The 72,089-nt window shown below is 36.9% G+C and overlaps 2 protein-coding genes and 2 pseudogenes across 4 annotated transcripts; 1 reads left to right on the top strand and 3 right to left on the bottom strand.

Moving 5' to 3' along the window:
- Positions 1-859: 859 nt before the first annotated feature.
- On the bottom strand, positions 860-3,835 carry LOC125827538 (ETHYLENE INSENSITIVE 3-like 3 protein). Of its 2 annotated transcripts, XM_049506828.1 has the most exons (3): positions 3,646-3,835; positions 1,100-3,123; positions 860-1,011 (listed from the first exon to the last, which is right to left on the bottom strand). In XM_049506828.1, exons 1-2 carry the CDS (start codon positions 3,678-3,680, stop codon positions 1,131-1,133), a joined length of 2,028 nt encoding a protein of 675 aa, XP_049362785.1. In that variant the 5' UTR covers positions 3,681-3,835; the 3' UTR covers positions 860-1,011; positions 1,100-1,130. The 2 variants fall into 2 exon arrangements, with proteins under 2 accessions (XP_049362785.1, XP_049362784.1); XM_049506827.1 differs by lacking the exon at positions 3,646-3,835 and having other exon boundaries at positions 1,100-3,458.
- Positions 3,836-8,012: 4,177 nt separating this feature from the next.
- On the bottom strand, positions 8,013-28,514 carry LOC125827539 (DNA topoisomerase 6 subunit B). Of its 2 annotated transcripts, XM_049506829.1 has the most exons (19): positions 28,364-28,514; positions 28,204-28,256; positions 27,021-27,118; positions 26,804-26,909; positions 26,553-26,687; positions 26,345-26,396; positions 26,022-26,086; positions 25,608-25,714; positions 25,396-25,498; positions 25,178-25,263; positions 24,818-25,014; positions 11,191-11,306; positions 10,987-11,072; positions 10,812-10,884; positions 9,291-9,382; positions 8,909-9,047; positions 8,742-8,836; positions 8,487-8,661; positions 8,013-8,229 (listed from the first exon to the last, which is right to left on the bottom strand). In XM_049506829.1, exons 1-19 carry the CDS (start codon positions 28,455-28,457, stop codon positions 8,080-8,082), a joined length of 2,022 nt encoding a protein of 673 aa, XP_049362786.1. In that variant the 5' UTR covers positions 28,458-28,514; the 3' UTR covers positions 8,013-8,079. The 2 variants fall into 2 exon arrangements, with proteins under 2 accessions (XP_049362786.1, XP_049362787.1); XM_049506830.1 differs by lacking the exon at positions 8,013-8,229 and having other exon boundaries at positions 8,742-8,832.
- Positions 28,515-29,616: 1,102 nt separating this feature from the next.
- On the top strand, positions 29,617-31,305 carry LOC125827536 (uncharacterized; annotated as a pseudogene).
- A 2,168-nt stretch (positions 31,306-33,473) lies between these two features.
- LOC125827537 (uncharacterized) lies at positions 33,474-56,182 on the bottom strand (annotated as a pseudogene).
- Between the last annotated feature and the right edge of the window lie 15,907 nt (positions 56,183-72,089).

Consider the following 72,089-nt stretch of genomic DNA (forward strand, 5'->3'; position numbering starts at 1 on the left):
AGACTCAGATCACATGTAAGGGTTCCCATTTTTAATTGCACTCTTTTATTACTAATAGAAAACATATACTGTTGTTTCCCCTCCTCTTTAATTCCACTCTTACCTTACCATTTTCCACAACAAACAGCACAAATTTGGTGCAAGCTGCCACTAAAAGATTTATGATGAAGTTCCGTATCACCCTCAATAGAGGTGAGACCAGTGTTATGAAAGGTGACGAGCACAAAAAAACTCTAAAGGTTCACTAAATCCTTAATGAAGAAAGGTGCAAATAGACAAAAAATACAAATATGTATGAGTAGTCCAAGACTACTAATTATAAGCACGACAAACAAATATATAGACAAAGAAATTGAAAAATTATGATCAAGTGAAATACCAATTGTTTAGTGTCACCTTTCAGGATTATGCTCATGGGCAAGGAAAATACGTGATAAAGCCTTGATGACGACATTGAAGAGCCCGCTAAGCAAGCAAAGCACCCAACATGTTTTGCACCCTGCTTCAGGGCTCAAGCACACCTTTGACAGCACTGGGCAAGACAAACATCAAACTGGGTAGTGCTATACAAATCATTTAACAAATCTGTGAAGCCTAGTTGGCATGTTAATAAGGCTACTGATGAGGTTTCCACATTATAGAGAAAGAGAATATCGAGATGAGCTACTGGAACATGTACTAATGCCTTTCCTCAAGAATAGAACAAATACAAAAACCCATTATAATTTAGCACTTGGAAAAATATCATTTAGTATGACGAGAAGTTAGTTATGATTAAAGAAAATGATGAGGAACTCTAGCTTTCCTGCCTTTGTCAATCAAAAACTATCTCACTTATGTGAAGCACAAGGCTGAAATATGTAAAAGACATGCTAAGAAAAGAAAACAAAAAGATTTTCTGCCACTAAATTTACATTTTGACAGCGAGTACCATAACTTATGGTCCAGGATCTCATTTTATGAGAGAGGACTCACTCTAGTTCACAATATGTTGGCGCAGCTTTCAGGTACCTGCATAAAAAAGTTAAGATATACAATTAAATCACTATTAAATAACAATGAAAAAGGGAGTGAATAAGGTCGCTTCTCTGCAACTCACATTCTAAAAGTTGTATTTTCCACATAGCTGCCTACGAGGCAAAGAATGTCATCACATCTTCATCAAGGAATAGTTCCAAATCACCAGTATCTAATGGACTTGGGACATCAAGCTCAAAGTTAAACGGACTGCTGAGTCTAGCATAATCTGGAGAGCCACTAGTGATCGGAGATACAAAATGCATCTCAGCTGGTCTGTCGTGATCATTCTGAAATGTGTCTTTCCCATAATGGTGGTCCTCTCTGGAAATACCATTTCTATCTCCATGAAGCACTGCTGATCTAACTCCAGAATCCTGTGGCTTAATCTGAGGCTGACCGAATGCCAAGCGAGACTGCTGCTCTTCATGAGCTGATCCAAATTCAGCTGATGGTGTGTAATATTGATATATGGGGGGTTTATGCAAGTTCGAATATTGAGATCCATGAGTGAAACCCGAATCCTGTAGTTCATGATGTAGGACAGAACTTCGAGATCCATTATGCAACCCATTGTTTGGAGGTCCATAATGAAATATGGAATTTGGAGGTTCATTATTCATCCCAGAAAACTGAGGTCTGCTCTGCAATTGGGTATCATGAAGCTGGTGCTGCACAACGGTATCTTGAGTTCCAAGATGAAACCTTGATTCATATGGGACAACCTCAGAATTTTCCAACATTGGATAAATTGATGGCCCATTGCCAACGAATGCTTCCTCTGTAGAGACTGCATTAGCTGATGGAACCATGGAAAGGTTGGAGTCTTTCAATGGTAAGTCAGATTGACCCTCAGAGTTTCTCTCCACAGACTTCCTCGGTACCATCATATTGTTCTCTGGTTGGCTTTCATTTGCAATGTACCCAGAAAACTGAACATTGGAATTGTTCATATCAGGTAAGGTGTTTCTAGCCACGTCATCAGGTTGCTGCTCACTGGGAGACAGTTGAGTCTGTTGAAAGTTTGACCTAGCACGTTTTCTTCTTCGACGTTTTCCATCTCCCTGCTCCTTACTTTGGTGAGATTGAGGAACATCATTCAGAGGACGAGCATCCAATGGTTCATTTCTCCTCTCATCTCTAGATGAAACAGAGACATTAACATCATCAACATCATAATCACTGTCACTATCAACAGAAGGTTTCTTTTTGTCACCATGACCTCTAATAGGTGCCTCACTTATGCTAGATGACCCATTGTCACTAGTTTGTAGCCGGATAGTGGATTCCTCTCTGCTTAAAACAGCTAACCATATTGAGCTCTCCTTTGCAGTCATCTTATCCTGTAAACACTTTGACTGCCGCACTAATCTCCTGATCTTTGCAATATCAGGTGACATATGCTTTATAACAGCAGTAAGAACACCAACTTTAAACATTTTCTTTAAATCATGTGGCTTCTTATACGGTGGTTTCTGACCCTTAGGCAGACCCATTTTCACCCACCATTCGTCATTCCCTGATGGCCACCAGGGTGGTGAGACACCTTTCTCCAATGGGTACTTCCGCTGAGGTGGATCACAATGTTGCATTAAAGAAGACAAAAGGGACCCCAAGGTTGCATCTTGCAAGTCCTGCAGAACACTTTGTGGGTTCCCATTTTGGTTGCCGATTCCCTCTCCTTTTGCATGACATTCTGCTTCATACTTGGCTATTGCAGCAGGACCATTCTTATCAAATTTCACCTTCTCCTTCCACCAAGCTCTTATGTTATCAGATGAACCACTCACTGGTTTACCCTTCTCAGGTATAATGCCATAAACAAATCCTCGAGCCTTGCAGACCTCCATGAGTTTCAACATGTACTTCAAAATCCCATCCTGAGCTCTTGACATCTTTTTCCGCCGAGCTTGATCAGTGGTTTGCTTGTTCTTGTGCTTCTCTGCAGCTTGTTGTGCAGCAATTTTCTGCCTTTCCTTAAGCCTCTTGAGCTTGACACGATCCTTCCACATTCGCCTCTCCAATTCCTCAGGATCAATCTCTTCATCACTGACATCCTTTTCTGCTATATTGTCACACCTTATGTCATCGACTTCAATGTCCGAGCTGTTTCCCAATCCATCAGCATCAATCATACAGTACTCCATCCAAAACCAAATGAAAACAAAAATATACACACCTAATGAAAATACACTAATCCCTGACCCCCTTAATTCATTAAAACAGCAATCCTCAAAGTATCACAAAATTCAACAACTAACAAAATCCAAATAATCACACTCCAATAACCAAATACTCGTTTCTCAATATCCAACATCATTTCTAGAATTCTCAAGTATTAACCCACATCAGAAATTCCATCAATTCATATAATTCAACCAAAAAGACTGTCAATTCACACACCCAACATCTCAAAGATACCATAAACCAATTACATCAAAACAGAAAATGATCAGGAAAAAATAAACCCATAAAACCCAAATTAAATACAGAGCCAAAAAAATCATCAAACTTACAATTTCTGCCAAATGATGGTAGATTTGCTCATATCCATCCAAATTTTACATTAATTTACTCGGAAAAAAAAATTTTAAAAAATCTTCGGGGCTTTAAAAAATCAAGTCTAACCTGATATCAATTCCAATCTCATCCATCACAGCCATGCGCAAAACAAGAGTTTCCAACAGATTAAACCCAAAAAGTTTAGCAGATTTTCTAACTATATTTTTCTTTAGCTAAAGGGAAAAAGGAGCCGACCAGAAAAAGGCAAAAGGGGTTTAGAAATGGATGAACAAAATATAAATGCAGAAATGTATCTGTGAATTGTATAAAGAAGAGAGAGAAGCAAAAAAATGGTTGAAAATCCCAAAATCCCAATTACTCTTTACTTGTTACATTTATATATACTTACTTGGCACAAACAAATAATGAATTCATATTATTATTTTATTATATTATATTATCTTTATTAATTAATATTAAATAATTATATTAAAAATAATATAAAATATAGTTTTTAAATGTCTTAAGAATAACAAATAAAAAATTAATTTTTAAACAATAAACAAGAAAAAATGAATAGCATGTACCTTTGAAGGGACAAATAAAAATAAAAAATATAAAAAGAGGCAAAATCACTTTTTGCAACTTTAATTGGGAAAGTTCCGGAACGTCATTTCCAAGCTATACTTGATTTCGTAGAGCGTGCTCGGTAAGAAAAGTGAAAATCGATTTTGTATTTAGGGAGATTCGAATTAAGTTTTGGGTTAAAGATGAAAGAATGCGTATTATTCCATCACAATTCTTATGGATTATACTTGATTATTTAGTTCCGAGAGCATTTACCATTTATATTTTTTTTTAAATGGAAAATATTAAATTTACTTTTTTGTTATATCATCTTGAAAAAAAGATCTTATATATTTTTTAACTTTACGATTTAGAAGTGATATATCTTTGAATCCAACAAATAGTCTATATTTATCGTTTTCATTAATATTTACTAAATTAAAATTTAATTTTCTTAATTTTTTATTGGAAAATTACCACGTTGCTTTAAAATAATTTCATCCATTATTTTTTACCCTTCCAAACTCGAGCCAACTGGAAAAGAAAAATTCAACCTCTCTTTTATTCCCTTGAGATATTGCAAAATCCGACCCAAACCCCGATGACTAAATTAGAAGGAAATTTTACACAAGTCGCATAGTATTAAGGGCTAATTTCATCATATCTCTACTATTTTCCAATTTACAAAATTTCTTAAATTTGATGGAATATGGATACATCTCAAAACGTATCGATACATCGCGTTCTGATTTTGGATACATCTCACAATGTCTTGATACATGCGTCTCGATTTGAGATACATCACTCAACGTCCCAATATATTACGTAAAATGATATATTTAAGAATAAGATAGAGTAAAGATTTTTATAATTTTTTCATATGATAAAGAAATTTTAAAAAATATAGAGTAACAAAATAAATTATGCAGAGTATTTAAATAACTTTCCCAAATTCGAATGCCCAAAAATAAAATCGAAGTGATCTACCAATAATGTTTGACTTTTGTAATATCCGATTCGTAGAAAATGATAGTACCTTTTTCAATACCCAAGGTTGACTCTTCCCCTGAGAATTCACTACATGATCACTAGACACAAGATGCCCTGTTTTGAGCGAGGGGCGCTCAAGTATATTAGATAAAAATGAATTGGCGGCTTAGAACTTTTTTTTAAAAAAAATTGATTTAAAATTTATTTTTAAAATTTTTTAAGATGTAGAATTGCTATTATTTTGAAATTATTTTTGAGATGAAAGTTATTTCTTTCTTTTTGATTAGGTTTTTTTTTTCTTTAAATAGGACTCCATCCATTTCAATATTTGTTGAACTTTGACTTAACTCAAATTTTTAAAAAATAATGAAGATTTTTGAATTTTATGATCTTAAACTAAAAATATGTATGACATATCAAAATATTATTTAATTTAGGGAAAAGGCTCAAATATGTCATCAAACTTTCAGAAAAGGCTCATTTATGCTATCCGTTAAAAGTTTGGTCAAAATTCTGAATAAAAATTGAATTATAATTCGGGCACGTCATTATTTTTTTTAATTCAATTTTTGTTCAGAATTTTGATTTTTTTTTATAAAAAAATTAATGATGTGGCCGAATTATAATTGGCCACGTGTAAAAAATGGTTTTGCAAAAATTGAATTTAAAAAAAAATGACGTGGCCGAATTATAATTAAATTTTTGTTCAGAATTTTGATTTTTTTTATTAAAAAATTAATGACGTGGCCGAATTATAATTGGCCACGTGTAAAAAATGGTTTTGTAAAATCACTGTTAAAAAATAATGGCATGAATGAGCCTTTTCTTAAACGGTAATGGCATAGATGAACCAAACTTTTAACAGATGACATAAATGAGCCTTTTCTGAAAGTTCAATGGCATATTTGAGCCTTTTCCCTTTAATTTATGATCTAAAACATGTGAAAATGTTAAAACTTTTTTTAAAAAAAGTATCTTTTTAGATTTAATAAATATTGGTATGTTAACAACAACAACAAATATATGTCATTTGTTGGATAACGATGGTATCTATGAGTCCTTTTTAATCAAATGATGAATATATCAACTCTTAATCGCAAAATTAAGAAATACATAAAGACTTTTTTCCTTATTATCTTTACAAAAATACCTTCAACATTTGTTTCATTTGGATAACGATGATATCTATGTTTCATTTGTTTCTTCTTCTTCTTCTTCTTTTTTTTTTTTTTTAATTTGGGATTTGGTCACTTTTGGTCCAAAGCTCTTTATTTGTCTTTTGGTATATAATAAAGGGAAAAGGGTTCAAATGCCCTTAAACAATGTGAAAGGAATAAAAATGTCCCTAGTTTATAGTTTTGCTCAAAAATGTCTTTATTGTCAATACTTTGGTTCAAAAATGGCCTTAAACTATGCGAAAGGAACAAAAATGCACTTCATTTGTAGTTTGGTCCAAAAATGTCATTGCCGTCAATATTTTGATCCAAAAATGCGCTTATTGTTATTTAATGGGTCAAAAATGCTCATTTCCAAATAAATATATTATTATTTTCTTTTTGACATATTCTTTTTCAATTATTGTTTTTTTTAAAAAAAATTAGCAAATGTTTATCTTACTTAATTCAGAAAAAAATAAAGGATGAAAATATTTCTTCTTTTATTATCATTACTTTTTATCGTTATATAAATATAAATTAATGATGGATATACTATGATCTTATATATATGACATATATTATCTGTCGAAAGGGTACATGAAGTTATTCTATTTTAATTGATAAAATGAGATTAAGAAGAAAAAAAAATTCCCTACATTTTTATTTGTTGTAGTGATTTTAGAAGAAAGAAAACAAGAATAGTGTTCTTTAATAATATTTTAATTAGGAAGAAAAGGTGTTTTAAAAAAATATATATATTTATTCGGAAAAGGGCATTTTTGACCCATTTTTTAACTATAGGGGCATTTCTGGACCAAAGTATTAACTGCAAGGGCATTTTTGAGCCAAAATATTGACGATAAGGGCATTTTTGAGCCAAACTATAAACAAAGGACATTTTTGTTCCTTTCACATAATTTAAGGACATTTTTGACCATTTTCACTAGGGGTGGCAAATTCACGTGACATGCCATCTCACTAGGGGTGGCAAATTCAAACCCACCCGTCCAATCCGGCCCAACTCATTTGTTATTAGACTACCCATTTGTTAGTTCAATCTATTTCAACACAACCCATTTCAATCCATTAAAAATTGAGTTGATATGTAACCCAAATTGATTTTTGAGAAATTGTCAAATATTTTTAAAAACTTTTTTTTAATTTATATGTTATATATAGCTATTATAAAGAAGAAAAAAATAAATTTATTAGGTACTAAAATCTTATAAAATAACAAATAAAGCTATTAAAAGTTACTAAAAATTGGGCCGATTGAATTATGACCCGTTTTGACCTAACCATTTTGGTCCAAATAAATTTGGATTGGATTGAGTCTTGACTTGTTTATTGTCTTGACCCATTTTGACCCGCCCAAATTTAACTCAACCCGCCCAATTTCCACCCCCACATCTCACCAACCCCAACACATTTTTACCCCTTCCTTTCTTCTTCTTCCGCCACACTAGCAACTCCTTCTCCATCACCATCAACGTCACCATAAATTAATTATATCAACACAAGAATATATTTATAGTTCCTTTCTGAATCACTTAATATTCTTAAAGGAACCATTCAAAACATATCTATTTTATTAAAAGAACTATTTCAAGTTCAACCATAATTGATAAACTGAAGATCTGAACTATCAAAGCTTTACTTCAAACAATAAGGTAAACATAGGTGCAATAAGTTGCACTTTCTCTTCCTATCATAATACATTTCTGCCTTGTTGACCTCTACACCTCTAGAATTTCTATAATTTAATTGATGAAAATGAAAATCAAAATCAAAATGAAAAATAATATTAGAAACAACACATTCCTATGACAATCCAGCAAGTGAATAACTAGTGATAGAGTCTGAAGACAAATATGGGGCTCTGGAGGTCTATGAAGTTCTTCTTATCTTCATCCAGTGACTCTATGTATATGTCTTCCCGTGGTTCTTCATTCACTCCGGTCTGTGTTGCATATTCCAAACCCATTTCGTAGTCCACCTGCAACACAAAACAATGAACCATATAGAATTTTGTTCATCCAGATCCTTCTTGACAAAATATAGCAATATTAGCAGGTTCTGGGGAACCATCTCAATTTCCAATTTTACAGCCGCAATCAGGTTCATTGAACCACTTTCTTTGTCAAATTCAAGAGGCAAAAACAACATCTTGTCAAGTTGAAGGCAGAAGTACTTGATCATAATGTCATACATAAGCTTCTCTGCCCTAGAATAAAATCTATACAAGGATCATACCTTTTCGACATGCTGAGCAAGCTTTTCTCTGAATGTATCTTTTGTTAATGAATTAACTGAAACTTGTTTTAGTAGGTCAGCATTGTCATCCCTGAAGCGTCTCTTTTTTGATGCATGCACAATTGTCGTCTGTTTTAGGAGATCATATATAGCAGCAGTAGCACTAGGAATATACCTGCATCCAGCAGAAAAATGGTATTGAATTTGACTGATGAACCATAAATTACTAATATGAACCTTAAATGATCCGCTTACTTGCTCAGATTCCGCTTCCTTTCCTGCTGCTCACGAGCATGAATTCTTTTTACAATTTTTGATTTGAGCTGATTGCAGCATTGCTGAATAGCTGTCTGGAACATTGATTCTGTTAGTGTACTGAAAAATTGCTCAATAATTTGTTAACGGCAGACAATAGAAATTACCTTGACAGCAGAAGCTATCTCACTTATGTCATCTCCAATATACTCCTTGCCAGTCCCTTTAAAGGGGATTTTGGTGCTAACAATGCTCACAAAGACACCAATCTTGTCTTGTGTTTGGTTGATCTTGTAACTGTTCCAACTAAAAGTGACATCTTATTACTGTCTGCAGTTCAATTTGCAGCAATATTCCCACCCTCGCCCAAAAAGGGAAAACCCAACAAAAAAAGAGGAAAGCAAAAAGAGTATGAGACATAAGAGGAGCCTCAAAGGAAAAACTATCCCCCCCCCCGCACACACACACACACCAGGGACTAGCAGAGTTTCTTAGTTACTTTATGAATGAGAAGTGTGAGCAACCTCATAGGGGCTTTAAATGCCTTACTTGATTCTCTTCATAGCAGTCCTGGTAACAACATCAGCACCTTGCTCAAAAAGAAGTGGAATCCGATTAGCAAATCGGAAAACATTCAGCCCCTAAAATTTAGTCAAGCATAGTCAGTGCAACAATATGAGATCAATAAGTTTAGAAGACAAAAAAGTTGTAATAATTGGACTAAGATCAACTGCGTCATCAGGCAATAAGCTAAGAGAAGCAAGAAAAGTTTTATGGATTAGAAATTTCTAACAGTGACAGTTGCTTCTCTTTTCCTCTTTCTTTTCCACTGATCAGTTATTAGAAAAAGAAAAGAAACACTAATCATCCAACAAACAGAAGTTCATCTATTTATTACACAGATATGGGAAGAGCAGACGATGTGCCTAAAAATTACTTGTTATAGCTCCTAGGAAATATATCATTAATACTAGGTGATTCCCTCCAAAGCCTCACCATATAGTAATGTCAAGCTCATAACAAAGAAAAAGAATTTGGCTATCATATAGTGCTTCCACAATCATTTGATCAGGTTCTTTCAAAGAATCAATTTAGGGCTGTTCTCAGTTGTACCCGAAATACCAAACTGAAAAAGTCATATCGGTTAAAAAGTCTAGGTATTCGGGAAAATGTTTCAGGATACTGAGCTAATTTATATACTTATTGATAATAATTAGGTGGTCAAGTATCCCAATTTTTTAATCGAACCAGACCATTATACAGATGAGGGTTAGGGATTCAGGATTGAGCCATTCACCATTTCACCTCAGCGCACATTTCTCTATTCTCTCGTCTCTCCAGTTGCTGTCTCTCTGGCTTGTTGGCAACACCCCAACTAAAGATTTGCATCCAATTCTTTGGAATCTTTTGCTTCTAATATCAAAACATACTTTCTCTTTTGATCCCACTTTCATTTACACAAAAACGACTCAAAGTTTGACCCATGACTTCTCTAGCTACTTCAAGAATTCAAGCTGAATTTGATTTCATTGAAATCAAAGCAAAATGCCAGATTGGACCTCTAACAAGCTCAATTTTCCTGAAGCACGAAAGCTTCAATTGAAGAAACCTACCTTGACTTTTGCAATACCTCCTGTCAGGAAAATGGAGTAAGCAACAGAGTACTTTGTTCAGAAAGCAAAAGATACCTTGGAGAAGAAGCGCTACAGAGGAGTAAGGCAAAGACCATGGGGAATATTTGCAGCAGAGATTCATATGTCCGACCAAAACTGCTCGGAAAACCGAAGCAATCGATATCTTATCAGTTCGGTTCACAGGAGAGCATATCTACAAACCAATGGCCGATTCGTGCAACTGATTTCTACAAATATTGACCCAACCGAACAGATAAACATATCCTAAATCAAACCATCTTTAACTACTTATCAAATGCAGATAAAGATGCATTCTCATGGGTCCTTTGCTTCTAACATTGGAGATACAACATATTGAATAGACACAATCAATTTCAGGACTAAGCATATTACGTTCTCCATGTTTTATATACTTTACCATAAGGGAGATTCTTACTTGTTTAACATCTTTCCCACCAACGCTAACTCCAGCTTCCACGATGAATGGATGACCTTCAAATACTTGAGCACTGGACAGAAGACATAATAGCTTTTAACACTTTATGATTTGTATTATCCAATCAAAGGATTCATCAAACTAAGTAGATGAAGAACTTCATATATGATCCAACCTTCCTGAAAAGGTAGCAACCATATCTGGGTGAAGCTCCTTTATAATGCCAAGACGTAGATTATATTCTCCAGCAGGACTTAAAATCTGCAATATGGCTTAGAAATCATATGCATGAGATAACTGGGAATCACCAAACATTTATAGTTTACTGTTGCTAAAGGAAATTGGAAAAGAGGCAAGAATTTCACAAAGAGGAACTTACATCACCACTGGGATCATCAAATTTGGCTTGACGAAACAACTGATGGATGCGAACTATTTGCTGTGGTGTTAGAGATTTAACTGACATTTTTGGGCTGAAATCTGGACCCATCTCCCCTAGAATGTAAAAGAATATTCTATTTTAGATATAATGTACAATGAATGAAGCCACCTTTTAGTTATGTAAGTGAATGAGTAGTAAACTATAAATATATGCATATAAGTACAAAGGATAGAAATGTTCATTATGATGTTGCTGACACTAGAAATTCCAATATCCATGACGAAAGATTGGTGTATTAATGGTAGATGTGATGATAATAAGTATAAGGTTTTTAAGAGAGAACAAAACACAAACCCATCAAAATGCAACTCTAGCAAGGCTGCATTCAGTATATCACATGAATTCTCTTTCGTCATGGATATTGGAATTCCCAGTGTCAACAACATCATAATGAATTCTCATTACAGTTCCAGAATCAGACTTGAAATATTACAATTGGCAATCAACCTAACAGTAGGAACATAGTTCTCAACATATTACATATTTCACATGCCTAGCCATACATGTCAGAAGAATTTCCAGAGCCAGATTCAACCAAAACATAACATTCATGCAACTCAGATTTTCTTGTGAAACTTATGTTTTGAATTTCGCTTCCGATTTTAAAGTATAGCGGCTACCAAAGGAACTTAATGCTCAAAATAAGACTATATTTGACCTTGTCAAGGTTTTTTCTTACTTTGTTGTGTAGTCTGCATTCTTACCCGTTACCAGCCATCAATTTAAGTTTTTCCTCTCTACGTTATTTTTATTTTTTGATAACCGAGAAATCCGTCTGTGACCCGCCCTTTGGACCAATCATAGCCTTCTAAACTCGGTGGATAATGGGCCCGCCCCTCTACCCTTCTCCACTTAAATACTGGGCTTCGCTTTGCATGGTGTGGGGCATGAACCTGCGACCTAAGCCACAAATCCTCCACCTTTTGCCACTTGAGCTAGGCCTTGGGGGCTCCTCTCTACGTTATTATTTGTTGAAGACGTAATATTAAGTAAATAAAAGTATATTCTATTAGCTTAAGCTAATAGATTAGGCGTCACACAAATCAACATGTTATCAGATTGGCTAGAGTCTTCCAGTCGAGTCTCACCGCTGCCAAGTATCAAAAAGAACTTCACATGCTTGCCATGAAAAGAATCATGTCCGCATGTGAAGGGGCGTGTTGAAGGCATAATGTTTAGTATGCTTTCAATTTCAACATTATTCAACTACGACTTGCTACTCAAAAAATTCGAAATAAGTCTTCGGTAATGATAGGGGAAAATTTGTTCCGAGCTCAGTTTTATTTTATATGATGTTTGACTAGACATGGAATTTAAAAATAGTTTGACTTTTGCATCATATCAGTGATAGCAAAAGCAATAATGTTTTTTTTTAATTACCGAGCAAAAGCAATAATGCTTGAAAACTTCTCTTTTTACAAGGTAAATAAGTAATGATAGGAAAGTTAGTGCAATAAAGATGACATCATCTCAAATTTAAAAATGGAATAGTGAAACGAATTCGAATTCTTTAAAGTTCTAAAAGTTGTACTATAAAGTAATTTGAGAATCCTATCTTGACATAACAATTTTTTTGAAACTGCATATCTTGACATAACAAATGTGATGCCCAAAGAACAGCGAGATCAGAAGTAAGCTATTAGATAGAGTATTCACACTTAGTTCCGAGCTTACCCTTAATGAAGAATTGTATCAAACATTTTAGGACATCATGAAATAGAAAGAGTGCCATATAAATTAAAATGGAAGAGTATTACATTTGGGTTATCAATCTTTAGTTATGCGAAGAGCATCTATAATATTTTTTGTTATACATTATTAATGATACGTAATTAAGCAAAAAAGAAAACAAGAATTTTTTGTTCATTGTGTTTAAGAAGGCCTAGTTCATTGTATGATTTAGATTCAAAAAATTTACTTAACACTAGAATAAATAGGCTAGACCTCTTGGTTCACAGAGGAAGCACCATACTATGGTATAGGCTACCGAAGATACTAGAAACACTATAACACCTACATTTTTAGCACCCCTTTAGTCTACCAACGGTTTACACATGGAAGATTTAAGGAAAATAAAGAGTAGATTACTTCAACTTATAAGTTATTTATTTTTCCTATTTCTATGTAGCAGTTGTTGCCACAAGGAGGTTATTCCTCCACTTTCTCATTTCAGTTGAAGTAGGAAGTTATTTCCTTGTTTTCAGATGGGTGGATAATCCACCAGTGCTGTATTTAGTGTTATTTGAATCCAGTGAAATGATATGCAGAAAATTATCCATTTTTTGAGTACTTTAACTCAAGAGATTACAGAAAAGAAAAATTCTTTTCAGACTCCAACATCACTCTACATTAACTCTGATTTTGTCTAGCAGCATCCCACAACTAGATCCATTATAGAGGACCGTAACATACACCCATCACATGTGTGTAAGATGAATTCAAATATACGAAAATACTTGAGACCTATAATAATATTAGACTATACGATTGTGCAGATTTCATGAATTGGCTTCATTTAACCATTCAATTTAACTTTGATTGTCATCTTTGTCCTAGGATGTGAATTGTCCATTATCAAAGATCTCATTCTCAATTTCTGATACAACCAAGGGGACCGGATCCCCCCCCCCCCCCTCCCCCCACTAAAAATGACCAAATACATAATGAAATTAGAACTACAAGTGTCAACCACAGAAAATAGGTTTAACGATTACATTGACATTCCATATAAAAAGCCAATTTTTAAAACAAAAAACAAATTAGCCTTATGTATAATACAAAACCAAATCGGAAAAATCAAAAGCACACCCCTAGCCTAAAGAGTGGATAAATTTACTAATTGAACATAATTAACCCTTTTATTAAATTGTTTATTTTCAGATTGGAATCTTTTCATATTCTTTTAAATAGTTTTAATTATTACATAATTAAAACTTAAAGTATTTCTTTTACGTGATTATCAATATATATAATTCAAAACTTAGAAGTTTGAATCTCGAAAAAATACTATAAAAATGAGGACACAAGGAGTAAAAAACATCATTATAATTTATAAGTTAAATATAATGTAGAAAAAACAAGGATATATATATATATATATATATATATATATATATGATTATCAATATATATAATTCAAAACTTAGAAGTTTGAATCTCGAAAAAATACTATAAAAATGAGGACACAAGGAGTAAAAAACATCATTATAATTTATAAGTTAAATATAATGTAGAAAAAACAAGGATATATATATATATATATATGAAATGTTTATTAAACTTTTTACCTTTCATTAAAAATTTCTTCTTTAGACAATCATCTTTTCACATTTACCCTCAAACTATTATTTAAGTTATCTTTATAATATTATATATTAAAATATATGAAAAGACAGCTAAAACACATTTGAATGAGATTTAATGTTTGTAAATATAAGCTGAAGCTTTATAACCAAAAAAAAATAGTTGTAACCTAAAAAAACTCATAAATCTATATGGGGAAGGAGCAGGACTCCTAATTCCTAAACCACAAGAGAATTGAAACAAATAACTAATTATTAAAATAAAGAATTAATAGCAATAACTTAAAAGGCCTAAATATTAGAATAAAGAATTAATAGCAAGTTCATGTAGAATATATTTAACTATTGCATCAAAGTAATGACATTTATTCCTTATATTTACATGGATATTGTATTTATTTTAGTGAGAAGAACTGTTTATTTGCTTTTTATATATATAATTTCCCCTCATGCTCAAAAATTACTTTCTTGACCTTCTCAATCATATGAGATGTAATTTTGGACCATCAATATCGGCAATTCTTAGCATATCAACAATTGGTTCTGTAAATTACAAGTAGTAGTCAATACTATCTCATCATTCATATTATAAGAGATTTTATATCACGAGTTTTGGCTTCAATTACCTAATCCCCCTTATAATTCTTCCATTCATGACCATTTTCTCCAAAGACGATTTCACTTTGCGAATCTGGGTGGTCATAATAATGTGTGAGGCAAATCTTGTTTCACCAACTTTCAATAAACACAAATTCGAATGTTTTTGAAAAAGTGCATGTGTCAAGTCATGATTCACAACAAAGTTCTTCAAATTACTCACTTCACTATGAGATGTAATTTTGGACCATCAATATCGGCAATTCTTAGCATATCAACAATTGGTTCTGTAAATTACAAGAAGTAGTCAATACTATCTCATCATTCATATTATAAGAGATTTTATATCACGAGTTTTGGCTTCAATTACCTAATCCCCCTTATAATTCTTCCATTCATGACCATTTTCTCCAAAGACGATTTCACTTTGCGAATCTGGGTGGTCATAATAATGTGTGAGGCACCAACTTTCAATAAACACAAATTCGAATGTTTTTGAAAAAGTGCATGTGTCAAGTCATGATTCACAACAAAGTTCTTCAAATTACTCACTTCACTAAGTAACTCTAAAATCCATTTGCAATTAGTAAAGTGAGGTGATTTCTCCGAAGGTTGGCACATATTTTTCAAAGCTAGATACGAACAACACAAGGAGTCCAAAATATATGAGGAAATTTTCGCTCCACAATAGAACCATCAAGTTTCATATTACTTGCATTATCCGTAATAACTTGAACAATATTATTTGAACCTACATTTTCTATTGCTTCAATAAACAAGTTAGCAATATATTCTCCATCTTTTACGATTCCTAAAATTGATACCTCCACTAGATGATGCCATATCAAAGGTCGTCTTTTAGTGTCGGACCATCCATCCGAACAAATCAACAACTCTTTCTTTTTCCATGTATCTTTAATTGGTTGTAACTTTCTATCAATGTGTGTCTTTTCTTGAGCTAAAAGAGTTGTTCTCAACCTATTATATGATGGGGGAATATAACCGGAAATGAAATTTTCAGCTAGAAACTTTGAATATTATTTAAAATAAGGAGAGTTTGCAAAGTTGAACGATAAACCTGATGCGTAGAACATTCTAGCGACTAATTTGTCGACCGTATTTCTCTCATAGATGTCGAAGGATTTCCCTATATCTTCACTCTTTCTTTTCTTTTGGTGAAGTAAATCAGTCCCCTCCGGAGTGATACATAATCAACTTTTTTTCTTGCATCAACTTGAATAGATGCTCTTTTTCTTTCGGCTTGTTCATACTTCAAAGCCACAAATATATCACCACTAATTTCTTACATATTTGAACTCCATGGCCCGATAATCTTAAGAGGTGTGTTTTCACTCTATTATATGATCCCGTAACTATTTTATTGCAATAGTTACATGACCATATTCTATTTCCACCCCCATTTGGAGCAACCAAAATAACTTTCACATGATTTCATAATGGTTTATCATCAAAATCTACTCCTACAGTTTTTGTGGGTCTCATAAAATTCTTTCCTTTTTAACTACTTGATACAAATGCCATCTTGTTGAACAAAGTAAGAGAGAATTTTTTTTAGCTAACAAAGAACTTGAATGAAAAACAAAGAAATTGACAAGAGAAGAGACAATGGTGGTTTTTGTTTTAGGAGGGAAAAGCTGGTGAGAATGAAAAGACTACTGCAAAAAGTCTTTTTGATGTTACTCGAAGACTTTTTGGGCTTCCCTTTTTTATATCAAGGATCTTGTCTTGCTAGATCACTTAATTCTTCCTATCAATACAAGTGCTTTAAGGATCCCATTTTGCTAGATCTTTTGATTCTTTTTTATCAATACAAACTTTGAACTATCGAAATACTAGAAATGTAAGTATATGTTGATAGGAAGTGGGAACTAAGATTGACTTAACCCGACAAATTAACTAATAACAAAGTATATACACTAAAAAAATTATATCTTTCTTTGTTCAGCAAGATGGCATTTGCATCAAGTAGTCAAAAAGGAAAGAATTTTATGAGACCCACAAAAAGTGTAGGAGTAGATTTTGATGATAAACCATTATGGAATCATGTGAAAGTTATTTCGGTTGATCCAAATGGGGGTGGAAATAGAATATGGTCATGTAACTATTGCGATAAAATAGTTACAGGATCATATAATAGAGTGAAAGCACACCTCTTAAGATTATCCGGCCATAGAGTTCAAATATGTAAAGAAATTAGTGGTGATATATTTGTGGCTTTGAAGATGGAGCATGAACAAGACAAGAAAAAGAGCATCTATTCAAGTTGGTGCAAGAAAAAAAGTTGATTATGTATCACTCTGGAGGAGACTGATTTACTTCAACAAAAAAAAAGTTCAGAGAATGGAGCTATAGGGAAATCTTTCGGCATCTATGAGAGAAATACGGCCGACAAATTAGCCGCTAGAATGTTCTACACATCAGGTTTATCGTTCAACTTTGCAAACTCTCCCTATTTTAAAAATAATTCAAAGTTTCTAGCTGAAAATTCCATTGCCGGTTATATCCCCCATCATATAATAGGTTGAGAACAACTCTTTTAGCTCAAGAAAAGACACACATTGATAGAAAGTTACAACCAATTAAAGATAGATGGAAAAAGAAAGAATTGACGATTTGTTCGGATGGATGGTCTAACACTAAAAGACGACCTTTGATCAATATAATAGCATCATTTAGTGGAGGTCCAATGTTTTTAAATTCAATCAATTTTAGTGGAATCGTAAAAGATGGAGAATATATTGCTAACTTGTTTATTGAAGCAATCAAAAATGTAGGTTCAAATAATGTTGTTCAAGTTATTACGGATAATGCAAGTAATATGAAACTTGCCGGTTCTATTATGGAAAAAAAAAATTCTCATATATTTTGAACTCCTTGTTTTGTTCATTGTTTGAATCTAGCTTTGAAAAGTATGTGTCAACCTTCGAAAAAATCACCTCACTTTATTAATTACAAATGGATTTTAGAGTTACTTAGTGAAGTAATTTTCCTTAGGAAGGGTGATAGAGCCCTCTGTAAGGACTGCAAGGTTATCCCAAGTGAAAATCTTACTACCCAACACAAGCTTTTGGTGATGGACCTGGAAATTAAGAGGGATAGGAGGAAGAAGAGTGTATCTGATCGACCGAGGATTAAATGGGGTAGCTTGACCCCGGCCCTTTCTCGGGAGATGGGCGAGAAGTTGATTGGGATGGGGGCTTGGAGTGGTAGTGGGGATGCGGACACCATGTGGAATAAAGCAGCTAGTTGCATTAGGGAAGTTGCTTCAAAGGTGTTAGGGGTATCAAGGGGTAAATTTGGAGGCCATAAAGGAGATTGGTGGTGGAATGGGGAAGTCCAAGGCAAAGTGGAAGCGAAGAAGGCTGCATACACGAAGTTGGTGGAGTGCGTAGAAGAGGAAGAGAAGCAGACGCTTAAGAAAGTTTATAAGACGACAAAGACAGAAGCTAAGTTAGCAGTTACGAAGGCGAAGACGGCAGCTTTCGAACGCTTGTATGCCGAGCTGGGGGACAAAGGTGGAGACAAGAAATTGTATAGACTCGCAAAAGCAAGAGAGAGGAAGGCTCGCGACTTGGACCAAGTGAAGTGTATCAAGGATGAGGAAGGCAAAGTATTGGTGGATGAGACCACCATCAAGCAAAGATGGCAAAGATACTTTCATAAACTTTTGAATGAAAAAGGGGGCGGAGATATTGTGTTGGGTGATTTGACACACTCTGAAAGACTTCGGGACTTTGGGAACTGTAGGTGTTTTAGGATCGAGGAGGTTATGCGCGCTATTAGTAGGATGAGCAAGGGAAGAGCGACCGGACTCGATGAGATTCTGGTGGATTTCTGGAAGAGCTCGGACAAGGCAGGTATAGAGTGGTTAACTGGGTTGTTTAATGTTATTTTTAAGACAACAAAGATGCCTGATGAATGGAGGTGGAGTACAATGGTTCCGTTGTATAAAAACAAGGGTGATATCCAAAACTGTAACAACTACAGGGGTATCAAATTGCTAAGCCATACTATGAAGATTTGGGAGAGAGTGGTGGAGACGAGGGTGAGAAGAGGGGTGTCCATTTCTGAGAATCAGTTTGGATTCATGCCGGGACGATCGACTACCGAAGCCATTCATCTTATGCGAAGACTGGTAGAAAAATATAGAGAAAGGAAAAGAGACCTACATATGGTGTTCATTGACCTTGAAAAGGCCTATGACAAAGTACTAAGGAATGTCCTCTGGAGGTGCTTGGAGGCTAAAGGTGTCCCGATGATTTATATTAGGGCGATAAAGGACATGTACGGTGGAGCCAAGACTCGGGTTAGAACTGTGGGAGGAGACTCGGAACATTTCCCAGTTGAGATGGGCTTACACCAAGGTTCAGTCCTTAGCCCTTTTCTATTTGCGTTGGTGATGGATGAGTTGACGCGGTCTATTCAGGAGAAGGTACCTTGGTGTATGTTATTTGCGGATGACATAGTACTGATTGATGAGACGCGGGACAGAGTTAATGCAAGGTTGGAGGTGTGGAGACAAACGCTGGAGTCCAAAGGGTTCAGGTTGAGTAGGACCAAAACAGAATATTTAAGGTGCAAATTCAGTGATGCGTTGGATGAGACAGGTGTGGAAGTGAGACTTGCCACACAGATCATTCCTAAGAAAGAAAGTTTTAAGTATCTGGGGTCTGTAATCCAAGGAAGTGGTGACATCGACGATGATGTCACACATCGCATTGGGGTTGCTTGGATGAAATGGAGGCTTGCCTCTGGAGTCTTGTGTGATAAGAAAATTCCACCTAGACTTAAAGGTAAGTTCTACAGAGTGGTAGTTAGACCGGCCTTGTTGTATGGAGCGGAGTGTTGGCCAGTCAAGAACTTACATGTTCAAAAAATGCATGTTGCGGAGATGAGGATGTTGAGATGGATGTGTGGGCACACTAGGAGCGATAAGATTAGGAATGAGGTTGTCCGGGAGAAGGTGGGAGTGGCCTCTGTGGTGGACAAACTGAGGGAAGCGAGATTGCGATGGTTTGGACATGTGGAGAGACGGTGCGCAGACGCCCCTGTGAGGAGGTGTGAGGGGCTGGTTGTAGAGGGTACGCAGAGGGGTAGAGGTAGGACTAAGAAGTATTGGGGAGAGGTGATTAGACAGGACTTGGCTCAGCTTCACATTACCGAGGACATGACTCTAGATAGGAAGGAGTGGAGGTCGCGCATTAAGGTTGTAGGTTAGTAGGGTTAGCGCGTTGGCTTTCCTTGCGAGGGTTTGGGTTGTTAGCGTTTGTGGTAGTCCTAGCCTTGCACTTGCAGTTCTTGTTTGTGATACCTATAGCCTTATGTTGTTTACTGCGTTTCACTTCTCGCATTATTTTATTGATGCTTTATACACTGTTTCCCTCTTCATTTTACTTGGATTTGTTGTACTTGAGCTGAGGGTCTTTCGGAAACAGCCTCTCTACCTCAACGAGGTAGTGGCAAGGTCTGCGTACACTCTACCCTCCCCAGACCCCACCTAGTGGGATTTCACTGGGTATGTTGTTGTTGTTGTTGTTAGTGGAGTAATTTGAAGAACTTTGTTGTGAATCATGCCTTGACACATGCACTTTTTCAAAAACATCCGGATTTGTGCTTATTGAAAGTTGGTGAAACAAGATTTGCCTCACACATTATTATGACCATCCGGATTCGCAAAGTGAAGTCGTCTTTGGAGAAAATGGTCATGGATGATGAATGGAAGAATTATAAGGGGGATAAGGGAATTGAAGCCAAAACTCGTGAATAAAATCTTTTATAATGAATGATGAGAAATGGGATAGTATTGACTACTACTTGGAATTTACGGAACCAATTGTTGATATGCTAAGAAGTGCCGATATTAATGGTCCAAAATTACATCTCATTTATGATATGTGGGACTCAATGATTGAGAAGGTCAAGAAAGTAATCTTTGAGCATGAGGGGAAAGATCTCATTTCCGATCAATCAATTTTTTTCGATATTATTCATGATATTCTTGTGGCTAGGTGGAACAAAAGCAACACACCTCTTACATTGTATGGCACATTCGTTGGTTTCCAAATATTATCACGAATCATGGCTGTAAGGAGAGAATGGATTCGAAGGCTAGCTCCTAATGAAAATAAAGAAATTTCATTGAACAGAGTCAAGTGCTTTCAAATGTACTTTAAAGATTTTAATGAAATTGAACAAGTCTCATCGGAGTATGGATCATTTTGTAGCGGAAGTGGTTATTTTAGTGAGCCTCGTGTGATTGAGGCTATGATGTATGAAGATTCTCTTTCTTGGTGGGTAAATCATGGCATCTCAGCTCAACTTTTGCAACAATTAGCTTACAAGTTGCTTACTCAACTGCTTCTTCCTCTTGTTTGTGAAAGAAATTGTAGTACATATTCTTTGATTCACAATATCAAGAGAAATAAGTTAGCAACTTCAAGAGCCGAAGATTAAGTGTTTGTACATTATAATCTCCAGTTGTTGTCGTCTTGCAGGAAAGAAAAATATATAACTATGCCAAGCAAATATTGGGATGTTGGTATGTCTATATTTTCTTTATTATTTTCCTCAATTATTTATTTTGCATGATGCTTTTTTCTCTTTATATAAAATTTTCTAATATATTTATTCTTTTTAATTTGTTATAGGAGGAGATTGATTTGATATTGATGAGACAACTAATGATCTAACCGAGTTATCAATAGATGAACCTCAAATTGAAGGTGTGATATTTGAGGAAGAGTTTGAAGATTAGGAAGAAGTTGAGGAAGATGCGGAAGAGTAGCGAACTTAATTAAATAACATGACAATTGGCAATATTGTGTTGTTATGTTAGTTATGAGTTATGAGTTAAGTTGAGACAATCTCTTGTTTTTTGTTAAATAGTAGTGTTAAAGAATGACAAAAGTCCAGAGAGAGCACACTTTTATTATTTAATAATATTCTCAACACGCCCCCTCACGTGCGGGCCTGAATTTTTTTTCATGGGCCAGGCATGTGTAAATTCTTTTTAATTTGGGTGGCGATGAGATTCAATCCCAGAACCTTTGCCTGCTCTGATACCATGTTGAATGTGTAACCATCTCATCTAAAAGCTTAAGCTGTTAGAGAGAGCACACTTTTATTATTTAATTATATTCTCAACAAGTTGATTTGAACTTGGTGTATTGAATATTGATTACTAATTATGAATATCTAGATTGTGGATAAATATCTTTGTGTATATCTTAAATCTTAATAATTCTAGTTTTTTCACTTTCACTTTGTTTCAAGAGTTACTATCCTTTTTCTATGGTTAGTTTTTTTCAATTTATTTTATTCTTCTAGTTATATTTATTCTATTGTAAATTGTAATATGCTTTTAATGTTTAGTTGCTATTTTGTTGTGTTTTCGTAGGAAGAATGGAAGACTAATCTCATCTTGGAGAATGGAAGATTGAATTCTACAAAATTCATGCAAGTTTATCACAACATATCTCTCAAATTTAGAATATATTTATAACTATATTTTTATATTATTGAATATATATTTTTAGCCGAATCCACACAGTCGTATCCATACTCGGATTTGCACCCCCAAATCTTAAAATTTAGATTTTGCCGAATTCGACTCTCGAATTCGCATCGGTCTCGAATACCCACACCCGAGTCCGAGCAACTTAGCTTACATATAAAACAGGTAGCAGTAGTTTTTCCTTATTTTGTTCAATAATTTGTCAAGCTAAAGATCATTTAGGAAGTTCGGCCTTTGCGGTACCCCTAGAAAACATAGGTAAAGGGGGAGAACATCTTAATGCGGTAATTTCGTGGCCAAACTAGTAGGGGTGTCATCTAAGTCTTGGTTTTCTATTTCTACTTCTTCCTCCAACTCTTCCTCAAAATTAGCAAACCATCTATTTAAGGTCTCATGGTCAACTTCATATTCATAATTAAATTCTAAAATAGTGGGACGTGAAATAAAAAAAGTTTCATCAACATGAGTATAATCGTTGGTATTAATTTTAAATCTAGGTTGCAATGAGAACTACTTCTACCCCCACCCCTACTAGTAGCACCTTTTTTTCCATAAATTGATTTTTACCACTACTTTTTTTAAGGGGATCCATGTTTTGAAGTTTAAAATAATTAAAATATAAAAAAACAAACAAGATAAATATAACAAAAAAAATATAATAAATAAACAAATAAACGTTTCCGTAAAAGCATACATATATAACCAAAAGCCAGAATTGAGAGATAACAATTGAAGCTTGCAAATTGTTTCAAATAAATCTTCTAACTCCAATTAGCCAATAGCACAAAATTATAATTTAGAATTGAGAGAACATATATATATATATATATATATATATATATATATATATATATATAAATAAGAGAGTTAGTAATAGTGAGAAAAACAGGAGAGAATAATGAATATTTAGTGTATGGGGGGTTAAAAGAGGGTAGGGGGTGTTAGGGAAGGGGCTAGGTTGATTATAGCCGTTGGTGGGGGGGGGGGGAACGTCTACATGGTTGTTTTAATTTAAAAATAAAAATAAAATTCTAATCGTTGCGACAGTTCAGGTCAATCGAGAAAACCCCTAGGACCCATTATGGTAACCCACCCCCCCCAAACCAGGCCCTAATCAATATTAAGCGTAACTGGTCTACCGGAACTGGTTTGGACCGATAATACATGGACCCCTTGCTTGCCTTAGTTAATATTCTCTTTGTTCCAATTTGTTTATCTGGTTTTGATTGGGTACAAAGTTTAAGAAAAGAAAGAAGACTTTTGAGCCTTATGGTCTTAAACTAAACATATATAGAATCTATCAAAATGCCCTTTAATTTTTTGGCCTTAAACATGTCATGTGGAAAAATAGAATTAAAGAGTTGCCAAAAAAAAATACATTCTTTTTAAAACAGATTTAAAAAAGAAAGTAAGACAAACAAATTGAAACGGAGGGAGTGTTATTTATGGGGTACAATTTATGAAATTGTATTCAACTTGAAAGGACATTTTTGGTTTGTCTAATGCAAATACTATTGCACAGGATGGTGGCAAGATGTGCTAGGTTGTTGCCATCTTCCATAGTTTTTGTTGGAGAGCCCTACTCTTAACGAGGTGCTAGTTCATAGACATTTATTTTTGAACGAGCCAGGGGGACTTGTACTGTGCATAATTCTTATCTACAACTTTAGAGGTCGTATGACATGTACTATGAGGTCTAGCTACATGCATAAGACATGATAGTGATATGTATCATCTACTTTGATTCCGCACATTGTTTTGATTCTTCCAAAACTTCATATATTTAATTGAATGAGAATCACACATTTTATGGAATATTATATTGCATTGTTCATGAAAGGGTAGGATGTCATTGTGCTTTGCTCAGTATTAGTTTAAGGCATTGGGTGTCGGTCACATGTGTACCCCCTAAATTGGGGTGTGACATTAAGGACCATTTTATATCTTTTCCAACTGCATTGAGTCGGTGAGCAGTAAGTAACCACTATAACAAACTGTCATCTAATAGTGGCCGAATAGAATGCAAGCAATAGATAAACTATTTTCCATGGTCAATATGCCATAGAGCCAACTAATTTTATTTTATCAAGGAATCTCACACAGATGAATGCAATCAGTTTCAAGTTCTCACCGATTAAACGTTCCGCATGAGACTTCCCAATGTTTACAAATTCATGCTGAAGGAACTGCAAAAGAGTCTGCTTTGATGTTTCCGTTATAAGCCGTTTGATAAGAAGTATGTCCACAGCAGATGGATGGTACTTGGTCTCAAGAGGAACTGAAGGCATTATGTCTGTTCTTCTGGTGAACCTTATAGTCACATTTTTCCTACGATCAATTCAAAACTAGAGTGAAACCGAAGAATGCAGCACATATTTTACGAACTCAAAATTGTGGACGTGCTTGTAGCTTGCACAAACAAATTAATTAAAACAAAGGGGGAAAGAGAAGGGAGAGGGGTGAAGGGGCAGAGGGGAGATAAAGAAAGTACTCAGGAGAATCTGATACGAATTGGAAAAGGAATTGGGCATAGGGCGTGATGACAGCCATTTGTCGCATATAATGCAATATTTTGGACTGTAAACACAGAAAGAAAAGATCAGTTTTCAGAAATATAGAAGGTGAATTATTTGATTAAGTTTGCTTTCAGTACATGAATGAGGTGAAACTTAAGAGAACATTCGTCACAACTATTCAAGAACTACATACCCGGTACGTTGTCCAGTTCCCTTCAATAACAATCTGGATTTCAGCACCATGCCACCGTTCTTTGTTTTCCCCTTTTTCATGTATATGAATGTGAGGAACATTCCTGAAAAGAAGGCGTAATACAGTGATATACCTTGGAAAACAAAAACAATATAATCCCGTGTTACCATGCATTCTGAAATATATCTTTCTATTTCTAAGTCATCTCATACTTGTGAATATCAATATCCAGCCTACAGAATGAGGTATAATTTTGACTGTTCATGGAAGATGTAATCTCAATGGGAAGTCCTGTACTCATCTTGGACCAAATCAATGCCTGTAGAAATGAGAGAAAAGGATAAATTCTTAAATTATGCTCCATGCTGACATCCATTGAGGTCTGGATGAGCGCAACTAAAATGGAAAGAAGAATTACAGGCTAAAATCACTGGAAGAAGCATTCTAACAGTACAAAAATATTCTCTTAATTCAGAAACATAATCCACCACCCTCGCAACCACCTCCTATAACAGAGAACAGAAACAAGAAACAAGACAGGGAATATAACTCAAATAACTAAGACACAAAAATATAGAATCAGAAGAATGACAGATGATCAGGTCAAGACCAATTGCTCAACATACCATCTTTGCACCAAGACCAAATTTCCCACGTGTCTGTTTCAATCCATACTTTGTTCCAGACAAAACTGCAGAAGCACACTTCATTAGAAAAACGATCATGTGTAGTACAACAGAGTTACAATATTCAAAGGTTTCCACTTGGATCTATGACAATCTTAGGAAAATATGTCCTAATAACTAAACTAGAGAAGCCAGTCTAAAACACCTTTGCTCCTCCCAATTGAAGGTCAAGAAAAAATGAAAGAAGTTGGAACATGACAAAAAGCAGGAACATGCAAAAGTTTCCACCGGTAAAATAACTGGAAATGGCAAGCACATCAAACCTCGTCCAAACATATTCGGGATATCATCATGTGGCATTCCTCTTCCATTATCCTATATTAGAAACAAAGTACAGTAATTAAAGTCTTTTAGGGAAGAACAATCTTCCACTAACTTGCCAAATTGATTTAATTCAACAATGTACTTTTCTTGTCTTGCATACTGAGAGCAGAGTCAGCATATAGAAGAACAAAGAGAAACAGAGCATACCTTGCATGTCACCCTATAATACGATGCCTCCCTACCCTTAACTGCTTTTGTAGCTGCGGGGTCTTTTACTTTCTTCCCAAGAGCAACATTCTTTGCTTGAATCTCTAGAACCCGAGCTTCCTTGGCAAGTCTTTTCTAGACACAGTAGTTAGAAAAATATTTCACTAATGAAATCTGCTAAATGTCAAACAGTGAGCATAAGATATAAATCACAGCGCCATCTAAGTGAGAGTAAATCACTGCTTACACACCTCACGAGCCTTTGCTGTCTCAAAATCATCATATAGGGCTTCATCTCTACGTTCATGGTCAGCCAGACCAATCATGGAATTAAATTTACCTCTACCAATCTCTTCACTACAGAAGCAAAACAAAAAACAACACTAAGCTTTGAAGAGAGGTTCCCATTAATGTATCTCTGTTAGCTCATTGAAGTAGTTATCTAAAATAGACAAAATAATCACTTACATGGTTATCTCTACAACTGGAAGTTCAGAGATGGATTCAGCAGAATCAAGTGCATTCTCAACAAGTTCTCTCACAGTAGTGTAAAGACATTTCCCAGGCTGAAAATTTGAAGAAAGACTAACTTGATTAACAGCGCATTTAGTGTATCATTGCTTAAGTAAGTTCCACCTCATGAAAATTTTGAGCTATTAAAAAAGGGAGAGACTATTTCATTTAATGCCTTCAACATTCCCTTCAATGTGGTCGATTCTTTTTTGTTGGCTAATGGCAACAATGTGTGACCTTAAAAACATCCACCTACTCTACAAGTAACCAGTTCCAAAAAAAAACTCCACCTACTCTACTATCATTATGAATATAGGAACATCTCTTCAAGAGGGGTATAAGGATTCATTGATGAGTTATCAACAGTCTGATTATATGTTAACCACGGGGCATATGGAGGTTAATTTTTCAACCTTTTCTTTAGGAAAGGTACCTAAACTTTACTTAATTTTGAGGTACTAGCTTCTGCTCTCCAACATAACGGTTATTAACCAAGAGGAATATTAACTTCACTTTATCAAAATAAATTAACAAAGCAATATTTTCTTAAAAACTAAAAATTCCATTTATAGTTCTATGGAGACCATGCAACTTTGTTTCTCTTTCTTTTGCAATTACCCTTTGATTGCATTCATTTTTCTTTTCCACTAATCCTTTTGTGTTTCTGCATTTTTGTATTCTACTTCTGTATCAAGCTATTTCTCTTGGAACATCTCCATTATTTCTCTTAATTCAGATTTGATCTAAGTTGTCGAGGAAATTATTTTTTTCTGAAAGTAAAACATAAATTCACTTAATATGATTAACAGTCACTGTAAGCAACGGTTGACTTAACGTTAACAATAAGTAATAACGCAACAGTTGAGCATTTAGACTTGGCAGAGTCTCCATTTGTGTAAAATAACAAGCACCTTGCTTTGGTGCAGTGCATACCTCACATTGCAGCTAACACTGCACCTTATATACTGACAGTTTCAGGTTACAGATAACATATCACTCAAATGCCAACAAGGCAATATTACTTAATTCACTTCCTTAATCATCAAACTATAATATGTGATTGCACAAAACAATTTGAGATTATAATATTAGAGAAAAGTTCAAATTATAAGGCATCCTAAGCATATAAGAAACTCACATTGTCAAAACCCGCAATGTTCTTGTTATCTGCAAAGAACTCAGCGGGAGACTCTGCACAAAATGAAAATTAATCCAAGTAAATGAAAAGGCGACAAAGCGTTAAGATTAGAAGTTTCGCCTAGACTCAACCAATAGACTAAGAGAGAGAGAGAACAAACTCTGTTTGAGAATGCTATCTTTAGGTTTTCGAGGGGTTTTTGATTTGCCCTTCTTGGGTACTTCTGGACTCTCACTGCTTCTTCCGGTCTCCATTTCTGCTGATTAAGAAGAATCTGAACTAGGGTTTTACTTAAACTTCAAAATCAGCTATCTTCATTCAGTGTTCATTTGGAAAGTATACATCACTGTTATAAGGAATCTCCATTGATAGTCTTTTTCTGACATTGTTAGAAAAATGAGAACTAATCGGGTCGAATTTTGGATGGCCCTAATGAAATGGGGCTTGACCCGATATTATGGTAAACACAATTCTAAATAAGTCTTCCATAACATTGACTTGACTTGACTTGATTAAACGGGCATAAGGGTCTGTTTGGAAAGTCATAAGTAATTGAAATTTGTGTAATTGCTAGGTTAATAATTACAAAATTTAGTAATTATGCAGACATGTTTATTTGCTATAGTATAATTACAAATGCATTGTTTGGATGCACCATTGTAATCATAAAGATTATATTAAATTTTAAAAATAAAAGTTAGTTATGTAAAATTAAAAATCAATATTAGACAAATAAGTGTCTTTATAAATGATATTAAATTAAATATTTATATATATTGTCCTTTAAAAACATACTAATCAACAAACATATAATCTTAACTAATATTTAAAAAAAAATTGATTTATCTTTTTCAAATTAGTATAGTTTTAATTAAATTAATAATAAAAATTAGAAGTACAAGATTTCTATAAACATCATAAAATACATGTTTGAAAAAGAGATTAATATTATAAATATAATGTCATAAAGTATGAAAATATTTGAATATAATTTTATCAAGTCTAACTAAAAAATAAATGACTTGCAATGTGAATATCAAGTCTTTTTAAAAAAAACAAATTTGGGCTTTTATTAAGAGCAAATCAACAAGTAAAACTTAAAGGAATCTCATAGTGTAAGATCTAAATTACATCTTGTCCCAACTAATTTCCATTTTACAAAAATCCCTTAAAAAGGTAGGCAGCCGGATACATAGCTAACATTTGCGCTAAAAAGGGAAAAAACATAAAATTTAATTTACTTGATTTACGCCTAACTGATCCTAAACAGTCCATATCCTAATAGGTAATCGACTCACACATTACAAATTTCAAATTTCAAAATTACATCTTCTCCATTGAAGAACAATTTTTTAACAGCCATCGATTTCGAAACAGTGATAAGTTCAAATAAACTCGAAAATATCCTGATACATGATGAATATATCGATTCTGTTGAGGCATTCAGGAATTTGGATGAGCGAAGTGAATTATGAAGGTTACAAAAGTGACGGAATCATTGTTGGACAAATAATTTCATTTTTGAATCTTAAGGTAGCAATTTCAGCCGAGTTAGATATCGATGTGGTAAGGAAAAATATTGAAATTCGATACATCGTAGAAGGTAACTCGTCTACATTGAAAATCAAGAACGACATGGGTGTTAAACTATATTTAGAAATGAAAAAAATGAGTCGGAATTTGCAATGTATCCATTATGCATTGATAAAACTGAGAAGATTGGTGGTGATATACATAACTTTGATGGAACATGTGGAGAGATTACGTGTGTCGAATGCACATCACAGGATACAGAAGCTCTTGCAGTGGTTGAATCAAGAATCTGTGATTCGTATTATATTCCAGAATTAGAAGCTACAAATTACATAACTGATTCAAACAGTATAGAGGTGAAGACAAGTCAATTATATAAGGATAAAGCAACAATCGTAGACGTGATGACGAAATATAAGATAAAGCACAACTTCAATTGCAAAGTAAAGAGATCTGATAGACAAAGGTATGGGAGTATTTGATCTGTTTTATGAAGTAATGTGTTTGATTTTTTAGATCTATAAATGATGATACGTTTATAGATCTTATCATCATTTGTGAAGTAATGTGTTTGGTTCTTGTGAAGTAATTTTTATTTGTATGATACATTATTATTTTTAGAACTTGTATGATGGTGATTTTGATTTTTTGTTTAATTTGTTGATTATGATATCTGATATAATAATAATGATACATTATTTGTAAAGATACATTAGTTGAAAATTATTAGCGTATAAATAAGCGTAATGGACTGTGTATGATACATACATGGAGTGCTAAGGAATTGAGTCGCATCCCTCATGTATCAGATACATTCTATAATTTTGATGTGTGAAAACATAAGCATTTGTATTACGTGTATCATGTAATTTTTTGTGAATCTGATACCTAAAACTAAGCTAAATTTGTTGTGTTGGTCGTTAATATTCTTGATACATTAAGTTAATGTTCTTGATACATTAAAGATTTGAGTCGCAACAATCATGAAGCAGATACATTCTATAATTTTGTTTTACGTGTATCATTAAAAAAATTGTGAATCTCATACATAAAACTACACTAAATTAATTGTATTGGTCGTTAATATTGTTGATACATTATATCATTCTTTGATTAATTTGAACATTATAGTTTTATATATTATAAAATGTAACTGCTATATGTATTAATATGATGAAAAAAATGTACAGCTATGTGTTAGTGTGCTTTTCAGAGGAATTTGGCTGGACTATGAAGGCTTCATGCTGGAAAAAATCTAATGTTTTCAAAGTTAGATACTTCATTAGTGAACATACGTGTCTAATGCGGGATAAGATACTAACCAAAGTCCAAGCAACAGTTGGGTTTGTTAGTGGTGTGACTACTCCTAAATTGGTCAACCATAAACGAATTCATACTCCTGAAGATATAATTGATGATATTAGAGAATTCTATGGGGTTCAAATATCTTACCAGCAAGCATGGCGTGCTAAAGAACGTGCACTAGAAATGATAAGAGGTAAACCATCTGATGGATATAGGCAGATGCCGAGATACATATACATGCCAAATACTGTGTATCCAAATTAATATATAAGGATTCACAAAACTGAGGAAGATGAATTCATGTATTTGTTCATAGCCTTAAGAGCATTGATGAGGGGGTTCGATTACTACAGACCAATAGTTGTTGTCAATGGTACACATCTTGGTGGAGCTTACAAAGGGACATTTTTATCAGCAAGCACACTTGATGGGCAGGTATGTGTTTTTTGTAATTGTGAGCTTGTTGTAAATGTTATGTATCAAATGAAATTGTGTGTGTTGCTCTGTAATTAGGTTGCATTGCCATTGGCATATGGTGTTGTGGACACTGAAAATGACTGTTCATGGACATTGTTCTTCGAACAATTCAAAAATACATTTAGCGGGCGTGAAGAAATGTGTGTTGATCAGATAGGAATGAAAGTATTATGAAGAGTGTAAGCATTGTGTTCCCAAATGTACCTCATTATGCATGCATATGACATCTTTGAAAGAATGTCTGTTCAAACTTCAAAAGGAGCAAAAACACCCTAAGTGATCTATACTACTATATGGCCAAGGCATACATAAAGGAGGATTTTGATATATTGATGGCTAAGGTGGATAAAGTTGATCACAGAATTAAGGAGTACCTTGAGGATGCAGGGTCTGAGAAGTGGTCGAGAGTTCATTCAACAGTAAATAGAGGTATAATGATGACTTCGAACATTGCGGAATGTATCAATGGTTATCTTGTTGAGGCACGTCAGTTGTCTATATTAGAATTCTATTTGGTTCTTGGCATTGCAAAAACAGAGAAATAGCCTCTTATACAAATGACACATTGGGAAAAAGATTTGAGGAGGTATTGATTATAAACGATTTTAAGAGTTCAAAGATGAAGGTATGTATCATGATACATTACTACATATTTTATGTATCTAAATTGGTATATCATTAGGCCATTTGATCAATATTTCTTTGAAATAAATTTATCGCTGCCTTTTTAATGTCTGCAAGTTGTTCCATCATCTGAATTTATTTTCTCAGATTATGAAGCTGGAAGAAGATACATTGTTTGTCTTGAGCGAAAAGTATGTTCTTGTGGAAGATTTCAACTAGATGAGATACCTTGTGCACATGCAATCGCTATTTTAAAGGACAAGAATGTTACGGATATGTATTCATATTGTTGTGATTACTACAAGTCAGATGCAATAGCAAAACCCTATGAGATTCCAATAGTTTCAAATTGTTGTGGACGTTGTGGACAAGAAGGTCACAACAGAAGAACTTGTACTTTCTTAACAAAAGAAAAATGAAATCATTATTTTTATAAGACATTAATGTTTTTGTTGAATAATTTTTCACGTAATTAGTTATCACTTTTATAATTTAAAATGAATAAAGTGTATTGTGTACATTGGTTATTCTGATAGAATATTTATGAGTTTTGCTGTTCAAATTAATAATTTGTGTATCAATGTTATGTCTGTTAAACAAATATTAAGGTGCAATTGTAAGTATAAATAAATTGTTAGTGCACATAAAAGCTAATGTATCATGTACATTAGATAATAAAAGCAAAATAACTTATATACACAATAATAACCGAAGTAATGTATCTTATAAATTAAATCATATAATGATTATTGTATCATATGCATTAAATAATATAAGGATTATTGTATCATATACATTAAATCATACACAATCTATCTATTAGCAATAAGTTGTTATATGTGATAACTTATATGATACAAAATTTACCCTATTAAGTTTGTAACCAGTTTATTTGACACAATAAATATGAATCGTGTATCATATACATATTATGTTTGATTAATCATATTCATTATAATTAATGAATCATATACATTAAATTTTAAATAAACTATTTATTAGGAATAGGCTATTATATCTGATTACTAATATGAGACATAACAACTATGAAACATGTATCATATACGTTATATTTCATGTATCATATATATTATAACATTTGTATCACAAAACATTAAATCATATCTAAACTATAATATGATTTGAGTACAATTCTATTTTAAGTAATACAATAATGTGTTTGAAATTTAACATTGTATAAGCAAAAAATATTGGTCCATAAATTATCAAACAACAATATAATGAAAACACAAAACACACTAAAACTTGAGTGACATTGTCAAAAAGAACAAAAAAATATAAAACGTTGTCAATGCATAGATACTTAATTACTAATTTGTGCGAACCAAATCTTCTTCGGGTGGTGGTGTGACTAGACCCTTAGGTTTTGGTGGATCATTATTCTCACTAACGTATCCACCTTGGCCTTTTTGCTGCCATATGTCCACAACAATGCTCCATATATGTTGCGTAGGTATTCTGGAAGAAAACCATCAAGTGGTATTTCAAATTGGTCGTTCAGATACTCGCAAATGTAGCAACATATAAACCATAGTCTCTACAAAAATGCAGAATATCAATTATAAAAATAAATTAGACATGATTCAAAAACAAGAAAAACATAATACTTACAGGCTATCACTATTTTGCTGCATAATGTCTTGGACAAATTCAACCACGAAAGGATGTTGTGGCTCCAAAAGTGAACCAGTTTCTTTGTCCTTAGATGCATCATAATCACCCCAGTTTGTTCGCTTTGTTTTTTCAAAGAATCCACCATCAAGGAGGTAAGCAGGCAGCATTTTAGACAATTTTTTTATCTCACCTGAATGTTCTTTTTTCCTTGACCCTAATGAAGAGTCATACACCCTTATTAACCTGTTTTTCAATTCAACAACAACCAACACCCAATGGAACAGTCCATCACAGTTAATCGGAATGTAAACGTTGTCTACAAGATACCATGATAGTTCAACTGGCATTGAAAATCTTTTGATGATGTTGGTGATTGACCTCTCATGTGCAGATACAACTGAAGCGCGATCAATGTGTTCTTGTGTACTAATAACATCATCAGCATGATTGTTATAGTACCTTTCATAGGTACTGTTGATGTGTGATTTGAACAAGCAGTTAGTTGTTGTGTATCTGTATTGATTCATGTTGCGGAGTTCTGATTTTTTATGGAGCTAGTAAAAAACAACATCGATGTGCTACACAAAACATGAGAAACATAATTAAACATTTGTCAAAAAAAGATGATGAAAAAAATGATACATTAAGTGATAATCTTAACAAATACTAATTTGATTGTTTGAGTAATTTTTATAATGTATCTGATAGGCTGTTTTTGTATAAGATGCACTTATACCAAGGAATTTGATACATAATTAATAGTTCCATCAATAACTTTACCTAATCAGTCCAACATTTATTTGGCTGTGACATGTCATAGAATCCGTTTTTGTCAATTGGAAATGCAACAACAAAATCCATCATCTCAAATCCAAAAGAAGAGGCCTTTGCTCTGTATTTATCCTCTGTTGATTTCCTGTATTAATTTTTGTATTCACAACTAGTTAAATCGAAATAGGTTAATCCAAAATTTTCATAAGATATATATAAAACTTACTTATTGGCATGAGTTTTGAGAAGACCCTTGGTTACCCACTGCATATACTCATCAAGTAGATTAGACGGAGGTTGATATATAATCCGACATCCTTCAAATGGGAAATACAGACGAATGTCACCATCCAATTTATCTTTTCCCTTCTCGCTTGACCCAAAAGAAGTCAAGTATGGAGATTGTAATATTTTTGAAGGGAGCCTGTTTCGTGGCACATGAATCTTTGAAACGCTCCAAACAATAATCTCGGTGATTGGAATATCAGTAGGTAATTGACTGTCCGACAACAAAGCATGGTTGCCAATTAAATCTTGTTGATCGAATACACTCAATGGTTTAGCAGGAATATGAACTTTTCCTAGATCAGAGATAAGTGCATCTATGGCTGCTTGAGTTGGATGTGATATTGTTATCTATGTGGAAGAATCTTGTATGATATTACTATTATTATCTTTTTAGTAATATTACATATAATGAATGATAGTGTCATGATACATAATTAAACAATTTACCGATGTATCAACTGTTACTGTATCTGGCACAAATTGACGGATGTTGTGTTGAACTGTATCAACACCATCTTCATTCATTGTTACTTCATTTATATCTTATGGGGCTTGATCTGCTTCATCATCCTGAATAGTGGCATGTTGTATAAATCAGTGATATATTATACTGATAATGTATCATATACAAAAAAGTTTAATGCATAAGGCCACTTATAATGTATAATAGTAATAAATATGTGATCATACTAATACCTTCTTAGGGTCATTTTCTACAGTATCAACATGAGTATTTTCATCTGTGTGTTGGAGTTCTGAAACATACTCTATTGGTTGTTGGTTCCTGATAGTATGATCAATTTGTATTTAAAGTTTTAATAATAAAAAACTGTTAACAAAATTGGTAATGATGCATTATTTAACTTGATATACGAATGACTTATGTGTGCTGATACATATAATTTTCATTCTTGATACAAACTTAATGTATGAGGTGTAAAGACAATAACAAATAATGTATCTGATACATACCTCTTGTAGCACCCCGTATCCAAAAATAGAGATTTTAGATTTCTGGTGTTATAGGTGGCACTCACGGACACCATCCACGGTCCGTAGATGGACTCACGGTCCGTCCTGCAGGTCCGTGGATCGTGACAGAAAACTTCCCCAGAACTCTGTTAGAAAATTTGGCTAAGTCCCGACTCACGGACAGACCCACGGTCCGTAGATCAGACCACGGTCCGTGGTCTGTGTTCGTGGATCGAGACTTCCCTTACCCAGCCTCTGACACAAACTACGGTCCACCAACACGGACCGTCAATCGATCCACGGTCCGTAGGTCTGACCGTAGGTGAGGATTAACAGCCAGTTAGCTGAAAATTGTTGATGGATCAACTTCAGATGGTCATAAATTTTAGCACAAAATGAATTAGGTGTCCCATGAACTATGATATGATAGATAATTGAATTATCTTTCCAACGCCACCGAGTTTGCTGAATTCCAACCTCCGAGTAAAAAGTTATGCTCGTTTTAGTGAAGCCCTGTCGGGCAGACTCGACCTACGGATCCAATCGACGGACCGTCGATTGAATGACGGCCCGTCAGTCCCGTCCGTCAACAGCTAATTCAGGGGTCTTTTGGTCTTTTCCTATTTCATTTAACCCCTAAGATACGTCGTTTTGACCCTAAATCATGAGGTTTTAGTCAGTTTAAACCTAGAAACATAATTAGAACTTACCTTAGTCAAAATAATTAATCAAAACTTAGAAAATTAGAATCAAGAAGGAGAAAAAGGTCAAGAACCCTAGTTCAAGAACGCATCAAGGTTCCTTCAGTTCCAGCCCCGAAATCGAAAGATTTCTCCGTGGAATTCGTCACCAGGTATGTGGGATTTCACTAGTGGGTTCCTTTCGTCCATTAGGTCCTTAGAATTCAGTCAGATTCTTGATTCCATGATTATGAACAGACCTAGGGTTTCTAGAATTTGAACAGATCATCATGGATTAGTTATTTAAATGTTCCAAATCAGATTATCATGTTATTGCTCAGTTTATCGCATGAATTTTAGAACCCTAGCTATGTATTTCTTTAGTTCTTGAATTACACATGCTAGGTCAGATATTTCAGTATTCAGTTATACATGCCTCAGTTTATGAATGCATCATTATCAGATTAATTGTTGCATTCTCAGTATGCATGTTCAGTTCGAGCTATCCAGTATTTACAGAAATTCAGACATAACCAGTTAACCACTTAATTCATTGGGAGTAGCATAATACCGAGTTGGACTAGGGTTCAACGTACCCTTATAGTCCCAGAACTACAAGCCACGTAGGTGTAAGTCCCCTTTGTGGGCAACATCAGTTTAGTGATCACGCCAGTATGCCTCTATACCTCTGGCAGGGTATATTGGGTCCTCTCGATGGGGCGTATACATCGGACTCCACATTTAGCTCATGTGGTTTTATGTCGGTTATTAGTAGCTCCCACAGTTCAGTCAGACTCTTTTGCATTGACCATATTTCAGTACAGTCAGTATTCAGTTTCAACATGTTATAAATTTGGTCATTACATCAGTTAGCTCAGTATTCAGTATTTTAGTATCTATATCATGTTCAGATGATTTCATTGCTCTATTGCTTTGTTCAGTTATATGTTATTTCAGCTTTACTCTATCATGTATGCTCAGTACCTCTCAAGTACTGACACATACGTGCACTATATCTTCTCGTGATGTAGGTTCAGGTTCTCAGCATCCAGATCATGCTTAGATCGATTCCCGATCTTCAGTTCAGCAGCATCAGTGGTGAGTCCTCATTCTTCGAGGACTAGTGACATGTTTATCCTCACTACTTTTAGTCTTTAGTTTCAGTTTTGCTAGATCTAGTTGGGGCATGTCCCAACATTTCTAGTCAGTTTAGAGGCTTAATTCAGACATAGTTAGATTCAACTTAGTATTTTGAGTTTGATATTTCTTTTGTATTAAACTCTCAGATTTGATATATCTCAGTTATAGTATATGGGTATTCCCCATCTTTTTCATTTTATTTGTGATTTAGCTTCCCCATCAGTTTATTATCTTTAGTATGCTCATGATCATGCCAGCAGGGTTAGCTTGGGATCACTTGTGATCCTAGGTCCCGTGTCCGCGTCTCGGGGGTAGCTCGGGGCGTGGCAAACTTGGTATCAGAGCATTAGGTTTAAGTGTCCTAGGATGTCTGAAAAGCCGCACTAAGTAGAGTCCTTTTCATGGGTGTGAAGTGCACCACATCTAATGAGAGGGAGGCTACAAAGTGATTTTAGGAAAACCTGACTTTCTTGTTACTCTTATCGTGCGTAAGGTATGATCTAATTCCATTCTAACCCGACGTTCTACGTTTCAGTGATCATGCCTCCTCGTAGAGCTCCAGGAATGCAAATGCCAGTAATGCAAACGCAGCTCCTCCAGTTCCGGATCAGGAAGTCTCAAACGCTGAATTCAAGAATACCATTCATATGTTGGCCCAAAGTGTCGCTAACCAGAACAATCAGCGGGTTCAAGCTCCTGTGAATGCAAATGGTAGATCAGCAACAACAAGGGTCTATGACTTTGTTAGGATGAATCCGCCTGAGTTCTTAGGATCACAGACCGGTGAAGATCCTCAAAATTTCTTGGATGAGATCAAGAAGATCTTTGAGGTGATGCAGGTCACTGGGAGTGATCGGGTTGAGTTGGCATCTTACCAACTTAAGGATGTGGCTCATATCTGGTATACTCAGTGGAAGGAGAACAGGGGTACAGATGCCGCTCCTATTACTTGGGATTGTTTCAGCGAAACCTTTCTGGACAGGTTTTTCCCCATAGAGTTGAGAGAAGCAAGGGCCCAGGAATTTATGAATTTGAGGTAGGGTAACATGTCCAAGAGTATGGGCTCAAGTTTAACCAACTCTCCAGGTATGCTCCTCACATGGTTGCTGATTCCAGGGCTTTGATGAATAAGTTTCTCTATGGAGTGTCAGACTTAGTGAAAATAGAGTGCAGGAATGCTATGTTGTTGGGAGACATGAACATCTCTAGCCTCATGACTTATGCTCAGCAGGTTGAGGGTGATAAGGTTAGGGAACAGGCTAAGGAGACTAAGAAAGAAAGAACATTTAACTATAAGTATTCCCACCAGAAATCGGGTGGTGGAAATCGCTCGCATTTTCAGTAGAAGTCTTCGACTCCAGCCCCTTCATCAGCTAGTGTTCCATCCCCCAAGTTCTGTAATGATCAGAAAGGTAGGACGTCAGGCTTTAAGTCTCAAGGTAGTGTTTCAGGCACCAAACCCTACCCAACTTGCCCGAAATGTAGTAAGAACCATCCGGGCGAGTGCCTTGCAGGTAAGGAAGGATGCTTTGGGTGTGGTCAGTCTGGTCATAGATTGAAGGACTGTCCTTCTAGACAGGGTCAAGGAGGAAATAATGGTAGAGCTCAGTCTACAACTTTAGCAGCACCAGCAAGTCGCCCGACTCAGCAGGGTAACTCTTCTGGTACTGGTGGCGGACAGTGCCAAAACAAGCTTTATGCTCTTCAGGTTCGTCAAGATCAGGAAGATTCTCTTAATGTAGTCACTGGTACGTTACGAGTCTTTGATCTTGATGTTTATGCATTGTTAGATCCAGGGGCTACTTTGTCTTTTGTAACTCCCTATTTAGCAGTCCAATTCAGTGTTAGCCCAGAAATTCTCTCAGAACCTTTCTCAGTCTCTACTCCAGTCGGTGACCTAGTTATAGTTAGATGGGTATACAAAATTTCCCTGTCACAGTCTCTCGGAAAGTCACCTCAGCAGATCTTGTAGAGTTAGAAATGGTAGACTTCGATGTCATTCTAGGCATGGATTGGTTACATTCATGTTATGCCTCAGTTGATTGTAGAACTAGGATTGTTCGTTTTCAGTTTCCAGACGAACCAATCTTAGAATGGAAGGGTAGTAGCTTAGCACCTATGGGTCGATTCATTTCTTACCTTAAGGCCAGAAAAATGATCTCTAAGGGTTATCTCTATCATCTAGTGCGAGTTAAGGATTCTAGTTTCGAATCCCCAACTCTTGAGTCAGTTCCTGTAGTAAGTGAGTTTCCAGAAGATCTTCCTGGAGTTCCTCCCGAAAGGGAAATCGACTTTGGAATAGATCTCCTTCTAGATACCCAGCCTATCTCTATCCCTCCTTACAGAATGACTCCAGCTGAGCTTAAGGAATTGAAAGAGCAGTTGAAAGAACTTCTAGATAAGGGCTTCATCAGACCCAATATTTCGCAATGGGGTGCACCAGTGTTGTTCGTGAAGAAGAAAGATGGTTCTTTCAGAATGTGTATTGACTATGGGCAGTTGAACAAAGTCATAATCAAGAATAAGTAACCTATCCCCAAGATTGATGACTTGTTCGACCAACTTCAGGGTGCTAGTCATTTCTCAAAGATAGACCTCAGATCAGGTTATCATCAGCTTAGAGTCAGAGATAGTGACATTCCGAAGACAGCCTTCAGAACTCGATATGGTCATTATGAATTTGTAGTCATGTCATTTGGACTAACCAATGCTCCTGCAATTTTCATGGATTTGATGAACAGAGTGTTCAAGTAGTACTTGGACTTGTTCGTTATCGTCTTTATTGATGATATCCTCATTTATTCTAGGAATGAGAAAGAACATGCGAGTCATTTGAGAGTTGTTCTACAAACTCTCAAAGATCGCCAGTTATATGCAAAATTTAACAAGTGTGAGTTTTGGTTACAATCAGTTGCCTTCCTTGGGCATATTGTGTCTAGTGAAGGAATTCGAGTAGATTTCCAGAAGATAGAAGCAGTGAAAGAATGGCCCAGACCTACCTCTGCTACAGATATCAGAAGTTTCTTGGGTCTAGCAGGCTATTACAGACGGTTTGTGGAAGGATTTTCATCCATAGCCTCTCCATTGACTAAGTTAACTCAGAAAAATGTTAAGTTCCAATGGTCAGATGATTGTGAGAAAAGCTTTGCAGAACTGAAAACTAGGTTGACTACAACTCCTGTCTTGACTCTACCAGAGGGTTCAGATGGTTATGTGATCTATTGTTATGCATCCAGGGTCGGCCTAGGTTGTGTGTTGATGCAACGAGGTAGGGTTATAGCTTATGCTTTCAGACAACTTAAGGTACATGAGAAGAATTATCCAACTCATGACCTCGAGCTTGCAGCAGTGGTGTTTGCACTCAAGATTTGGAGACATTACTTGTATGGTGTTCATGTAGATGTGTTCACAGACCATAGGAGCCTTCAGTATGTATTCACCCAGAAAGATTTGAATCTTCGCCAGAGAAGGTGGCTTGAATTCCTCAAAGATTATGATATGAGTGTGCATTACCATCCGGGTAAGGCGAATGTAGTAGCAGATGCTCTTAGCAGATTATCCATGGGTAGTGTAGCACATGTTGAGGAAGAAAGAAGAGAGCTAGCAAAGGATGTTCACAGACTTACTCGCCTAGGAGTTCGTCTTATGAGCATATCAGATGGTGGTGTAACGGTTCAGAATGAGGCAAAATCTTCTTTGGTAGTAGAGGTTAAGGAAATGCAAGATAGTGATCCATTAATGAGATTGTGAGGTTGCATGGAGTTCCTTTTTCTATCATCTCAGATAGAGGTCCTCAGTTTACATCTCATTTCTGGAAGTCATTTCAGAAAGGTCTTAGTACTCAGGTTAATCTTAGCACAGCATTTCATCCGCAGACGGATGGTCAGGCAGAGCGTACCATTCAGACCTTAGAGGAGATATTGAGAGCTTGTGTGATCGACTTCAAGGGTAGTTGGGATGATCACCTTCCTCTGATTGAGTTCGCCTACAACAATAGTTACCATTCCAGCATTCAAATGGCCCCTTATGAGGCATTGTATGGGCGTAGATGTAGATCTCCAGTTGGTTGGTTTGAAGTAGGTGAAACAGCCTTGATAGGACCAGATTCGGTACTTGATGCTATGGAAAAAGTGCAACTCATTAGAGAGAGACTTAAGACTGCTCAGAGTCACCAGAAGTCTTATGCAGATGTGAGAAGAAGGGAACTAGAGTTCCAAGTTGATGATTGGGTTTTCCTGAAAGTGTCACCCATGAAGGGGGTGATGAGATTTGGCAAGAAAGGGAAGCTCAATCCCAGATATGTTGGCCCTTACCGGATCTTGAAAAGGATTGGTAAAGTGGCTTATGAGTTAGAGTTGCTAGCAGACTTAGCAGCAGTACATCCAGTCTTTCACATTTCTCTTTTGAAGAAGTGTGTGGGTGATCCAGCATCCATGTTGCCATTAGAGTGTATGGCTGTAAAATATAGCCTTTCATATGAGGATGTACCCGTTGAGATTCTCGATCGTCAGGTTAGAAGGTTGAGAAATAAAGAAGTCGCTTCAGTCAAGGTTTTGTGGAGGAGTCAGTCCGTAAAGGGAGCTACTTGGGAAACAGAGGCAGCCATGAAGTCCAAGTATCCTCACCTCTTTCTTTTCGATTCCATTCTAGCTTGAGGTAATAGTTCCTCTTCAGTTTTTCAGTCATTCATGCGAAAAATTTAGTCTTAGAATCATGTTCCTTCAGTTTGTACTTACATTTTCAGCGTATTTGCATGTTCTTGGAACTCAGTTCAGTTACAAATTCAGTTCTCAGTGTTTAGTGGTAGGGATTGCAGCCCTCTCCCTTTATTTCAGCTATATTAGTCTTCATTCGAGGACGAATGGTCCTAAGGGGGAGATAATGTAACAGCCCGTATCCAAAAATAGAGATTTTAGATTTCTGGTGTTACAGGTGGCACTCACGGACACCATTCATGGTCCGTAGATGGACTCACGGTCCGTCCTGCAGGTCCGTGGTTCGTGACAGAAAACTTCCCCAGAACTCAGTCAGAAAATTTGGCTAAGTCCTGACTCACGAACAGACCCACGGTCCGTAGATCAGACCACGGTCCGTGGTCTGTGTTCATGGATCGAGACTTCCCTTACCCAACCTCTGACACAAACTACGGTCCACCAGAACGGACCGTCAATCGATCCACGGTCCGTAGGCCTGACCGTAGGTGAGGATTAACAGCCAGTTAGCTGAAAATTGTTGATGAATCAACTTCAGATAGTCATAACTTTTAGCAAAAAATGAATTAGGTGTCCCATGACCTATGATATGATAGATACTTGAATTATCTTTCCAACGCCACCAAGTTTGCTAAATTCGAACCTCCGAGTAAAAGGTTATGCTCGTTTTAGTGAAGCCCTGTCAAGCAGACTCGATCTACGAATCCAATCGACGGACCGTCGATTGAATGACGGCCCGTCAGTCCCGTCCGTCAGTCCCGTCCGTCAGTCACTCCGACAACAGCTAATTAAGGGGTCTTTTGGTCTTTTCCTATTTCGTTTAACCCCTAAGATACGTCGTTTTGACCCTAAATCATGAGGTTTTAGTCAGTTTAAACCTAGAAACATAATTAGAACTTACCTTAGTCAAAATCATTAATCAAAACTTAGAAAATTAGAATCGAGAAGGAGAAAAAGGTCAAGAACCCTAGTTCAATAACGTAGCAAGGTTCCTTCAGTTCCGGCCTCGAAATCGAAATATTTCTCCGTGGAATTCGTCACCAGGTATGTGGGATTTCACTAGTGGGTTCCTTTCGTCCATTAGGTTCCTAGAATTCAGTCAGATTCTTGATTCCATGATTATGAACAGACCTAGGGTTTCTAGAATTTGAACAGATCATCATGAATTAGTTATTTAAATGTTCCAAATCAGATTATCATGTTATTGCTCAGTTTATCGCATGAATTTCAGAACCCTAGCTATGTATTTCTTTAGTTCTTGAATTACACATGCTAGGTCAGATATTTCAGTATTCAGTTATACATGCCTCAGTTTATGAATGCATCATTATCAGATTAATTGTTGCATTCTCAGTTTGCATGTTTCCTTATAGTCCCAGAACTACGACCACGTAGGTGTAAGTCCCCTCTGTGGGCAACATCAGTTTAGTGATCACGCCAGTATGCCTCTATACCTCTGGCAGGGTATATTGGGTCCTCTCGATGGGGCATATACATCGGACTCCACATTTAGCTCATGTGGTTTTATGTCGGTTATTAGTAGCTCCCACAGTTCAGTCATACTCTTTTGCATTGACCATATTTCAGTACAGTCAGTATTCAGTTTCAGCATGTTATAAATTTGGTCATTACATCGGTTAGCTCAGTATTCAGTATTTCAGTATCTATATCATGTTGAGATGATTTCATTGCTTTATTGCTTTGTTCAGTTATATGTTATTTCAGCTTTACTCTATTCTGTATGCTCAGTACCTCTCAAGTACTGACGCATACGTGCACTACATTTTCTCGTGATGTAGGTTCAGGTTCTCAGCATCCAGATCACGCTTAGATCGATTCCTGATCTTCAGTTCATCAGAATCAATGGTAAGTCCTCATTCTTCGAGGACTAGTGACAGGTTTATCCTTACTGCTTTTAGTCTTTAGTTTCAGTTTTGCTAGATCTAGTTGGGGCATGTCCTAACATTTCTAGTCAGTTTAGAGGCTTAATTCAGACATAGTTAGATTCAGCTTAGTATTTTGAGTTTGATATTTCTTTTGTATTAAACTCTCAGATTTGATATATCTCAGTTATAGTATATGGGTATTCCCCATCTTTTTCATTTTATTTATGATTTAGCTTCTGCATCAGTTTATTATCTTTAGTATGCTCATGATCATGCCAGCAGAGTTAGCTTGGGATCACTTGTGATCCTAGGTCCGGTGTCCGCGTCTCGGGGGTAGCTCGGGGTGTGACACCTTTGCAGTAACATGAACTTGATGTTCAACCTCATTAACAGATACACCAACCTCATCAACAGATACACCAACCTCATCAGCAAGATCTATCTGTATTGGTGAAAATGGTTGTTTATCAAACTGAAATGTTCTTGATTGAGGATCAACATTGCCTTTTTGTTCGAAAACTTCAACAGTGCACGCCATATGTTTACCGACAACATCCTTCATTAATGAAATTAATAACATAACAACCTATGAAACTTAATCCACAAAAAAAGATATATATATATATATATATCTATCTAGCCTAGTACCTTTAGAGGCAGGTTGTCTTCCCTGTGTCGAGATTCCATCAACTGGGAGTGGTTTTTCTTTATTAAACTTTCAAGGTTCTCAAATTTCTTGTCAACCTATCAAAAAATTTAAAAAAGACAAGTACATTTAGAGTAAATATACAGAAAAAATAATAAAATCAAAATCATTACTTACGTAATCCATCAAAAATTCTTTCACTTCTTCAATATCTAGATTTACAGAGTTGACTTTTTGAGCATCTGAAGAAATATTATTAGAAGTCGGGGTCGGTGATTCATCTGGAATAGAAAATGGCTGGTTTAATGACACATTGCACTGATCTGGCTGACTAGGTTCTGACACCTTTGTTTTAGGTTTATCAACTTTCTTTCATCTTTTTTGGTGGTGGTGGAGATGATGTATCAGACACTCTTGATGATCTCCTTACCAACTGCTCGGGATGGCTTGTGGAGAAATCCTCAAATCCAGAAATGTCTTTCGGTTGTACTACCTTTGGATTGACAGATGTCGTGGGATGTGAAGAAGTAGGAGCATGTTGATCTTCAGGTAAATCAATAGCTGCAAGTTCCTCCGGTGTTGGAACAATATTTGAACACCCATTCTGAAATAAAAAAATATTTAAAGATTAAAACACAAAATTATGTATACCAACATAGAAAAAAAAATTGTAACACCCGGTATCTGAAACAGACCAAAAATGCAGATCTTGAGAAGTTGTAGGTGCAACCCACGGTAGCCATCCACGGACCGTAGATTTGACCACAGCCTGTGCTGGTGGTTTGTGGTTCACCACTGCAAGCCCTCCCCAGATCCAGCTCAGAAAATTGGCCAAGTCTCGACCCACGGTCCGTAGGTCAGACCACGGTCCTTGGTTTGTGTCCATGGATCGAGTCCCCCTTTACCCAGTCTCTGATGCAAACGACGATCGACTAGCATGGACTGTCGTTCGATCCACGGTCCATAGGTCTGACCGTAGGTGAGGGTCAGTAGCCAGTTAGAGGAAAATTGTTGATTGGGTCAACTTCAAAAGGTCATAACTCTTAGCATAGAAGGAATTATGTGTCCCATGACTTATGATATGATAGATAATAGAATTCGTTTTCCAACGCCATCGAGTTTGCTAAAATCTGACCTCTGAGTAAAAAGTTATTCTCGTTTTAGTGAAGCCCTGTCGGGCAAACTTGACCTACAACCCCAATCTGCAGACCGTAGATTGACCTACGACCCGTAGGTCCCGTCCATCGATCACTCCGACAACAGTTAAGTCAGGGGTCTATTGGTTTTTCCTATTTCGTTGGACTCCTAAGCTACGTCGTTTAGACCCTAAATTATGAGGTTTTAGTCAGTTTATGCCTAGAAACATAACTAGAACTTACCTAAGTCAAATCATTAATCAAAACTTAGAAAAAATTAGAGCGTAAGAGGAGAAGGGAAGTCAAGAACCCTAGTTCAAGAACGCAGCAAGGTTCCATCAATTCCAACCCCGAAATCTAAAGATTTCTTCGTGGAATTCATCACCAGGTATGTGAGATTTCACTAGTGGGTTCCTTTCACCCATTAGGTCCCTAGTTTTCAGTCACTTTCTTGATTCCCTTATTATGACTAGACCTAGGGTTTCTTGAATGTTAGAATTGTTGGGTTCTTAGCTGTCAGAATGATCCAAATCAGATTAGTATGTTACTATTTAGTTTGTTGCATAAATTCCAGAACCCTAGCTATGCATTTCTTTAGTTCTTGAATTACACATGCTAGGTCAGATATTTAAGTTATTCAGTTATACATGCCTCAGTTATTAATGCATCAATATCAGTTTTATTGTTGCATTCTCAGTTTGCATGTTCATTTTGAGCTATCTAGTAACTTACAGAAATTCAGTCATAATGCGTTCATTACTTAATCTATTAGGAGTAGCATAATACCAAGTTGGACTAGGGTTCAGCGTACCCATATAGTCCTAGAACTACGAGCCACGTAGGTGTAAGTCCCCTCTGTGGGCAATATAAGTTAGTGATCACGCTAGTCATGCCTCTATACCTTTGGCTGGGTATTTTGGGTCCTCTCGATAGGGCGTATACATCGGACTCCACATTTAGCTTATGTGGTTTTATTGTTGGTTATTAGTAGCTCCCACAATTCACTCAGATTCTATTGCATTGACCTCATTTACAATACAATCAGTATTCAGTATCAGCATGTTATAAATTTGTTCATTGCATTCAGTTAACTTAATATTCTGCATCTATATCATGTTCAGATTATTTCATTGCTTTATTGCTTTGTTCAGTTATATGTTATTTCAGCTTTACTCTATCCTGCATGCTCAGTACCTTTCAAGTACTGACGCATACGTGTGCTACATCTTCTCATGATGTAGGTTCAGGTTCTCAGCATCCAGATCACGCTTAGATCGATTCCTGATCTTCAGTTCATCAGAATCAATGGTGAGTCCTCATTCTTCGAGGACAATAGTCATGAGTTTCTTTTCAGTATTTTTAGTCCTTTAGTTTTAGTTTTCCTAGATCTAATTGGGGGATGTCCCAACATTTCTAGTCAATTTAGAGGCTTATTTCAGATATAGTTAGATTCAGCTTAGTATTGAGCTAATATCTTCTTTGTATTAAACTCATCAGTTTTCATTTATCTCAGTTATAGTATATGGGTATTCCCCATCTTTTCATTTTATTTATGATTTAGCTTTCGCATCAGTTTATTATCTTTAGTATGCTCGTGATCATGCCAGCAAGGTTAACTTGGGATCACTTGTGGTCCTAGGTCTAGTGTCCGCATCCAGTGGGTAGCCTCGAGGCGTAACAAGCTTGGTATCTGAGCATTAGGTTTAAGAGTCCTAGGATGTCTGAAAAGACACACTAAGTAGAGTCCTTTTTATGGGTTTGAAGTGCACCACATCTAATGAGAAGGAGGCTATGAAGTGTTTTAGGAAAAAAACAATTTCTTGATATTCTTATCGTGAATTGGTATGATCCTCTTTCTAATCCATCGTTATGCGCTTAAGATCATGCCTCCTCGTAGAGCTTACGCAAGGAATGCTAATGCACGCAATCCTAACGCAAATCAGGAAGTTACTAATGCAGAATTCAGGAATGCCAATTCAACTTTTGGCTTAGATATGGCCAACAAGAACAATTAGCAGGTTCCAGTTCCTACTAATATAAATGGTGGATCAGCGGCAGCTAGAGTTCGAGATTTTGATAGGATAAATTCGCTTGAGTTTTTAGGGTTGCAAGTTGGTGAGGACCCACAAAACTTCATTGATGAGGTTAAGAAAATCTTTGGAGTGATGCAAGTAACTGGTAATGGTAGGGTTGAGTTGGCATCCTACCAGCTTAAGGATGTGGCTCACATATGGTACACTTGGTGGAAAGATCCAGGGGCAATTCTTACCTTTGTAACTCTCTTTATAGTTGCAATCTTAGGTGTTAGTCTAGAAACTCTCTCAGAACCCTTCTCAGTCTCTACTCCAGTTGGTGACCCAGTTATAGCGAGACGGGTATACAAAAATTGTCCTGTCACAGTCTCCCAGAAAGTCACCTCAGCAGATCTTGTAGAGTTAGAAATGGTAGACTTCGATGTCATTCTAGGCATGAATTGGTTACATTCCTGTTATGCCTCAGTCAATTGTAGAACTAGGGTTGTTTGTTTTCAGTTTCCACATGAACCAATCTTAAAATTGAAGGGTAGTAGCTTAGCGCCTATGGGTTAGTTCATTTCTTACCTTAAGGCTAGAAAGATGATCTCTAAGGGTTGTCTCTATCATCTAGTTCGGGTTAAGGATTCTAGCTCTAAATCCCTAACTCTTGAGTCAGTCCTTGTAGTCAATGAGTTTCCAGAAGTGTTTCCAGATGATCTTCTCGGAGTTCCTCCTGAAAGGGAAATTGACTTTGGAATTGATCTCCTTCCAGTTACCCAGCCTATCTATATTCCTCCTTACAGAATGGCTCTAGCTGAGCTTAAGGAATTGAAGGAGCAGTTGAAAGACCTTCTAGATAAGGGCTTCATCAGACCTAGTATTTCGCCATGGGGTGCACCAGTGTTGTTCGTAAAGAAGAAAGATGGTTCTCTCATAATGTGCATTGACTATAGGCAGTTGAAGTCACAATCAAGAATAAGTATCCCATCCCCATGATTGATGACTTGTTCGACCAACTTCAAGGTTCTAGTCATTTCTCAAAGATAGACCTCAGATCAGGTTATCATTAGCTTAGAGTCAGAGATAGAGACATTCCGAAGACAACCTTCAGAACTCGGTATGGTCATTACGAATTTGTAGTTATGTCATTTGGACTAACCAATGCTCCTGCAACTTTTATGAATTTAATGAACAGAGTGTTCAAGTAGTACCTTGACTTGTTTGTTAACGTATTTATTGATGATATCCTCATTTACTCTAGGAATGAGGAAGAACATGCATGTCATTTGAGAGTTGTTCCGCAAACTCTCAAAGATAGCCAGTTATTTGCAAAATTTAACAATTGCGAGTTTTGGTTATAATCAGTTGATTTCCTTGGGCATATTGTGCCTAGTGAAGGAATTCGAGTAGATTCCTAGAAGATAGAAGTAGTGAAACAATGGCACAGACCTACTTCTGATAGATATATCAGAAGTTTCTTGAGTCTGGCGGGTTATTACAGACCGTTCGTGGAAGGATTTTCAGCTGTAGCTTCACCATTGACTTGGTTGACTCAGAAGATGGTCAAGTTTTGATGGTCAGATGAATGTGAGAAAAGCTTCGCCGAATTGAAAACTAAGTTGACTGCAGCTCATGTCTTGAATCTACCAGAGAGTTCAGATGGTTATGTGATCTATTGTGATGCATCCAGAGTCGGCCTAGGTTGTGTGTTGATGCAGCAATGTAAGGTTATAGCTTATGCTTCTAGACATCTTAAGGTATAAGAGAAGAATTATCTGACTCATGACCTTGAGCTTGCAGAAGTGGTGTTTGCACTCAAGATTTGGAGACACTACTTGTATGGTGTTCATGTTGATCTGTTCACTGACCATAAGAGCCTCCAGTATGTATTCACCCAGAAAGAGTTGAATCTTCGCCAGAGAAGGTGGCTTGAGTTCCTTAAAGATTATGATATGAGCGTGCATTACCATCCAGGTAAGGCAAATGTAGTAGCAGATGCTCTTAGCAGATTATCCATGGGTAGTGTAGCCCGTGTTGAGGAAGAAAGAAGAGAGCTAGCAAAGGATGTTCACAGACTTGCTCGCCTAGGAATTCATCTTATGAGCATATCAGATGATGGTGTAACAGTTCAAAATAGGGCAGAATCTTCTTTGGTAGTGGAAGTTAAGGAAAAGCAAGACATCGATCCGATATTACTTGAACTCAAGGGTGCAGTCCACCAACAAAGAGTTGAGGTTTTCTCCTAATGGGGAGATGGTGTGCTTCGCTACCAGGGTCGATTATGTGTTCCTAGTGTGGGCAAGTTGAGACAACATATTCTTGCAGAAGCCCATAAGTCCAGTTATTCTATTCATCCAGGTGCCACTAAGATGTACCGCGATCTGCGGGAAGTCTATTGATGGAATGATATGAAAAAAGATATAGTAGATTTTGTGGCTAAGTACCCCAATAGCCAGAAAGTCAAGGTAGAACATCAGAAACCAAGAGGTATGACTCAAGAGATTGACATTCCTACTTGGAAGTGGGAAGTGATCAACATGGACTTCATCACAGGTTTACCTTGTACAAGCAAACATCATGACTCCATTTGGGTGATTGTTGATAGGGTTACTAAGTTTTCTCGCTTTTTGGCTGTCAAGACTACAAATTCGGCGGAGGATTATGCCAAGCTTTACATTAATGAGATTGTGAGGTTGCATGGGGTTCCTTTGTCTATCATCTCATATAGAGGTCCTTAGTTTACCTCTCATTTCTGGAAGTCATTTCAGAAAGGTCTTGGTACTCATGTTAACCTTAGCACAACATTTCATCCACAGACGGATGGTCAGGCAGAGTGTACCAGTCAGACCTTAGAGGAAATTTTGAGAGCTTGTGTGATCGACTTCAAGGGTAGTTGGGATGAACACCTTTCTCTTATTGAGTTTGCCTACAACAATAGTTACCATTCCAGTATTCAGATGGCCCTTTATGATGCATTGTATGGGCGTAGATGTACATCTCCAGTTGGTTGGTTTGAAGTAGGTGAAGCAGCCTTGATAGGACCAGATTTAGTCCTTTATGCAATGGAGAAAGTGCAACTCATTAGAGATAGACTTAAGACAGCCCAGAGTCGCCAGAAGTCTTATGCAGATGTGAGAAGAAGGGAACTAGAGTTCCAAGTTGATGATTGGGTTTTCCTTAAAGTGTCACCTATGCAAGGGGTGATGAGATTTGGCAAGAAAGGGAAGCTCAGTCCCAGATACATAGGCCCTTACCGTATCTTGAAAAGGATTGGTAAAGTGGCTAATGATCTAGAGTTGCCAGTAGATTTAGCAATAGTGCATCCAGTCTTTCACATTTCACTATTGAAGAAATGTGTGGGTGATCCAGCATCCATGTTGCCATTAGAGAGTATGGCTGTAAAATATAGCCTTTCTTATGAGGATGTACCAGTTTAGATTCTTGATCGTCAGGTTAGAAGGTTGAGAAACAAAGAAGTCGCTTCAGTCAAGGTTTTGTGGAGGAGTCAGTCCGTAGAGGGAGCTACTTGGGAAGCAGAAGTAGCCATGAAGTTCAAGTATCCTCACCCTTTTACTTCCGATTCCATTCCAGCTTGAGATAATAGTTCTGCTTCAGTTTTTCAGTCATTCATGCACTAATTCAGTCTTAGTATTTTCTTCCTTTAGTCAGCCTTGCATTTTCAGCGTATTTGCATGTTCTTGGAACTCAGTTTAGCCAGAAATCAGTTTCTAGTACTTAGTGGTAAGGATTGTAGCTTCTTCCCTCCATACTCAGCTAGTTTAGTCTTCATTTGAGGACGAATGGTCCAAAGGGGGAGATAATGTAACACTCGGTATCTGAAACAGACCAAAAATGCAGATCTTAAAAAGTTGCAGGTGCAACCCACGATTTCCATCCACGGACCGTAGGTCAGACCACGGCCCGTGCTGGTGGTCCGTTGTTCACCACATCAACCCCTCCCCAGCTCAGAAAATCGGCTAAGTCTCGACCCACGGTCTGTAAGTCAAACCACAGTCTATGGTCTGTGTCTATGGATCGAGGCCCCCTTTACCCAGTCTCTGACGCAAATGATAGTCGACCAGCACAGACCGTCGTTCGATCCACGGTCCGTAGGTCTGACTGTAGGTGAGGGTCAGCAGCCACTTAGAGGAAAATTGTTGATTGGGTCAACTTCAAATGGTCATAACTATTAGCACAAAAAGAATTATGTGTCCCATGACCTATTATATGACAGATAATTGAATCCTCTTTCCACCGCCACTTAGTTTGCTAAAATCCGACCTCCGAGTAAAAAGTTATGCTCGTTTTAGTGAAGCCATGTCGGGCATACTTGACCTGTGACTCCAATCTACGGACCGTAGATTGACCTACGGCCCATAGGTCCCGTCCATCGATCACTCCGACATAAGTTAAGTGTGGGTCTGTTGGTCTTTTCCTATTTCGTTGGAAACCTAATCTATGTCGTTTAGACCCTAAATTATGAGGTTTTAGTCAATTTAAGCCTAGAAACATAACTAGAACTTACCTAAGTCAAATCATTAGTCAAAACTTAGAAAAATTAGAGCGTAAGAGGAGAAGAGAAGTCAAGAAACCTAGTTCAAGAATGCAACAAGGTTCCATCAGTTCCAGCCCCGAAATCTAAATATTTCTTCGTGGAATTCGTCACGAGGTATGTGGGATTTCATTAGTGGGTTCCTTTCACCCATTAGGTCCCTAGTTTTCAGTCACTTTCTTGATTCCCTTATTATGACTAGACCTAGGGTTTCTTGAATATTAGAATTGTTGAGTTCTTAGCTGTCAGACTGATCCAAATCAGATTAGTATGTTAATATTCAATTTATTGCATAAATTCCCGAACCCTAGCTATGTATTTCTTTAGTTCTTGAATTACACATGCCAGGTAAGATATTTCAGTTATTCAGTTATACATGCCTCAGTTATTAATTCATCAATATCAGTTTAATTGTTGCATTCTCAGTTTGCATGTTCAGTTTGAGCTATCTAGTAACTTACAAAAATTCAGTCATAATGCGTTCATTTCTTAATCCATTGGGAGTAGCATAATACCGAGTTGGACTACGGTTCAGCGTACCCATATAGTCCCAGAACTACGAGCCACGTAAGTGTAAGTCCCCTCTGTGGGCAATATCAGTTAGTGATAATGCCAGTCATGCCTCTATACCTTTGGCCGGATATATTGGGTCTTCTCGATGGGGCGTATACATCGAACTCCACATTTAGATCATGTGGTTTTATTGTTGGTTATTAGTAGCTCCCACAGTTCACTCAGATTCTATTGCATTCACCTCATTTATAGTATAGTCAGTATTCAGTTTCAACATGTTATAAATTTGGTCATTGCATTCAGTTAACTCTGTATTCAACATCTACATCATGTTCAGATTATTTCATTGCTTCCTTGCTTTGTTTAGTTATATGTTATTTCAGCTTTACTCTATCCTGCATGCTCAGTACCTTTCAAGTACTGATGCATACGTGCGTTATATCTTTTCGTGATGTAGGTTCAGATTCTCAGTATCCAGATCAAGCTTAGATCGGTTCCCGATCTTCAATTCAGCAGAATCAATGGTGAGTCCTCATTCTTCGAGGATAATAGTCATGAGTTTCTTTTTAGTATTTTAAGTCCTTTAGTTTCAGTTTTGCTAGATCTAGTTGGGGGAAGTCCCAACATTTCTAGTCAGTTTAGAGGCTTATTTCAGACATAGTCAGATTCAAGTTATTATTGAGTTAATATCTTCTTTGTATTAAACTCATCAATTTTCATTTATTTCAGTTATAGTATATGGGTATTCCCCATCTTTTCATTTTATTTATGATTTACCTTCCGCATCAATTTATTATCTTTAGTATGCTCGTGATCATGCCAGCAGGGTTAGATTGGGATCACTTGTGGTCCTAGGTCCCGTGTCCGCGTCCGCGTCCAGGGTGTAGCCCCGGGGCGTGATAATAATATTAACAAGAAAAACTTGCAACCTTACAACTATATACTTAATTAAAATACAAATGTAATATAAAATGGAAATGAATGTTACCTCTGTGAAAATGCTAGACATAAGCATTTCAAACTTTGGCTTTACAGCCACAACCCTCCAATTGCAAATTCTAGGGATGACATTCCGTTCTTTGACAACTATCTCAGGATTTACTTGGGATGCACATTCGTAGGTCCATACATTTAGTGTATAAGGCATGCCATAAAACAATATATCTGTTTATTAAGTTTGAAATCATGCATGAGTGAAATTATCAGCTTTGAGAATGCAATTTGTCCCCAAGGATATAATCGATACCATCTTCAACCATTATGAATTCATCAATATATATTGAAGAATCACCAGTTTGAGACAAAATGAATGTATGTACAAAGTATAGAATAGCCATATGAAGGGTATCCTGATTGTTCTCCCAATTGCCCATCAGAAAGCGTTGGACAAGACTCTTGCTTATACCGGTAACTGCATCAGGAAATTATTTTTGAAATAACCTACAGGGAGTTGATTCTGGGTGCAAAGTCTTTAGTATTGCCTTTACATTTGAGACCAATTATTAGGGAAAATTTCTTGATACCAAAATTCAAGATACTACCATTAGCATGTCTAATATGCAACACTTTTTTGTTGTCCTGTTCCAACTCTAACAACAACAAACATTTAGTTATTTGTCCTCGAAAATTGCATTGTGGGATGTCTAAATATGGTCCAAAAATTGTAGCTCTGAACAGTTCAATACCAACATTGTAACATCTCGCTAATTGAAAGAACTAGAAAGAGTTAGAATTGGAAATAGTCATTTTAGGATCTTGATCTATATGTATCAGGAAGAAAATCTGAAAAAAATAAAAAGGAAACAAAGAAGATGAAAAGTGAGATGACAATACTACCTATTCAGACGTTTGAAAATGGTTGAAATGAGAGAGAAATTTTTTGAACATTAAATTTGGATATTGATTTGTAACTGATTTGATTTTGGAGTGAATTTAGGGAGAGAAACTAGGAGTGAAAGATGGAGTGGTGAACATGGGCGGCATATTGTGTTTTATGTATCTAGAAGTTTTGATATTTAGGATAAAAAAGAGATTTCAGTAATATTTTAAAAAGGTAGGAAAAAATAGAAAATAAGGAACTTAAAGTTGTGTATATAAGTTATTTTTCCAATCAACAATGCACATGGGCAAAGGCCCATTCTTCCCATCCAAGGACATAGGCATACAAACATTACTAAATAAAACAAAAAATAAAACACATCTATCATCACTGATTTGTAAGGTTTCCTATTCTAGAGCTTATCTTAGTTCCTCTGTCTCTTCCCTACAACCACGGTGTCTTTGCTCAAATCTGAGTTCCTTTCGGTACTTTGAGGGCTTCCATCAAATGAAACTGCCTACTCACTAGGTAAGTATTCATCTTCCGTGTTTGTGTTTTACAACCTTGTATTGTACTGAATTCCTTTTCCTACAGGTGTTGGCATGATGTGCTCCGATCTCCACCACCTGTCAGTAGGTGGACTCTTCTAGGTGCTCTACTTCTCATCTGACCACAAGACCCTCCCCTTTTGCTGCGATTCCTTTTTGTCGGCTGACATAGATTATGCTAGATAGCTTTTCACTCTTTTCTTGCCGGAAAAACAAGTGGAAATTTATAATTTGTAGCCTTTCTTTACCCTTTATCCTTTGTATGGTGAAACTCTGACGTAGGGACATTGTAATTTGTCAGCATTAATTAGTCTTTTACATGTTGATTCCATCTCTTGGAAGTGAACAAACTTGCAATTAACCTTTATCTAATGCTAGATTTGCTAAGTAATCTGCAACTTTATTGCCTTCCCTCAGTATGTGTTGAAAATGGACTTCTTTACCTTCCAATAATTCCCTGACTTGCAATATCAAATCTGCAATACACCATGGACATTTCCACTTCATCATTAATACTTGTTTTTGTAGGAATGAGTCTGTTTGAATGAATACTCTATTATAATCTGCTTGCTTGCAATGTTTGGCTGCTTCCAATATAGCTTTTGTTTCTGCTTCTGTATTTTGTAGTGTCTTCTATCTTCTTTCCCTCTGCATATAGAACATTCCCTTTTTCATCCCTTAGGAAGAAAGCATATGCACTACTGATGTTTGCGTAATCAAGACACATCTTCCGATGCAAGTGTCTACGATCGTACAATAGTTTAGTAACCTAACCAAGGGTTGGGATCGTTCCCAAGAGAGTGGTTTTGAGAATTAATAGAAAAATAAAATTTCGTTCTAACTAGTCGTAGCTGAAGACATTAATGATTAAAAATATTGTAAATTAAAGGGGGACATAAGAGTGTCAATTAACAATGGGGTTTTGTCACTAGTGAGTAAAAACAACAAAATAAACAAGAATTTCTAAGTAATGAGAGGGGATTGATGGCTATCGTGACCAACGACACTAACCTACGGTATGAGTGTCCCAAGGGAGTGGTTTTGAGAATTGATAGAGAAAATAAAATTAAGCTTTACCCAGTCGTAGCTAAAGACATTAACGAACAAAACATGGTAAATTAAAGTGGGTGACACGAAAGTGTCAAATATCAAATTGGGGGTTTTGTCACAATTAGTAAAAATAGCAAAAATTAACAAGAAAATCAAGTATGAGGAAATGTTCTTGGGGTGTGACCGCAATACAAGTTGAGATAAATAGTTGGGTACATGCTTTTTGAAAGGAAATTTGCAAAATAATGGTGACTAGGCTAAGCTTTAAATGGAAATAAGTTCCCTCTCGGGCAACTTATCCTGTTTCAAATACGTTCCTCTTGGACACCCATTTGCTGCATGAAGACCAGCCTACGCCTTACCCCACTCACTCTCTCGAGCTGAGCGTTAGGATATTGGACTAGGGCTCACCCTCTCGGGCTGAACCTCATGTCGACCCACTCCTTAGGCCATCAGTCTAGTGGTCTTAGTTTCGAGACCTCCCTCTCGGGCAAGCCGAAAACACATGGGTGGCTTTGTATTTGCAACTACAAACCCTTTAGATTAAACCACAATCACTAGGTGAAATCACCATTAAACTACATCTAACCTATCAGCAAGCAAGACCCAACAGTAATATCAACACATATTTCCTAAATCACACACTAAGAATGGGGGTTTTTAGCTACACATCAAGAAATAATAAAATACACCTAAAATGATAGTAAAATCAAATGGGTATAAGAAATTAAACCTTGATTTGAGCAAAGGGAGAAGAATGGAGAAGACTCACTTCCAACTTGGGGAAGATGAAATCGTTCTCTCTTCACGTCTCCCACAAAACCCTCTCCAAACTTGAGAGAAAAATATCCAAAAAGTACTATTCTATTCTATAAATTAAAATAAATTTTTGACTCTCTAAAAATAATAATAAGTTCAGTATTTATAGACTTCAGAAAATAGCGCTGGCGGATCTTTCGGCGAAGTTAGTCGATATCATCGAATGACTTCGGCGACTCGCCTTTCGTCTGTCTCATCGCCGTTTCGTACTTGTCTTTAGTACCTTCACGTTCTGGACCATTAGGCGATATAGTACTACTTCGTGGAACTATTCGGTGAAGCACCGACTGCTTCTTTCATCGCCTTTTTGATCCTTCTCCTTCAGGGTTTCGCGTACTGGAACAAAGGGCGGAGTAAATCCCTTCAGCGAATCGCCAAGTGTGCTTGGCGATGCTCGGGCTTCAACTTCGTCGTTCTTTTCAGCCTTTTTGTTCCTTTTTGTGCCTAAGTGTCCATGCTTCCACTAAAACTTCAAATACCTGAAACTTAAGAGTTTTCATCAGATATTGAGACAAAATAAGCATTCGAGGACACTATTTCTATCAAAATAAAGCCCTAAATGAGTCCAATTTGTGGACTTATCAACACCCCAACTCAAAACTTTTGCTTGTCCTCAAGCAAACTCAAGTTCAACCATTCAAAAAGGGTGTCTCAAACAGTGCTACACAAGACTCAATCATGAACATACACAACAAGATTCAAATTACTTATGCAAAGATCAACTGTGTAGTCAAAGATTCAAGTTGTGACACACCATTACCAGAGATTCTCGTGCTCGCAATACTTGCTACTTATGCAAGTTCAAGCTCAACAAAAAGTATATAAATGCCCTCATATGAAGAATGATTCCATATTCACACATAGAGGTTAATCAATTCAGGATCAGGAATCAGATGCAACACTCACACTCAAAAAGAGGAACACTATGCATGTTTTTACCCATAGGTTTGCCCTTATTTTCTAATCGACTTTCAATAGGGATGAGTGCAAAGGTATGGTCATTTAGGCTCAATGGCTCCTTCCTCGTCGGATGTGGTATTCTCAAGGCATTCCATTCTCCTCCTTTATTAATTCTTTTTCTAATGCTTCTAAGTCACCTGTTTATTCACCTTCATGAATTGCTTGGAAACCCGATTTCTTTTGTATTTATTCCACAGTTTTTTTTAGAGATTGAAGGGGATTCCATTGTTCTGCAACACCATGGGTTAAGGGGAACTTTTCCTACACTTCTTTACTTCTCCTTTTCCTCTTCACCACACCCCCAACTTAGGCTTTTGGACTAAGTTGGCTATTCACTAAACCACAAATTAAGAGAGTTATAGATAGTGGGTCAAGTGAGGTCTAGGGTTCATCAAGGTTCTTCCAAAGAAAGGTAAGGCTCAAATGGTGTTCAAAAGAGTTTCACACACTCACGGGTAGGCCACAAAAGAGGTATATGTCAAATTTGGCTCACACTTTTTAAAGTTGCCTAAGATCATTTCAAGAGGACACCTTTCTAAATCAATCAGACTAACATGGCAAATTATAGGTTTATTCATGCATGGTTCAAAGCAAACTAATCACACAAGGCATCGACACTTAAGTTAACCAAGACTACACACTTTCGCGAGTGTGCAACGGTCATAATAAGAGAATCAATTTGATAAATGGCTAATCACAACAAGATGCAAAGAGTTCACATATTGTCTATGCAACTTCATTTGGCCTCATCGTAGCCATACATTCATGTTCGTTCAATTAAGAGCATTATTCAAGTCATCGATATTGATCAAAACCGAGACCTAAATTTTTTTGCAAGAGAACAACCACATTCAACTCACGAGGGGTGGCAACAATGTGCAAAAAATTTAAAATTTTTTGGAAGGGTCAAAATCATTTTGCAATTAAAAGCAAAAGAGAGCCACGAGCTCAAACATCCACAGAAAAATAGTAATTAACACAATTATAAATAGACAATCCAAATGTATTCAGAACACAAATCATAAACAACACACAAAAGTGTGGGCCTCACGCCACCACAAACAAAAACATTTGTCCTCAAATGCAAGTAATAAGAATTCGAGATGCAAAATAAGAAAGATAGAGAGGGAGGTAAAAGGGGGGACCCTGGCTAAGTGGTTTCTCCTTCTATCTAGACATTAATGCTTTGGGTAACTCATTCGGTGGAACGCTGACTGTGAGTTTATCCACGAAGGTTACAGAACCGCTGTTATACGAGGGTCCCAACAGTGAAATGCTCGGTGATTCGCCAATGATTTCCAACTGTCATCGAGTTTTATAGACTCCTGATTTTGAAGATATCTTGAGTCAAACGGCGAAATTGAGTTGTTCGCCGAATTCTTCAGCGATTCGCCAACTGGAGCCGTTGCTCGCCATTTTGCACCTTTTGATCGCCTTCCACACTTTAGTCTGTAAAATTAGCACACTATTATTTAATCAATACGCAAAATATAAGATAACAAAGGGTTTTGAGTTGCCTCCCAAATAGCGCCTTAGTTAACGTCGTGGCACGACGCAACAACGCCTTCAAACGTCTTCCAAATATACCACTTCAACCACTGAAATCTCTTGACAATCTCCTAGATACAATTTCAGACGTTGACCGTTCACTGCAAATGGAGGTCCTTCCTAATCTTTAACTTTTATGGTACCATTGATGAACACTCACATTACTCGAAATGGACCAGCCCATTTGGATTTGAGCTTTCCAGGGAAGAGTTGAAGTCGCGAATTGTATAGCAGAACCCAATCTCCTACCTTAAAGTCTCGCTTGAGTATCCGAGCATCATGCCATTTCTTCATCTTCTCTTTCTCTTTATAGATGGCTGAACTTTCATATGACCTGAGTCTAAGTTTATCCAGTTCGTTCAGCTGTTCTGTTCTCTTCCTTGAAGTTTTTGACTAGTCCAAATTTAAAGCTTTCAATGCCTATAATGCTTTGTATTCTAACTCAACGGGTAGATGACATGCCTTACCATAAACCAACTGATATGGAGACATCTCGATAGGTGTTTTGTAAGCAGTTATACATGCCCATAGTGCATCATCGAGTTTCCTAGACCAATCAGTTCTATTGACATTTACTATCTTGGCCAAGATGCTTTTTATTTCCCTATTCGACTCTTCGACTTGGCCATTTGTTTGGGGATGATATGGGGTTGCCACTTTGTGTTTCACCCCATATTTACTCAGTGCCATTGAGAACCACTTATTGCAAAAGTGGGATCCCCCATCGCTTATGATTGCTCTCGGAGTGCCAAATCTAGAGAAGATGTAGCGTTTCAAGAATTGGACGATGCTTTTTCCTATGTTGTTTGGAAGTGCGATGGCTTCCACCCATTTGGAAACATAATCCACATCAACCAAGATATATTTATGTCCAAACGAGCTCACAAATGGGCCCATGAAATCTATCCCCCATACATCGAGTAGCTCCACCTTTAAAATAAGAGTGAGAGGTAATTCATGTTTTCTAGACACTCCGCCTTGCTGCTGACATTTAGAGCATTTCTTTACAAACTCATGTGCATCCTTGTAGAGTGATGGCCAGTAATATCCACTCTGGAGAACTTTAGCGGCGGTACGAACACCACCATGGTGACTTCCCACTGGTGATGTATGGCACACATGGAGAATTTCTACCACTTCTTCTTTAGGAACACACCTTCTGATGACATGGTCAGCACACTCTCGGAACAAGTATGGCTCATCCCAAAAGTACTTTTTAACATCGAACAAGAATCTTTTCTATTGGTAAAAGGTCAACTCATCCGGCATCAGCCCACACACAATGTAATTTGCAAAATCTGCATACCATGGCGTATGTTTGAGGGATATTGAAAACACCCGTTCATCTGGGAAAGAGTCATCTATGTCAATCTCGTGTTCGACATTCTCCCTTGCTTCCAGCCTTGATAAATGATCAGCTACTTGATTTTTGCACCCTTTTCGATCTTTCACCTCGAAATCAAATTCTTGTAATAGTAGTACCCACCTAATCAATCGTGGTTTCTCATCTTTCTTTGCCATCAAATTACGGAGTGTATCATGATCAGTGTGTACGATTACTTTGGTGCTTAGCAAGTACGCCCTGAATATTTCAAATGCATAGACTACTACAAGCAACTCTTGTTCGGTGACCATATAATTTTGCTGGGCACTATTTAGAGTCTTGCTTGCGTAGTAGATTGGGTGAAACAATTTGTTGCGTTTTTACCCCAACACAACCCCTAGTACCATATCGCTGGCATCACACATTAACTCAAAAGATTCGGACCAATTAGGGTTGATGATGATCGGGGTGGATATTAGCTTCTCTTTCAAACATTGAAATGCAGCCATACAAGCATCATTAAAGTGGAATTTCACTTCCTTCTCTAGGAGTTTGTATAATGGGAGTGCAATCTTTGAGAAGTCTTTGATGAACCTTCTATAAAATCTTGCGGCGAACACCCTTTACTGAAGTCAGTGGGGGTAATTTCTCAATGACCTCAATCTTTGCCTTGTCAACCTCCATCCCCTTTTGTGATACCTTATGCCCAAGAACAATACCTTCTTTTACCATAAAGTGACATTTCTCCGAATTCAGTCGTTTCGACGCATCTTTGGAGTACCTGTCCTAAGTGAGTCAAGGATTCTTTGAATGTATCCCCTACGACTAAGAAGTCGTTCATGAACATCTCCATAGAGTCTTCGACCATATATGAAAAAATAGACAACATGCAACGCTGAAATGTTGCTGGGGAATTACAAATCCCGAATGGCATCCTTTTGAATGCGAAAGTTCCATAAGGGCAAGTAAAAGTGGTTTTCGCTTGATCTTTTGGTGCAATAGAGATTTGATTATAGCCGGAGTATCCATCCAAGAAATAGTACCATCCTCTTTCTAATAATCGGTCAAGCATTTGATCCATAAAAGGCATCGGAAAATGATCTTTCTCGGTCTATGAGTTAAGCTTTCAGTAGTCCATGCATACTCTCCACCCAGTAACTGGTCTTGTTGGCATAAGTGCTCTGTTTGTATTCGGGACCACGGTTATTCCTCCCTTTTTCGGGACACATTGTACTGGACTTACCAGCTTACTATCTGCAATAGGGTATATCACCCCTGCATCTAGCCATTTGATGATTTCCCTTTTTACCACCTCTTGCATTGGAGGGTTTAATCTCCGTTGATATTCCACACTAGGCTTGCATTCCTTGTCGAGCCGGATTTTGTGGGTGCAGATGCCAGGAGGAATTCCTACTATATCCGCTATTGTCCATCCAATAACTTTTATGTGCTTCCGCAGTACTTCAATGAGCAATTTCACCTGCCTCTCAAGCAGATTGGCGGCAATAATTATCGGTAGGGTATTATTGGCTCCTAAGAAGGCATATTTGAGATGAGAGGGTAGGACTTAACTCCAAATTCGGTGGTTCATCTGTTGATGGTTTATCAGGGGGACTTTCTCTGTTTTTCATAATGATATCCAACTTGATTGGATTCCTTGAATATACTCCTAATCCTGATAAAACAGCTACCACTTCCTTGTATCCCTGAACGTCAGATTCATCATAATTAGCAAGTACAAATTCAAGGGGCTCATTATTGCGCATTAATTGACTCACACTTGCCACTCCCTTATCTATCACATAATCAGTGGACACCACATGGATGTTACTTGGTTGCTTCATGGATTTACATATATTGAAGGTCACCTCATCATCATTCACACGAAACTTCAATTTTCCGCTTTCAACATCCACTAGTGCTCTCCTTGTAGCTAAAAAAGGCCTTCCCAATATAATGGGAATTTCAGCATCGATCTCATAGTCTAGAATCACAAAATTAGCCGAAAAAATGAACTGATCCACTTTTACTAATATGTCATAGAGTATTCCGACTGGGTTCTTGATTGATCGATTAGCCATGAGGAGTCTCATTGTGGTTGCTTTTGGTTCACCTAAACCAAGTTGCTTGTATACTGCATAGGGCATCAAGTTGATACTTTCCCCTAAGTCGCACAAGGCTTTAGCAAATTGGAGCATGCCAATTGTGCACGGGATTGTGAATGCTCTAGGATCTTTTCTTTTAGTAATTGAATCATTTGTCATAATTGCACTACAACTATGGGGCACCTCTACCGTTTCATATTCCAAGCTTCTTTGTAATCAGCTCTTTCATGAATTTGGTGTATCCCAACATTTCCAACAATGCTTCTACCAGAGGAAGGTTGATTATAAGCTCTTGAATACTGACAATTTTTTTTTGAACTTCTCATCTTCATTTTTCTTTTTCAAATGTTGGGGAAATGGTGGAGGTATCTTGGGTAAGGGATGTATGACTTTTGGAACTTGAACTTGTTGATCTGCTTCCTCCTGTGGTTCTTTAGTAAGGCCTTGTTGAATAAGCAAATCTTCTTTCTCCACTCCTTGACTCTCTTCATGTTTTTGAGTATTCTCATCTTCCATCATACCCCCTATCGCCACCTTACCGCTATGAGTAACCACAACCAACTCTCTTTCAATATGGTCCATTGGTGTTGTGGATGTTAATTGAGCTGATAACATGCTCAATTTACCTTCCAGTATTTTGATGGCATCCGCATGAGAATTTACTTTGTTGTTCAATGATGAAAAGTCATCTGTCATTTCTTTTAGCAGATCATCAGAGCCCTCAACTTTGTCGAGTATGCGTGATAACAACTCATTTACCCGAGGACTACTTGCACTCCTTTTAGATTTTGGGCTTTCACATGAGTGAATATGGTCCTCCTCCTGACCATCCTGCTCAGCCCAATCTTCCCAATATCTCCCTGGTTCTTTTCCTCTATAATAGTTCCAACCTTGATTCTTCTGGAGTTCCAACCTTTATTCTCCCCTAATCTTGAGTAACCAGAAGAAGAACCCTCCTCAACTCGAAACACCCCATGTGTCCCCTTCATATGCTCTTGTAGCATTTCCATTTGAGATAACATATTCTTGATGTTTTCGTCCCTTTCCCTTTCTTTTTCGATCTGTTCTTGCGTCAATCGAAAGCATAGTGGGGAGACTTGATCATCTTTGGTATACCATACTTGGTTTACTTTAGTCATACCATCTAGGAGAAATAAGGCTACTTCAAATGATTGTAACATTATTCCTCCTTGGACCAATTGATCAGTTATTCCTTTATTCACGGAATCTAGACTACGGTAGAAGTATTGGAGCAACAACTCACCTGGTAGCCACACATGTATAAGAGATATAAATTTATACCAAATTGAGCTCGCATTCAACTGGGTATGAAGATTTAAGTCTTGATACGTGCCAAAATTGAAGAATCCAAGAGACCCAAACCCAAATCTTGAAGATGAAACCCTTTGGAACTTCAAGTCTTCAAAACCCTCTAAAATATCAAAAAGTACTATTCTATATGAAAATTATAATAATTGTTCGACTCTTAAAACTACAACTCTAACTAGTATTTATAGTTTTCACAGATTTGTGTTGCAGTGGATCATTCGACGTAGTTAGTCAGAACCGCCGATCAACTCGGCGATTCGCCTTTTGGTGTTGTTTATCGCCGTCTTGCACCATCCTTCATCATCGTCGTGCTCTGGGTCATTGGGCGACATGATACTTTTTCGCGGAACTTCTCGGCGATGCGTCGACTGCTCCCTTTTTCTGCCGATCTGATCCTTTCCTTCAGGGCTTAGCACACTGGAACAAAAGGCGAAGTAAGATCCTTCGGCGACTCGCCAAGTGGACTCGGCGATCCTCAGGCCTTCATTTCTTCGTTCTTTTCAGTCTTTTCGTTCCTTTTTGCGACGTAGTGTCCATGCTTTCCTTCAAACTACAAATACCTGAAACTTAAGGGTTTTCATAAGATATTGAGATAAAATAAGCATTTGAGGACACAATTTCTATTAAAACATAGCCCTAAATGAGTCCAATTTGTGGACTCATCAACACCCAAACTTAAACTTTTGCTTGTCCTCAAGCAAACTCAAGTTCAGCTGTTCAAAAAGGGTGTCTCGAACAGTTCTACACAAGACTCAATCATGAATGCACACAATAAGACTCAATTTACTTATGCAAGGATCAATTGGGTACTGAAAGATTTAAGTTGTGACACACTATTACCAAAGATTCTCAAGCTCGCAATACTTGCTTCAAATGCAAGTTCAAGCTTAACAAAAGCCTTCAATGCCCTCACACAAATGATGATTCCATTTTCACACGCAAAGGTATAATCAATTTAAAGTTCAGGAATCAAATACAACGCTCGCACTCACAAAGAGGAACACAATGCATGCTTTCACCCTAGGTTTGCCCGTATTTTCCAATCAACATTTGTTTCGACTTTCTCAAGATCACAAAAGTCTTAACAAGGCTTGTAACGGGGTTGAGTGTAAAGGTATGATCATTTAGGCTCAGTGAATTTTATCCTCATGAAATATGGTGCTCTCAACACTTCCTTTCTTTTTCCTTCATTATTTTCATTAGTGCATCATAGGTCATCCTATTATTCGCTTCCTATGAATTGTTCGGAACCCTTTTTCTTTGGTACTTTATTCCACAACTTTCTCCTTTTTTTTTTATATTCTTTTCTTCTCTTTTTCTCTTTCTCTTTTTTTTTTATATGGAAGGGTTCCATTTTTCTCAACACCATGGGTTAGAGGAGACTTTCCTTGCACTTCTTGACTTTGCCCTTATCTTTTCACCACACCCCAACTTAGGCCTAAGTTGGCTATTCAATTAACCACAATTCAAGAGGATTATAGGTAATGGATTAAGAAAGGTTTAGTTTTCATCAAGTTTATTCAAACAAGGGTAACCTCAAAATGTGTTCAAGAGAGAATCACACGCTCACAAGGTAGGTCACAAAAGAGGTATATGTCAAATTGGTTCACACTCTTCGAAGTTACCAAAGATCATATCAAGAGAAAGTCTTACTTAGTCGACCGGACTAACGGGGAAAATTCTAGGTGTTGTAATGTATGGTTCCAGGTAAGCTTATCACACAAGGCATCGACACTTAACTCAACCAAAACTCCATACTTTCGCTAGTGTGCAACAATCATCACAAGAGAATCGATTTGATAAATGGCTAACCACAACGAGATGCAAAGAGTTCACATATTGTCTATGCAACTTCATTTGGCCTCATCGTAACCGTACATTCATGTTCGTTCGATTGTAAGCACTATTCAAGTCATTGGTATTGATCGAAACGGAGACTCAAATTTGCCAAGGAACAACCACATTCATGAGCATATAAAGGGTGGAGAAAATGTGCGAAAAATTCAAAATTTTTTGGAAGGGTCAAAATCATTTTGCAATTTAAAATAAAAAAGAAGAGCCATAGGCTTGAACATCCATAGAAAAGCAGTACTGACACAATTTTAAACAGAACAACCCAAATATATACACGAAACACAAACAAAAGTAGCACACAAAAGGTGTGAGCCTCACCCCACCACAAATAAAAACATTTGTCCTCAAATGCAAATAACAGAATATCCAGACTTTAGAATAAAGAAAGACAGAGAGAGAGGTAGAGAAAAATCCTGTCTACACAATCGCTTCGTCTGTCTGGGCATCAGTGCCCGGGGTCACCACATGAGGAATAGTAGTACCAGATCCACCAGGAGCTACCACATGTGTATCCGCCAAAAAGTTCCGACAACATGCATAGAATCCCCGGGCCCATGACGGAATAGAGAGGCCTCGGGGAGTAGTCTCCCAGTCAGAAATGGGCCTCTTGCCCTTGCCTTTGTCTCCAAATGGAGGTTCTTGTCTTCCCTTCTTGGGAGGATTTGACCTCCCTTCATTTATTTTGAAATTCCGTGCTTTTATCTTTTGGGGTGGCATGTTTCTTCCTGCAACTTTAAGTCTGGCCATATCTGTAAAACATTGAGAAAAAGTTAGACAATATTCAAATAATAAAACACAGAAAATCAGTTGCAGACAGACTCACCGAACTGGTCGGCGAGTCACTGAATTGCTATAGTGAGCAAGGGTGAGATCACCGAAAGTTACAGTGCAATAAGAATTCAGGGTGCAAACAAAAAAGTGATCAAGAAGACTTTCAGCGAGTCGCTGAGTGCCTTCCGCGACCTTAGGCTTCTCGCCAAAAGTTACAGAACCTAACAACACATAGAGCATGCAATTAAAGGCGAGATGGGGACCTTTGGTGAATCGCCGAGTGGTTCGGCGAGCTTGACCCAGCTCGCCAAACAACCCAACGTGCGTACTTTCAACCCAACTTCTCGAATTCAACCCCGCAACCCTCGAAAACAAAATCAAAACATGCACTACTCAAATTAAGACTAGACCAATAGCACCCATTACCCTGAGATACTTAGACTTCTCCCGTTTTTGCCAAATTTGGCCAATTGATGACATTTTCCCTTAAGAATGAATTCACTCGCTCTATCATTGGGCAAATTACGTATTTTGGCACAAATACAGGCTACTTTGACTTCACCCAACTAACTTAAAGAACATGCAAGCACAACCCCACAAAATTTAATTCATTTTAAAGCATAAGAATAAGGGATTTCAACAATCAAAACATTACGGGCAAGATTATCAAATTAAAATAGGCATTCAAACATTCTAATCCTATTAGAGAGGCCCATCACACGTCATCAAGATAACATCATTGCAAATGAGTACAAATTTGATAAAAATAAAATTGGGGTTTGGAAAACCAACCTTAGATGCCGATTAAAATACTTTTGAAATGCTAGGCGGCAATGTAATCCAACTCCGAGCACCAATCAACAACTCAATTACAATAAAAATGCAAGAAATATTAAAAATACTAAATGGGTACAAGTTTGTGAAGGTCTAAAGTGAGGAAAAATGTAGAGTTTAAAAGTTTAAACCTTTGGCATGTTAAGAAACCGTCTAGTTCTTGCCCATTTGGCGACATTAATCGTGGTCACCGATCCATTCGGTGACTTGCCAAGTGGATACTTACCTCACCGAGTTTTACTAAATCTCCGGTTAAACTGGGGTCCAAACGGCGAATTAGATCGCAATCATCGACCAGGTCAACTATTCGCCAATAATTTCCTGGGCATGCCGAGTTTTACAGACTCCACTTTAAATTTGCCTTTAGTGCAACGACGATCTAAGTTGGGGTCGCCGACTTCTTTGGCGATGCACCGACTGGACCTTTGGCTCGCCAATTTACACTTTTCACTCAGTTTCCATACTTCGACCTACACAAACAACACAACATTATTTATTAAAGAAAAAATAAAGCGGTAAAACCTTGGGTTGCCTCCCAAGAAGCACCTTATTTAACGTCGTGGCACGACGCAACTCCTCACTTAAGTTCCATTAGTGAGGTTTGCCTCATTTTCATGAGGCCAACCCTCTTTTGGCTCTGGATAGAGGCAAGATAACACTTGGTCCATTTGGTACCCATAGTTACCATTCATACTCATCTTTCCTGTTTCAATATACAAACAAGCAAAACAAAACTACAATTTAGATTAGTAAAGCTAAAACTAAGAAGAATAAAAAATTCTACTTAACTAAGAATTCCCAAATAACACCACTCCTTGGCAGCGGCGCCATTTTGATGTTTGCGTAATCAAGACACAACTTCCGATGGAAGTGTCTATGATCGTATAATAGTTTAGTAACTCAACCAAGGGTTGGGATCGTTCCCAAGAGAGTGGTTTTGATAATTAATAGAAAAATAAAATTTCGTTCTAACTAGTCGTAGCTAAAGACATTAACGATTAAAAATATTGTAAATTAAAGAGGGACACAAGAGTGTCAATTAACAATGGGGTATTGTCACTAGTGAGTAAAAACAAAATAAACAAGGATTTCCAAGTAATGAGAGGGGATACTTGGGATTTGACGGGAATACGGGTTAAGCTAGATTATTGGGTACATGCTTTCAATAGAAGATTCATAGAATAATTGTGACTAGGCTAAACTTTAAGAGAGATAAGCTCTCTCTCGAGCAACTTACCCCGTTTCAAGCGGGTTCCTCTCGGACACCCACTTGTCGCATGAAGACCAGCCTCCGCCTTAACCAACTCACTCTCTCGATCTGAGTGTGTGGACATGGGACTAGGGTTCACTCTCTCGAGCTAAACCTCATGTCGACCCACTCACACTGGCTATCAATTTAGTAGTTTTAGTTTTACGACCTCTCTCTAGCAAGCCGAAAACACATAAATAAACTTGTATTTGCAATTACAAATTCATTAAATTCATCCACAACTACTAAATGAAATCATAATTAAACTACGATTAAACTATTAGCAAGCAAGACCCAACAATTATCTTAACCCATATTCGCTAAATCACAACCCAAAAATTAGGGTTTTTTGCCACACATATATAAGAGATAGAAATTTATACCAAATTGAGCTCGCATTTAACTGGGTATGAATATTTAAGTCTTGATACGTGCCAAAATTGAAGAATCCAAGAGACCCAAACCCAAATCTTGAAGATGAAACCCTTTGGAACTTCAATTCTTCAAAACCCTCTTAAACTTAGAGCAAAAATATCAAAAAGTACTATTTTATATGAAAATTATAATAATTGTTCAACTCTTAAAACTACAACTCTAACTAGTATTTATAGTTTTCACAGATTTGTGCTGCAGGGAATCATTCAGCGTCATTAGTCGGAATCGCCGATCAACTCGGCAATTCACCTTTTGGTGTAGTTCATCGCTGTCTTGCACCATCCTTCAACATCGTCGTGCTCTGGGTCATTGGGCGACATGGTACTGCTTCGCGGAACTTCTCGACAATGCGCTGACTGCTCCCTTTTTCCGCCAACTTGATACTTTCTTTTGGGGCTCAGCACACTGGAATAAAAAGAGAAGTAAGATCCTTCGGCGACTCGCCAAGTGGACTCGGCGATCCTCAGGCCTTCATTTCTTCGTTCTTTTCTGCTTTTTCGTTCCTTTTTGCGACGTAGTGTCCATGTTTTCCTTCAAACTACAAATACCTAAAACTTAAGGGTTTTCATCAGATATTGAGATAAAATAAGCATTTGAGGACACAATTTCTATTAAAACATAGCCCTAAATGAGTCCAATTTGTGGACTCATCAACTACCCCTCGAATTTCCTCGCGATGCTCCATTAGTATTGTATTTGATCCACCCTATCAGTGGCATTTCCCACTAGACCTTAGTGATTAATGTTATGCACTCTTGTAATTCTTTCAATATTTCTGGCCAGGTATTAGGAAAAATTCTCTTTGGATTTCGGACCTTTAGTAACCTCAACATGTTTCTTGTGATATTATGAATGCTTCTTTGCCACGTAATTCCTTGATCCTCATGCTTTAGCAAGTTCATTCTTCTCCATAATTCCCAGATTATTATGCTGGGAATAACTTTAAAATTGTCTTGCAACCCTTGTCTCACTTCAGCTCCCCCACCATTGCATTATGCTTTCCTTGAGATTTAGCTACTGAATATTCAGACCTGCAAAGGGTGAAAAATAGGATAAAGTCCTATTAGCAAAATCCGAGTGTCGAAACACATGGGACAAGGTCTCTTATGATGGATTGGTGCAACACCAGCATCGAGATGGTCCCTCCACTCCCCACCTTTTAACTCTATCATCCACTGAAATTTTAAATTTTCATAATCTCCACATTAAGAAGGACATCTTGAAAGACATTTTGTTCACCCATAGATCTTTAATTATTTGACCGGGTTGTTCTTTGTGTCTAATATAGGATTAAGCTGATTTAACTGAGAATTTTCCTTTAGTTTCCAGCATCCAAGTAGGTTTATCATTTTTCTTCCATATCCCTTAGAGGTCTGATATTATCCTTGATGAAGTTAGCCACTTCAACTGGAAAAATTTCCTGCATAAGTTGCTCATCCCACTCTCCCTCCCTTTTGATATCTTTGACTTGTTGATACCTATCATCCCATTCATAACTTTTCTCGCTTATAGAATAAAGATCTCCCAAACCAGTCCACTTATCATGCCATAAAGGAGCAGACCCATTTTTGGTTTGCCACCAAATTTGGTGCTCTATATGATCTCTAGTCTATAACATTTTCTTTCATACCTATGATCCACAGTATCCTACTTTCCATATAACTGCATTCTGATTTTCTTTTTTGCAGTGTTTGTTGAGCATGAATTGACTCCATATAGTCGATTGTGTCCTAAAATTCCACCATAACTTACAAAATAGAGTCATTGACACATCATGCAGCATTCTAAATCCCAGCCCTCTTTTCGCCTCTGGTAAACACAACTTACTCTAGTTTGTCCAATGTCGACCTTTACCCCCTATACAACTACTCCAAAAAAATTGTGCCATCATTTTTTCTATAGTACTTATTACATTGGATGGTGGATTCATCACTGAAAAGCAATGAACAGGAATGCTTTGCAGTACATGTTTAATTAAACCAACTCTTCCTCCATATGACAACAAATTTCCTTTCCATGCTTGTAATTTGGAGCTGATCCTGTTGATCATCTGCTGGTAATATGTTTTTTGCTTCCTCATGTAAAAAGTAGGGCAACCCAAATATGTAAAAGGAAACTCTTTTCTCAGGATGGTCGTTGCAACTTCAGCTACTAATACATCCCCTTGTGACACCTTATGATGTAGATAAATTGCACCCTTTTCTTTATTTATTTTTTGGTGTAACATTTTGGAAGATTGTAGGCTAAACTAGAGATTATCATGAGGGTTAGAATCGTAAATGTAACTCTTCGTACTTAGAAATAAAGGGTTTTTTGTTAGAACATCAAGGTACGACCCCCAAGAACCAAACCATGG

This window comes from Solanum verrucosum, unplaced genomic scaffold, assembly GCF_900185275.1.
Source record: "Solanum verrucosum unplaced genomic scaffold, falcon-dt-bn FXZP01000124.1, whole genome shotgun sequence".
Lineage (NCBI taxonomy): Eukaryota > Viridiplantae > Streptophyta > Magnoliopsida > Solanales > Solanaceae > Solanum > Solanum verrucosum.

What these genes read in the sequence shown, in the direction of transcription:
- LOC125827538 (XM_049506827.1), bottom strand. Translation starts at nt 3,164, where the DNA reads ATGGAGTACTGTATGATTGATGCTGATGGATTGGGAAACAGCTCGGAC.
- LOC125827539 (XM_049506829.1), bottom strand. Translation starts at nt 28,457, where the DNA reads ATGGAGACCGGAAGAAGCAGTGAGAGTCCAGAAGTACCCAAGAAGGGC. An exon ending in GGAACTGGACAACGTACCGG is followed by an intron (nt 25,264 to 25,395) that starts GTATGTAGTTCT and finishes CTGTGTTTACAG; the next exon opens with TCCAAAATATTGCATTATAT. An exon ending in TTCGTATCAGATTCTCCTGA is followed by an intron (nt 25,015 to 25,177) that starts GTACTTTCTTTA and finishes AATTGATCGTAG; the next exon opens with GAAAAATGTGACTATAAGGT.